The sequence below is a fragment of the Oncorhynchus clarkii genome, chromosome 3 (assembly GCF_045791955.1).
Source record: "Oncorhynchus clarkii lewisi isolate Uvic-CL-2024 chromosome 3, UVic_Ocla_1.0, whole genome shotgun sequence".
Classification (NCBI taxonomy): Eukaryota; Metazoa; Chordata; class Actinopteri; order Salmoniformes; family Salmonidae; genus Oncorhynchus; species Oncorhynchus clarkii.
The window spans coordinates 82,931,754-83,003,842 of record NC_092149.1 but is presented as its reverse complement, the minus strand read 5'-3'; the positions used below and the strand labels follow the sequence as shown (position 1 = coordinate 83,003,842).

The 72,089-nt window shown below is 45.2% G+C and overlaps 1 protein-coding gene across 1 annotated transcript; it reads right to left on the bottom strand.

Moving 5' to 3' along the window:
- Positions 1-44,751: 44,751 nt before the first annotated feature.
- LOC139406184 (CD276 antigen homolog) lies at positions 44,752-55,736 on the bottom strand. The gene is made up of 7 exons (XM_071148685.1): positions 55,495-55,736; positions 54,843-54,901; positions 52,850-53,218; positions 51,963-52,232; positions 51,384-51,473; positions 51,181-51,261; positions 44,752-46,180 (listed from the first exon to the last, which is right to left on the bottom strand). The coding sequence occupies exons 2-7, from the start codon at positions 54,898-54,900 to the stop codon at positions 46,152-46,154; spliced, it is 897 nt and encodes a 298-aa protein (XP_071004786.1). The 5' UTR covers position 54,901; positions 55,495-55,736; the 3' UTR covers positions 44,752-46,151.
- Positions 55,737-72,089: the final 16,353 nt, after the last annotated feature.

Genomic DNA, 72,089 nt, shown 5'->3' with positions numbered 1-72,089 from the left:
TTTATGACAGCAATAGGTTCGGTACACATCACCGCATTCTGTATCAGAAAGTACACTCTGAGAAAAAAAAAGTTCCAAAATGGTTCTTATGCTTTCCCCCAGAGGAGAACCCTTTTTGGGTTCCAGGTAAAACCATTTTGGGTTCCATGTAGAAAGGGTTCTGCAATCAAAAAGGTTTATTGAAAGGGTTCTCATATGGGGAAGAACCCGCTAAGGTTCTAGATAACTCTGTGTAGGCTGTCCATCTGAAGATCAATGCATTGCACTGTGTTTATAAAGCCCCTCGCACAAACGTTCACCGTATCTTATTTATTACAGTTAACCTGCAGATGTACGAGCTATCATACCCTGTCTCAGGGATTGCTAACTCTGGAGATCCCTTTCAACCTGAGTTAGGTTAACCGGCAGATGTACGAGCTATCATACCCTGTCTCAGGGATGGCTAACTCTGGAGATCCCTTTCAACCTGAGTTAGGTTAACCGGCAGATGTACGAGCTATCATACCCTGTCTCAGGGATGGCTAACTCTGGAGATCCCTTTCAACCTGAGTTAGGTTAACCTGCAGATGTACGAGCTATCATACCCTGTCTCAGGGATGGCTAACTCTGGAGATCCCTTTCAACCTGAGTTATGTTAACCTGCAGATGTACGAGCTATAATACCCTGTCTCAGGGATGGTTAACTCTGGAGATCCCTTTCAACCTGAGTTAGGTTAACCTGCAGATGTACGAGCTATCATACCCTGTCTCAGGGATGGCTAACTCTGGAGATCCCTTTCAACCTGAGTTAGGTTAACCTGCAGATGTACGAGCTATCATACCCTGTCTCAGGGATGGTTAACTCTGGAGATCCCTTTCAACCTGAGTTATGTTCACCTGCAGATGTACGAGCTATAATACCCTGTCTCAGGGATGGCTAACTCTGGAGATCCCTTTCAACTATAGTTAGGTTAACCTGCTATTAGTTATTTTTTGCACTTTCACTTGTGGAATAATCTCAAACTCTCACATTTTATAATTTGGTGCCTCACGGGCAATTTAGACAGCTGATTTGAGAACCTTTTTTTTTACTGAAAAATGTGTTTGTTTACTTTGATTGTTTATTTTTTTTGAATCTCTGTTTTGCTTTTTGCAGTGTATTGATGTGTATATATTTTTTGTCATTTGAGGGCTCATCTGTAAAAGAGTCCTTGATCTCAGCATGTCTCCCTGTTGAATAAAGGTTATATAAAACCTGTTTTTCAAGTGGATCATGACAGATACTACCCCCAACCTTCTACTAACACCCCGGGCCACCAGCCTACATGATGAGTGTATGTACATTCCCCATACTGTCTCTTTGTGCTGGTCCAGGCTTGGTTTGTGGATTAAAGCGCAGCGCAGCTGTTGGCCCCGTGATCAAAGAGGATTGGGGCCCCGTCGCTGTCAGTCCCTATGTCAGCGGGGCCGTTCTGTTTGGGATTACCACACCTGTGGTTCAGGGATTAATCCCACCAGAGACATGGGAACCAGGGACAGGGGGCCCAGCGGTCTGGGGGTAAGGGATGGTGGGGCGGACCACACCTTTAGGCCTTGCCCTCGTGCCCTGGGTGCATTTTAACATGTTGGGGGCGAAGGTTGTACAAGTAGGGGAAACCTCAAAATACACACACTAAGATAATTGATACATCACAATGTGAGTATTTGGAAAAAAATACGAGTCAAAAAGGAAGATATTTTAAATACAATTTAGATACAACACATGACCAAAAGTATATGGACACCTGCTCATTGATTATCTTATTCCAAAATCATTGGCATTATTTCGGGGATGTAGCGTCCTGGCATCTGCCAAACCTATTGTCACACCCTGACCATAGTTTACTTTGTATATTTCTATGTTTTGGTTGGTCAGGGTGTGATCTGAGTGGGCATTCTATGTTACATGTCTAGTTTGTCCAGTTCTATGTTCGGCCTGATATGGTTCTCAATCAGAGGCAGGTGTTCGTCATTGTCTCTGATTGGGAACCATATTTAGGTAGCCTGGGTTTCACTGTGTGTTTGTGGGTGATTGTTCCTGTCTATGTGTTTTCACCAGATAGGGCTGTTTAGGTTTTCGTTACGTTCTTTATTTTGTAGTGTTTGTATTGATTCGTGTTTTACGTTTGTTTATTAAAACATGGATCGCAATCTACACGCTGCATTTTGGTCCGACTCTCCTTCTCATACAGAAAACCGTTACACCTATATTTGCCCAGATGGAGAAGCGTGATTCATCACTCCAGGGAAGCTTTACACCACTCCAGCAGACACTTGGAATTGTGCATGGTGATCTTAGGCTTGTGTGCGACTGCTAGGCCATGGAAACCCATTTCATGAAGATCCCGACGAACGTTGCTTCCGGAGGCAGTTTGGAACTCGGTAGTGAGTGTTGCAACCCGTGGTCACTCGTGGTCCCGTTCTGTGAGCTTGTGTGACCTACCACTTCGCGTCTAAGCCAGTGTTGCTCCTAGACGTTTCCACTTCACAATAACAGCACTTACAGTTGACTGGGACAGCTCTAGCAGGGCAGGAATTTTTACAAATGGACTTGTTGGAAAGGTGGCATCCTATGACGGTCACACGTTGAAAGTCACTGAGCTCTTCAGTAAGGCCATTCTACTGCCAACGTTTGTTTATGGAGATTGCATGGCTGTGTGATTGATTTTATACCAGTCAGCAACAGGTGTGGCTGAAATAGCCGAATACACCAATATATGTGGTGTCCACACACTTTTGTGATAAAAGTCAACATGGGCAAGTAAATTCAACATGTTGGATGTATTATATATTTGTATTAATTTAAGCATTTTTAACTATGTTTTTTGTTTTGGTATACATTTTAAAGTGAAGAATATGAGTCAAAGCGTAATTCCGTTACCCTGAAGCACATGTGCAACCTTTATTTAACCAGGCAAGTCAGTTAAGAAGAAATTCTTATTTACAATGGCAGCCTATCCCGGCGACGCACTGGGCCAATTGTGCACCGCCCTACGGGACTCCCAATCACAGCCGGTTGTGATACAGCCTGGATTCGAACCAGGGTGTCTGTAATGACGCATCTAACACTGAGATGCAGTGCCTTAGACCTCTCCGCCACTCAGGAGCTCAAGAAGAATGAGATGAAACCGCGATCTTCAGTTTCTTTCAGTAATATTGTAACTACATAATCTACTGTAACATTGAGCTGTTGCATGGTACTTTAGCTCTATTGTGTTAGTATCAGTAACAGCTTGTATGTCATATTTCTGGGTGGATCCTAGTCTCCTCTGATCCCGAGGATCATGATGCAGATCCCCGGTTGTGGTTGTTAGTGTTAGATTGACCTCTCGTGTGTCCATCCCATTTGCTCTGGACAGTTTGTCTTACAGCTTAATGTCACTTCCCGCTTTTCTCCCTAAACAAAGAAAGTAGAAGAAGAGAAAATCCCTTCCAACCTGCTGCATCGAGCACTTTTCTGTTGGATGAGAGGCCAAATCCTCGCTGAGGGTTTAAGTTCCCATCCGTCAGTCTTAGCCGGCCATGACGCCCCCCAAACACATGAAATACCGCAGGAGCACCAGCGCTGCATGGGCGCCCATTCTCTGACTGTGTTTCATAAACACGGACTTAACCCCACGCTCCCCTGAAAGATACACTCCCCGTCACGCACACGGCACATCCCCAACGGAGCCTTTACATTCCTGTCTCTCTCTCTCTCTCTCACACACACACACACACACACACACACACACACACACACACACACACACACACACACACACACACACACACACACACACACACACACACTCCGGCACTCTCTCTCTCTCTCTCTCTCTCTCTCTTCTTCCTCTCCTCTCTCCCTTCTTCCTCTCCTCTCTCCTTTCTTCCTCTCTCTCTCTCTTCTCTCTCTCTCTTCTTCCTCTCCTCTCTCTCTCTCTCTCTCTCTTCTTCCTCTCTCTCTCTTCTTCCTCTCTCTCTCTTCTTCCTCTCCTCTCTCTCTCTTCTTCCTCTCCTCTCTCTCTCTTCTACCTCTCCTCTCTCTCGTCTTCCTCTCTCTCTCTATCTCTCTCTCTCTCTCTCTCTCTCTCGCTTCTTCCTCTCCTCTCTCTCTCTTCTTCCTCTCCTCTCTCTCTCTTCTTCCTCTCCTCTCTCTCTCTTCTTCCTCTCCTCTCTCTCTCTTCTTCCTCTCCTCTCTCTCTCTTCTTCCTCTCTCGCTCTCTCTCTTCTTCCTCTCTCTCTCTCTCTTCTTCCTCTCCTCCCTCTCTCTTCTTCCTCTCCTCTCTCTCTCTCTTCTTCCTCTCTCTCTCTCTTCTTCCTCTCCTCTCTCTCTCTCTTCTTCCTCTCTCCTCTCTCTCTCTTCTTCCTCTCCTCTCTCTCTCTTCTTCCTCTCCTCCCTCTCTCTTCTTCCTCTCATCTCTCTCTCTCTCTTCTTCCTCTACTCTCTCTCTCTCTCTTCTTCCTCTCCACACTCTCTCTTCATCCTCTCTTCTCTCTTTCTACTTCCTCTCCTCTTTCTCAGTTTCTCTGGAATCTGAAAAATAACCACTTCCACTATCTTGGCTCTACATGCCCTGTCACAAGTGCAAAGTGTATTATGTTGTATGTAATACACAAGGACATGTGCAAAGCCTCTTCTCATCATTTGTTTATTACTCCAAGTAGTATACATGTCGTTGAGATACATAAGAGATAGAATTAGGCTAGATGGTTACATATCGTGATGTAGAGTCTATCATGTTACATCAACACATCCGGATCAAATTCAACAATCTAGTCAGGTGCAAACGTTTTATTTTCAAATACAATTAAAATGTTTATACAATCTTTACTGACATGTTAGATATTACTATTAAGAGTGAAGCAAGCAGATAATTATGACAACGTTTAAGGGATTTAATTTTATATCTTAATTTAATATGATTTAATACGTATAGCAGAAGTCTGAGCGTTGAGGGGAAGACAGAAAACTAGCTGTCATTGGCAGAGTGGTTTGGAACGGTCTTTCTGATTGGTTTATTAACTAATTTACCTTCTGGTGATGTCACCAAGCATGCCAAAACTCCGTCGCACCAAAACAGCTGGTCTCTTCAAACAGCTCTTACACTAAAAGGGCATTATCATCATTTTCACAATTTAACACTATTATTCCAACCTCAGTGTGGAAATATATATATATATATATATAAAACTGCATTGGGCCTTTAAACAGTTCTATTTTCTAATATCCATGATCTACCTTGAATTAGTCCATGGAGGTTTTTTTTGCCCTGAACAGCTCAATCATAATGTTATTTGTGTGGCTCTTTGCTGACAGCTGTTGGTGTAATTTGACAGGCGGTCAATGATGAGCGAAGTCAATAATTAAATAGCGTAGTAAAACAAATTGCCCCGAAGTCTGTTCTCCGCCCGTCTGTGACTCAGAGACCATTTAAGCAGAGATAGCGTCAAGTCCATTTCAATTTGTGTCTGTTAAATAGGAAATTGAATTTATCCATGAGGATGTATTGAGAGGAATGGACTTTTGATTAAATGGACACCAACAGCCTCATAGCAGTGTCATAATACGACATCTCATATGTCAAAGTACGTTACTGCGTATTAGAAATTATTATGAGGTTTAATGACATAACAGTTAAAGTCACTTGCACACCTAAACCTCAAATAAAAGTGTTTAAATTATGTATTTTGTTTTACCGTTAATTAACTAGGCAAGTCAGATTCTTATTTACAATGACAGCCTACACCGTCCAAACCTGGTCAACGCGGTGCCAATAGTGCACCGCACCTATGGGACTCCTCATCACAGCCAGTTGTGATACAGCCGGGAATCGAACCAGGGTGTCTGTAGTGATGCCTCTTGCACTGAGATGCAGTGCCTTAGACTGCTGCGGTACTCGGGAGAATAATGTACATTCAGAAGTAGTGACTGGAACTTAAGTAGTATTGTGTTTAATTTCTAGTCACTTCATGTCTGATGGAGCCGTGAACAATATATCATGTAACTCTTAACAAACCCTTTCCATGATTTTAAAGATAGCTTCTTCCTCTGGGTCATGGTGTAAATCATCTATTTTAACATTCTCTACCAAATCCCCCATGGCTAATATGAATCCTTAATAAACACTCTCTGATACTGTCAGGTTGTGCGCTACCGGTGTAGGAGTCCGTTGCAGGAGAGCAGAGAGTTGTGATCTACTGGTGTAGAAGTCAGGTGCAGGAGAGCAGAGAGTTGTGATCTACTGGTGTAGGAGTCCGGTGCAGGAGAGCAGAGAGTTGTGATCTACTGGTGTAGGAGTCAGGTGCAGGAGAGCAGAGAGTTGTGATCTACTGGTGTAGGAGTCCGGTGCAGGAGAGCAGAGAGTTGTGATCTACTGGTGTAGGAGTCAGGTGCAAGAGAGCAGAGAGTTGTGATCTACTGGTGTAGGAGTCCGGTGCAGGAGAGCAGAGAGTTGTGATCTACTGGTGTAGGAGTCAGGTGCAAGAGAGCAGAGAGTTGTGATCTACTGGTGTAGGAGTCCATTGCAGGAGAGCAGAGAGTTGTGATCTACTGGTGTAGGAGTCAGGTGCAGGAGAGCAGAGAGTTGTGATCTGCTGGTGTAGGAGTCCGGTGCAGGAGAGCAGAGAGTTGCGATCTACTGGTGTTGAAGTCAGGTGCAGGAGAGCAGAGAGTTGTGATCTACTGGTGTAGGAGTCAGGTGCAGGAGAGCAGAGAGTTGTGATCTACTGGTGTAGGAGTCCGTTGCAGGAGAGCAGAGAGTTGTGATCTACTGGTGTAGGAGTCCGTTGCAGGAGAGCAGAGAGTTGTGATCAGACGCACACTTTATTCGGCAGAAGCAAACAACAGACGGACGCAACAGTGTCCAACAAACCTCCAGCCAAAGACAAAAGTGAAAAGCGCGACAAAGTCACAAAGATGCAAAATGTTTAACAATTAAACATACTACGGTTTGAACAATGGTACCCTTGAGAAAAAACCAGCCGCACACAAAACATGTAACAAAAACAAATCCACACAAAGACATGGGGAGAACAGAGGGAATATGTATGTAGATTGATTAGGGAATGTAAACCAGGTGTGTGGGGAAACAAGACAAAACAAATGGAACAATGAAAAGTGGAGCGACGGCGGCTAGAAGGCCGGTGACGTCGACCGCCGAACGCCGCCCGAACAAGGAGAGGAGCCGACTTCGGCGGAGGTCGTGACAGATACACAGGGCAGATGCACTTCTCTTGCCTCCAATATGCCCCTTTTACAGCGTTGGCCAAAGATGTACCCACAGGGAATCTTTGGCCACTGTTCTAATCTACACTGAGTGTACAAAACATTAGGAACACCTTCCTCATATTGAGTTGCACCCACTTTTTTGCCCTCAGAACAGCCTTAATTCTTCGGGGAATGAACTCTACAAGGCGTCGATAACGTTTCACGTGGATGGTGGAGCATGTTGACTCCAATGCTTCCCACCAAGTTGTGTCAAGTCTGGTGAGGCCTGTGGGCGCCCTAGAGCAAAACAACTGACACGTACGAGTCTTGTGAGGCCTGTGGGCGTTCTAGAGCAAAACAACTGACACGTACGAGTCTTGTGAGGCCTGTGGGCGCCCTAGAGCAAAACAACTGACACGTACGAGTCTTGTGAGGCCTGTGGGCGCCCTAGAGCAAAACAACTGACACGTACGAGTCTTGTGAGGCCTGCGGGCGTTCCAGAGCAAAACAACTGACACGTACGAGTCTTGTGAGGCCTGTGGGCGTTCTGGAACAAAACAACTGACACGTACGAGTCTTGTGAGGCCTGTGGGCGTCCTAGAGCGAAACAACTGACACGTACGAGTCTTGTGAGGCCTGTGGGCGTCCTAGAGTAAAACAACTGACACGTGCGAGTCTTGTGAGGCCTGTGGGCGTCCTAGAGCGAAACAACTGACACGTACGAGTCTTGTGAGGCCTGTGGGCGTCCTAGAGTAAAGCAACTGACACGTACGAGTCTTGTGAGGCCTGTGGGCGTCATAGAGCAAAACAACTGACACATACGAGTCTTGTGAGGCCAGTGGGCACCCTAGAGTAAAACAACTGACACGTACGAGACTTGTGAGGCCTGTGGGCGCCCTAGAGAAAAACAACTGACACGTACGAGTCTTGTGAGGCCTGTGGGCGTCCTAGAGCAAAACATCTGACACATACGAGTCTTGTGAGGCCTGTGGGCATCCTAGAGCAAAACAACTGACACGTACGAGTCTTGTGAGGCCTGTGGGCGTCCTAGAGCGAAACAACTGACACGTACGAGTCTTGTGAGGCCATTGGGCGTCCTAGAGTAAAACAACTGACACGTGCGAGTCTTGTGAGTCCTGTGGGCGTCCTAGAGCGAAACAACTGACACGTACGAGTCTTGTGAGGCCTGTGGGCGTCCTAGAGAAAAACAACTGACACGTACGAGTCTTGTGAGGCCTGCGGGCGTCCTAGAGCAAAACAACTGACACGTACGAGTCTTGTGAGGCCTGTGGGCGTCATAGAGCAAAACAACTGACACATACGAGTCTTGTGAGGCCATTGGGCACCCTAGAGTAAAACAACTGACACGTACGAGACTTGTGAGGCCTGTGGGCGTCCTAGAGCAAAACATCTGACACGTACGAGTCTTGTGAGGCCTGTGGGCATCCTAGAGCAAAACAAATGACACGTACAAGTCTTGTGAGGCCTGTGGGCGTCCTAGAGCAAAACAACTGACACGTACGAGTCTTGTGAGGCCTGTGGGCGTCCTAGAGTAAAACAACTGACACGTGCGAGTCATGTGAGGCCTGTGGGTGTCCTAGAGCAAAACAACTTACACGTACGAGTCTTGTGATGCCTGTGGGCACCCTTTAGCAAAACAACTGACACGTACGAGTCTTGTGAAGCCTGTGGGCGTCCTAGAGCAAAACAACTGACACGTACGAGTCTTGTGAGGCCAGTGGGCACCTTAGAGCAAAACCACTGACACATACAAGTCTTGTGAGGCCTGTGGGCGTTCTAGAGCAAAACAACTGATACGTACGAGTCTTGTGAGGCCTGTGGGCGTCCTAGAGCAAAACAACTGACACGTACGAGTCTTGTGAGGCCTGTGGGCGTTCTAGAGCAAAACAACTGACATGTACGAGTCTTGTGAGGCCTGTGGGCGTCCTAGAGCAAAACAACTGACACGCACGAGTCTTGTGAGGCCTGTGGGCGCCCTAGAGCTAAACAACTGACACGTACGAGTCTTGTGAGGCCTGTGGGCGTCCTAGAGCAAAACAACTGACACGTACGAGACTTGTGAGGCCTGTGGGCGCCCTAGAGAAAAACAACTGACACGTACGAGTCTTGTGAGGCCTGTGGGCGTCCTACAGCATAACATCTGACACATACGAGTCTTGTGAGGCCTGTGGGCATCCTAGAGCAAAACAACTGACACGTACGAGTCTTGTGAGGCCTGTGGGCGTCCTAGAACAAAACAACTGACACGTGCGAGTCTTGTGAGGCCTGTGGGTGTCCTAGAGCAAAACAACTTACACGTACGAGTCTTGTGAGGCCTGCGGGCGTCCTAGAGCAAAACAACTTGACACATACGAGTCTTGTGAGGCCAGTGGGCACCCTAGAGTAAAACAACTGACACGTACGAGACTTGTGAGGCCTGTGGGCGTCCTAGAGCAAAACATCTGACACGTACGAGTCTTGTGAGGCCTGTGGGCATCCTAGAGCAAAACAAATGACACGTACAAGTCTTGTGAGGCCTGTGGGCGTCCTAGAGCAAAACAACTGACACGTACGAGTCTTGTGAGGCCTGTGGGCGTCCTAGAGTAAAACAACTGACACGTGCGAGTCATGTGAGGCCTGTGGGTGTCCTAGAGCAAAACAACTTACACGTACGAGTCTTGTGATGCCTGTGGGCACCCTTTAGCAAAACAACTGACACGTACGAGTCTTGTGAAGCCTGTGGTCGTCCTAGAGCAAAACAACTGACACGTACGAGTCTTGTGAGGCCAGTGGGCATCTTAGAGCAAAACCACTGACACATACAAGTCTTGTGAGGCCTGTGGGCGTTCTAGAGCAAAACAACTGACACGTACGAGTCTTGTGAGGCCTGTGGGCGTCCTAGAGCAAAACAACTGACACGTACGAGTCTTGTGAGGCCTGTGGGCGTTCTAGAGCAAAACAACTGACATGTACGAGTCTTGTGAGGCCTGTGGGCGTCCTAGAGAAAAACAACTGACACGCACGAGTCTTGTGAGGCCTGTGGGCGCCCTAGAGCTAAACAACTGACACGTACGAGTCTTGTGAGGCCTGTGGGCGTCCTAGAGCAAAACAACTGACACGTACGAGACTTGTGAGGCCTGTGGGCGTCCTAGAGAAAAACAACTGACACGTACGAGTCTTGTGAGGCCTGTGGGCGTCCTACAGCATAACATCTGACACATACGAGTCTTGTGAGGCCTGTGGGCATCCTAGAGCAAAACAACTGACACGTACGAGTCTTGTGAGGCCCGTGGGCGTCCTAGAACAAAACAACTGACACGTGCGAGTCTTGTGAGGCCTGTGGGTGTCCTAGAGCAAAACAACTTACACGTACGAGTCTTGTGATGCCTGTGGGAGCCCTTTAGCAAAACAACTGACACGTACGAGTCTTGTGAGGCCTGTGGGCGTCCTAGAGCAAAACAACTGACAAGTACGAGTCTTGTGAGGCCTGCGGGCGTCCTAGAGCAAAACAACTGACACGTACGAGTCTTGTGAGGCCTGTGGGCGTCCTAGAGCAAAACAACTGACACGTACGAGTCTTGTGAGGCCAGTGGTCACCCTAGAGCAAAACAACTGACACGTACGAGACTTGTGAGGCCTGTGGGCGCCCTAGAGAAAAACAACTGACACGTACGAGTCTTGTGAGGCCTGTGGGCGTCCTAGAGCAAAACATCTGACACGTACGAGTCTTGTGAGGCCTGTGGGCGTCCTAGAGCGAAACAACTGACACGTACGAGTCTTGTGAGGCCTGTGGGCATCCTAGAGTAAAACAACTGACACGTACGAGTCTTGTGAGGCCTGTGGGCGTCCTAGAACAAAACAACTGACACGTACGAGTCTTGTGAGGCCTGTGGGTGTCCTAGAGCAAAACAACTTACACGTACGAGTCTTGTGATGCCTGTGGGCGCCCTTTAGAAAAACAACTGACACGTACGAGTCTTGTGAGGCCTGTGGGCGTCCTAGAGCAAAACAACTGACACGTACGAGTCTTGTGAGGCCTGTGGGCGTCCTAGAGTAAAACAACTGACACGTGCGAGTCTTGTGAGGCCTGTGGGCGTCCTAGAGCGAAACAACTGACACGTACAAGTCTTGTGAGGCCTGTGGGCGTCCTAGAGTAAAGCAACTGACACGTACGAGTCTTGTGAGGCCTGTGGGCGTCATAGAGCAAAACAACTGACACATACGAGTCTTGTGAGGCCAGTGGGCACCCTAGAGTAAAACAACTGACACGTACGAGACTTGTGAGGCCTGTGGGCGCCCTAGAGAAAAACAACTGACACGTACGAGTCTTGTGAGGCCTGTGGGCGTCCTAGAGCAAAACATCTGACACATACGAGTCTTGTGAGGCCTGTGGGCATCCTAGAGCAAAACAACTGACACGTACGAGTCTTGTGAGGCCTGTGGGCGTCCTAGAGCGAAACAACTGACACGTACGAGTCTTGTGAGGCCTGTGGGCGTCCTAGAGTAAAACAACTGACACGTGCGAGTCTTGTGAGTCCTGTGGGCGTCCTAGAGCGAAACAACTGACACGTACGAGTCTTGTGAGGCCTGTGGGCGTCCTAGAGAAAAACAACTGACACGTACGAGTCTTGTGAGGCCTGCGGGCGTCCTAGAGCAAAACAACTGACACGTACGAGTCTTGTGAGGCCTGTGGGCGTCATAGAGCAAAACAACTGACACATACGAGTCTTGTGAGGCCATTGGGCACCCTAGAGTAAAACAACTGACACGTACGAGACTTGTGAGGCCTGTGGGCGTCCTAGAGCAAAACATCTGACACGTACGAGTCTTGTGAGGCCTGTGGGCATCCTAGAGCAAAACAAATGACACGTACAAGTCTTGTGAGGCCTGTGGGCGTCCTAGAGCAAAACAACTGACACGTACGAGTCTTGTGAGGCCTGTGGGCGTCCTAGAGTAAAACAACTGACACGTGCGAGTCATGTGAGGCCTGTGGGTGTCCTAGAGCAAAACAACTTACACGTACGAGTCTTGTGATGCCTGTGGGCACCCTTTAGCAAAACAACTGACACGTACGAGTCTTGTGAAGCCTGTGGGCGTCCTAGAGCAAAACAACTGACACGTACGAGTCTTGTGAGGCGAGGGGGCACCTTAGAGCAAAACCACTGACACATACAAGTCTTGTGAGGCCTGTGGGCGTTCTAGAGCAAAACAACTGATACGTACGAGTCTTGTGAGGCCTGTGGGCGTCCTAGAGCAAAACAACTGACACGTACGAGTCTTGTGAGGCCTGTGGGCGTTCTAGAGCAAAACAACTGACATGTACGAGTCTTGTGAGGCCTGTGGGCGTCCTAGAGCAAAACAACTGACACGCACGAGTCTTGTGAGGCCTGTGGGCGCCCTAGAGCTAAACAACTGACACGTACGAGTCTTGTGAGGCCTGTGGGCGTCCTAGAGCAAAACAACTGACACGTACGAGACTTGTGAGGCCTGTGGGCGCCCTAGAGAAAAACAACTGACACGTACGAGTCTTGTGAGGCCTGTGGGCGTCCTACAGCATAACATCTGACACATACGAGTCTTGTGAGGCCTGTGGGCATCCTAGAGCAAAACAACTGACACGTACGAGTCTTGTGAGGCCTGTGGGCGTCCTAGAACAAAACAACTGACACGTGCGAGTCTTGTGAGGCCTGTGGGTGTCCTAGAGCAAAACAACTTACACGTACGAGTCTTGTGAGGCCTGCGGGCGTCCTAGAGCAAAACAACTGACACATACGAGTCTTGTGAGGCCAGTGGGCACCCTAGAGTAAAACAACTGACACGTACGAGACTTGCGAGGCCTGTGGGCGTCCTAGAGCAAAACATCTGACACGTACGAGTCTTGTGAGGCCTGTGGGCATCCTAGAGCAAAACAAATGACACGTACAAGTCTTGTGAGGCCTGTGGGCGTCCTAGAGCAAAACAACTGACACGTACGAGTCTTGTGAGGCCTGTGGGCGTCCTAGAGTAAAACAACTGACACGTGCGAGTCATGTGAGGCCTGTGGGTGTCCTAGAGCAAAACAACTTACACGTACGAGTCTTGTGATGCCTGTGGGCACCCTTTAGCAAAACAACTGACACGTACGAGTCTTGTGAAGCCTGTGGTCGTCCTAGAGCAAAACAACTGACACGTACGAGTCTTGTGAGGCCAGTGGGCATCTTAGAGCAAAACCACTGACACATACAAGTCTTGTGAGGCCTGTGGGCGTTCTAGAGCAAAACAACTGACACGTACGAGTCTTGTGAGGCCTGTGGGCGTCCTAGAGCAAAACAACTGACACTTACGAGTCTTGTGAGGCCTGTGGGCGTTCTAGAGCAAAACAACTGACATGTACGAGTCTTGTGAGGCCTGTGGGCGTCCTAGAGAAAAACAACTGACACGCACGAGTCTTGTGAGGCCTGTGGGCGCCCTAGAGCTAAACAACTGACACGTACGAGTCTTGTGAGGCCTGTGGGCGTCCTAGAGCAAAACAACTGACACGTACGAGACTTGTGAGGCCTGTGGGCGTCCTAGAGAAAAACAACTGACACGTACGAGTCTTGTGAGGCCTGTGGGCGTCCTACAGCATAACATCTGACACATACGAGTCTTGTGAGGCCTGTGGGCATCCTAGAGCAAAACAACTGACACGTACGAGTCTTGTGAGGCCCGTGGGCGTCCTAGAACAAAACAACTGACACGTGCGAGTCTTGTGAGGCCTGTGGGTGTCCTAGAGCAAAACAACTTACACGTACGAGTCTTGTGATGCCTGTGGGAGCCCTTTAGCAAAACAACTGACACGTACGAGTCTTGTGAGGCCTGTGGGCGTCCTAGAGCAAAACAACTGACAAGTACGAGTCTTGTGAGGCCTGCGGGCGTCCTAGAGCAAAACAACTGACACGTACGAGTCTTGTGAGGCCTGTGGGCGTCCTAGAGCAAAACAACTGACACGTACGAGTCTTGTGAGGCCAGTGGTCACCCTAGAGCAAAACAACTGACACGTACGAGACTTGTGAGGCCTGTGGGCGCCCTAGAGAAAAACAACTGACACGTACGAGTCTTGTGAGGCCTGTGGGCGTCCTAGAGCAAAACATCTGACACGTACGAGTCTTGTGAGGCCTGTGGGCGTCCTAGAGCGAAACAACTGACACGTACGAGTCTTGTGAGGCCTGTGGGCATCCTAGAGTAAAACAACTGACACGTACGAGTCTTGTGAGGCCTGTGGGCGTCCTAGAACAAAACAACTGTCACGTACGAGTCTTGTGAGGCCTGTGGGTGTCCTAGAGCAAAACAACTTACACGTACGAGTCTTGTGATGCCTGTGGGCGCCCTTTAGAAAAACAACTGACACGTACGAGTCTTGTGAGGCCTGTGGGCGTCCTAGAGCAAAACAACTGACACGTACGAGACTTGTGAGGCCTGTGGGCGCCCTAGAGCAAAACAACTGACACGTACGAGTCTTGTGAGGCCTGTGGGCGTTCTAGAGCAAAACAACTGACACGTACGAGTCTTGTGAAGCCTGTGGGCGTCCTAGAGCAAAACAACTGACACGTACGAGTCTTGTGAGGCCAGTGGGCACCTTAGAGCAAAACCACTGACACATACAAGTCTTGTGAGGCCTGTGGGCGTTCTAGAGCAAAACAACTGATACGTACGAGTCTTGTGAGGCCTGTGGGCGTCCTAGAGCAAAACAACTGACACGTACGAGTCTTGTGAGGCCTGTGGGCGTTCTAGAGCAAAACAACTGACATGTACGAGTCTTGTGAGGCCTGTGGGCGTCCTAGAGCAAAACAACTGACACGCACGAGTCTTGTGAGGCCTGTGGGCGCCCTAGAGCTAAACAACTGACACGTACGAGTCTTGTGAGGCCTGTGGGCGTCCTAGAGCAAAACAACTGACACGTACAAGACTTGTGAGGCCTGTGGGCGCCCTAGAGAAAAACAACTGACACGTACGAGTCTTGTGAGGCCTGTGGGCGTCCTACAGCATAACATCTGACACATACGAGTCTTGTGAGGCCTGTGGGCATCCTAGAGCAAAACAACTGACACGTACGAGTCTTGTGAGGCCTGTGGGCGTCCTAGAACAAAACAACTGACACGTGCGAGTCTTGTGAGGCCTGTGGGTGTCCTAGAGCAAAACAACTTACACGTACGAGTCTTGTGAGGCCTGCGGGCGTCCTAGAGCAAAACAACTGACACATACGAGTCTTGTGAGGCCAGTGGGCACCCTAGAGTAAAACAACTGACACGTACGAGACTTGTGAGGCCTGTGGGCGTCCTAGAGCAAAACATCTGACACGTACGAGTCTTGTGAGGCCTGTGGGCATCCTAGAGCAAAACAAATGACACGTACAAGTCTTGTGAGGCCTGTGGGCGTCCTAGAGCAAAACAACTGACACGTACGAGTCTTGTGAGGCCTGTGGGCGTCCTAGAGTAAAACAACTGACACGTGCGAGTCATGTGAGGCCTGTGGGTGTCCTAGAGCAAAACAACTTACACGTACGAGTCTTGTGATGCCTGTGGGCACCCTTTAGCAAAACAACTGACACGTACGAGTCTTGTGAAGCCTGTGGTCGTCCTAGAGCAAAACAACTGACACGTACGAATCTTGTGAGGCCAGTGGGCATCTTAGAGCAAAACCACTGACACATACAAGTCTTGTGAGGCCTGTGGGCGTTCTAGAGCAAAACAACTGACACGTACGAGTCTTGTGAGGCCTGTGGGCGTCCTAGAGCAAAACAACTGACACGTACGAGTCTTGTGAGGCCCTCGGCGTTCTAGAGCAAAACAACTGACATGTACGAGTCTTGTGAGGCCTGTGGGCGTCCTAGAGAAAAACAACTGACACGCACGAGTCTTGTGAGGCCTGTGGGCGCCCTAGAGCTAAACAACTGACACGTACGAGTCTTGTGAGGCCTGTGGGCGTCCTAGAGCAAAACAACTGACACGTACGAGACTTGTGAGGCCTGTGGGCGTCCTAGAGAAAAACAACTGACACGTACGAGTCTTGTGAGGCCTGTGGGCGTCCTACAGCATAACATCTGACACATACGAGTCTTGTGAGGCCTGTGGGCATCCTAGAGCAAAGCAACTGACACGTACGAGTCTTGTGAGGCCCGTGGGCGTCCTAGAACAAAACAACTGACACGTGCGAGTCTTGTGAGGCCTGTGGGTGTCCTAGAGCAAAACAACTTACACGTACGAGTCTTGTGATGCCTGTGGGAGCCCTTTAGCAAAACAACTGACACGTACGAGTCTTGTGAGGCCTGTGGGCGTCCTAGAGCAAAACAACTGACAAGTACGAGTCTTGTGAGGCCTGCGGGCGTCCTAGAGCAAAACAACTGACACGTACGAGTCTTGTGAGGCCAGTGGTCACCCTAGAGCAAAACAACTGACACGTACGAGACTTGTGAGGCCTGTGGGCGCCCTAGAGAAAAACAACTGACACGTACGAGTCTTGTGAGGCCTGTGGGCGTCCTAGAGCAAAACATCTGACACGTACGAGTCTTGTGAGGCCTGTGGGCGTCCTAGAGCGAAACAACTGACACGTACGAGTCTTGTGAGGCCTGTGGGCATCCTAGAGTAAAACAACTGACACGTACGAGTCTTGTGAGGCCTGTGGGCGTCCTAGAACAAAACAACTGACACGTACGAGTCTTGTGAGGCCTGTGGGTGTCCTAGAGCAAAACAACTTACACGTACGAGTCTTGTGATGCCTGTGGGCGCCCTTTAGAAAAACAACTGACACGTACGAGTCTTGTGAGGCCTGTGGGCGTCCTAGAGCAAAACAACTGACACGTACGAGACTTGTGAGGCCTGTGGGCGCCCTAGAGCAAAACAACTGACACGTACGAGTCTTGTGAGGCCTGTGGGCGTTCTAGAGCAAAACAACTGACACGTACGAGTCTTATGAGGCCTGTGGGCATCCTAGAAAAAAACAACAGACATGTACGAGTCTTGTGAGGCCTGTGGGCGTCCTAGAACAAAACAACTGACACGTACGAGTCTTGTGAGGCCTGTGGGCGTCCTAGAGCAAAACAACTGACATGTACGAGTCTTGTGAGGCCTGTGGGCATCCTAGAGCAAAACAACTGACACGTACAAGTATTGTGAGGCCTGTGGACGTCCTAGAGCAAAACAACTGACACGTACGAGTCTTGTGAGGCCTGTGGGCGTCCTAGAGCAAAACAACTGACACGTACGAGTCTTGTGAGGCCTGTGGGCGTCCTAGAGTAAAACAACTGACACATACGAGTCTTGTGAGAACTGTGGGCGTCCTAGAACAAAACAACTGACACGTACGAGTCTTGTGAGGCCTGTGGGTGTCCTAGAGCAAACAACTTACACGTACGAGTCTTGTGAGGCCTGTGGGCGTTCTAGAGCAAAACAACTGACACGTACGAGTCTTATGAGGCCTGTGGGCATCCTAGAAAAAAACAACAGACATGTACGATTCTTGTGAGGCCTGTGGGCGTCCTAGAACAAAACAACTGACACGTACGAGTCTTGTGAGGCCTGTGGGCATCCTAGAGCAAAACAACTGACACGTACAAGTCTTGTGAGGCCTGTGGGCGTCCTAGAGCAAAACAACTGACACGTACGAGTCTTGTGAGGCCTTTGGGCGTGCTAGAGCAAAACAACTGACACGTACGAGTCTTGTGAGGCCTGCGGGCGTCCTAGAGCAAAACAACTGACACGTACGAGTCTTGTGAAGCCTGTGGGCATCCTAGAAAAAAACAACTGACATGTACGAGTCTTGTGAGACCTGTGGGCGTCCTAGAACAAAACAACTGACACGTACGAGTCTTGTGAACAGGTTAAACAGGTGACATCGTCAAGGGATCATAGCTTTCACCTGGATTCCAATGATCAGTCTGTCGTAGTGTTCCTAATGTTTGGTACCACTCAGTGTTTGATCTCAAGTCTAGTTCTGTGATCTCATCATGATCAAGTGACATGGACATATAATAACCAGAGGCAGTAATGACATGTTCAGCTCCATGCCCTGCCCAGGCTTTATACTGTTAGACAGATAGCATGAATGATGACCAGGGACAATGCGACTCTGTATTACAAGACTTGAATGTTTAATCACCGAGTACTACAACTTAGGGACTGACAAAACACTCCAATCTTTAGACTGACCGCCATTACCCAATAGCCTCTGCTCTTCTCCCAACCTCTAGAATAGCATATCTAAATAAAAGTCACATGGTGTTTACACAATAAAGGTCCCGCAAATAGTTTACTCGTTAATTGATAAATGATTCACAATGATTAAGTCAGTAAGATAATCATTCAACAGAAACATAGTCAAGGGGTCTGAGTACTTTCACAATACACAGTGTAACAGAAACATACAGGTAACTTGTTTACATTCTATCACATCTCATTCTATAATGACTACAGGTAACTAGTTGACATTCTATCACATCGCATTCTATAACGACTACAGGTAAACTAGTTTACATTCTATCACATCGTAGCCTCGAGGTCAGAGTGTTGGGCCGAAAGGTTGCTGGTTTGAATACTGGTATAAAAAAAAACTATAATCTGTCGATGTTTGCTCCAGGGCTGTACAAGCAGGATGGAAGAGATACACTAAACTACCAGCAGGGGGCACTGTACTGAACCTTTTTTTATAGATTATATAGCTGCACTGTATTTTTAATGCTTATACAATATGTATCATTTCCTACATTCAATCACAATCTTTCTATCCAGATGTTGTTTTTTAATTTCTCGAAATCATCCAATTTTTGTCGGCTTTACTGTAGGAAGATACTAAATACACCACAATTTTCTCAAATGTCCTACATGATATTTATCCAGTTTATTCTGCCGATCTGTGAATGTATAGATATATTTGATGTATATTGTAACAATCATTGGTTCACAAATGTTTTTTTTTACCACTTTGTACCGCCCTCACACAGGTGAGGCAATTGTAATTATCACCTAGGGAACTGCATACAAAAATGTATATAAAATAATTTTGGCACATCTTTTGATGCTCTGATGAAGGTGTAACTGCCGAAACAAAATAAAAAAATTTTAAAAAAGGTGAAATGAGACTTTCTGTAAACGTCGTTTTGAACATTTTCCTTTGAACTATTTTGAGTGCTGCCGTTTCCCAATTTCTGGAATTTGGGATTTAATTTGAGGTCCGTGTCATGTACTACAGAGCACCCAGCTATTCAATTATGAACCACTTCCTGCCCTGACACCGATCCTGCCTGCCGTCCTGTACCTGTGTCACGACTCCTATCAAAGATGGCTCCCTTCCTGTTCGGGTGGCGCTCAGCGGTCGTCGTCACCGGCCAACTAGCGGCCACTGATCCCTTTTCCCCCTTTTCTGTTTATTAGTTGCACCTGTGTTTAGTTTAGGATAATGAGTTGGGCTTTATGCTGGTTGTGCGGGATTGTTTTCAGTGTACATGTTGTACACGGCTGTTGGTCACGGTTGTCCGTGTATTTTGTAATTTGCTGGACTGTTTGGGGCATTTGTTTGGGTTGGCGTCGTTTCACCGTTGTGTTGCAAATAAAGGAGCGCTACCCTGAACTCTCTGCTTCCTGTGCCTGACTTCTTCCTCCACTACACCCCGGACGTTACAGAATCCCACACCATTATAGAATGGAGTCAGCAAGAGCAGCTGCCAATCCCCTCCCATCGATGGAGGAACGTGTCCTCCAACATATCACCGTCCTCCCCCGGATAGGATCCGCGATAGACCAGATGATGGAGAGAATGGACCGATGGGAGAGGAGTGGTCTCCTCTCTCCACCTTCGGTTCCTCCAGCTCTGGATCCCCCTTCTCCTCCCTCCCCCTCCGGCTCCAGCGCTCTCTCCGTCTTGCGCTCCCGAGGGACTATGATGGAGCGGCGGCGGGGTGTCAGGTGTTCCTGCTCCAACTGGAACTGTACCTGGCGACCGTGAGGCCCACTCCCTCGGGAGAGGAGATGGTGAGTCTCCTCGTCTTCTGCCTGACGGGTCGTGCTCTGTAGTGGGCGAACGCGGTCTGGAATGGCCCAGACTCGGCAAAGGAGCACTACTAATTCACCCGCCGCTTTCGTGCCGTGTTTGATCACCCTCCAGAGGGCCGAGCGGCAGGTGAGCGACTGTTCCACCTTAGGCAGGAGAAGAGGAGCGCACAAGATTACGCTTTGGAATTCCGGACCTTGGACGCTGGGTCTGGGTGGAATGACAGGGCCCTAATAGACCACTACCGGTGTAGTCTCCGGGATGACGTCCGCAGGGAGCTAGCGTGACATGTCTATCCGGCTGCACAATCTGCTGGCTGCCCGCGGGCGTTCGGAGAGGGTCCTGTTTGTTCCACCACCCAGCGCCCCCGCTCCCATTACTATGGAGTTAGGGTGGGCCGTGCCGAGGAGGAGGAGGCTCCCCCTGCACCAGCTGTGGTCGGAGAGGACACACGGCCAATCGGTGCTGGGGGGGCCCGTCTGGGAGTCGAGAGGGCAGGCGGAACGCTTCTCGGTCACCCCAGGTGAGTCAGCACCAAACTCACCCAGAACCCCCTGTTGGTCACATGTTTGTCTTGATTTTTTTCCTTGATTTTTTTTCCCCTCTTCTCAGCATAAGGAGCTAGTCGATTCAGGTGCAGCTGGGGACTTTATGGATCGTGGACTTGCCATCAAGCTGGGTGTTCCGCTGGTGCCGATAGATTCTCCTTTTACCGTGCACTCCCTAGACAGCCGGCCGTTAGGGTCAGGGTTGGTAAGGTAGGCCACGGTTCCACTGGACATCTGGCTCCTGTGGCACCACCTCTGGCTCCTGTAGCACCACCTATGGCTCCTGTAGCACCACCTCTGGCTCCTGTAGCACCACCTCTGGCTCCTGTGGCACCATCTCTGGCTCCTGTAGCACCACCGCTGGCTCCTGTAGCACCACCTCTGGCTCCTGTAGCCCCATCTCTGGCTCCTGTGGCACCATCTCTGGCTCCTGTAGCCCCATCTCTGGCTCCTGTGGCACCATCTCTGGCTCCTGTAGCCCCATCTCTGGCTCCTGTAGCCCCATCTCTGGCTCCTGTAGCCCCATCTCTGGCTCCTGTAGCCCCATCTCTGGCTCCTGTAGCCCCACCTCTGGCTCCTGTAGCACCACCTCTGGCTCCTGTAGCACCACCTCTGGCTCCTGTAGCACCACCTCTGGCTCCTGTAGCCCCATCTCTGGCTCCTGTAGCACCACCTCTGGCTCCTGTGGCACCATCTCTGGCTCCTGTAGCACCACCTCTGGCTCCTGTAGCACCACCTCTGGCTCCTGTAGCCCCATCTCTGGCTCCTGTGGCACCATCTCTGGCTCCTGTAGCACCATCTCTGGCTCCTGTAGCACCACCTCTGGCTCCTGTAGCCCCATCTCTGGCTCCTGTGGCACCATCTCTGGCTCCTGTAGCCCCATCTCTGGCTCCTGTGGCACCATCTCTGGCTCCTGTAGCCCCATCTCTGGCTCCTGTAGCACCACCTCTGGCTCCTGTAGAACCACCTCTGGCTCCTGTAGCACCACCTCTGGCTCCTGTAGCACCACCTCTGGCTCCTGTAGAACCACCTCTGGCTCCTGTAGCACCACCTCTGGCTCCTGTAGCACCACCTCTGGCTCCTGTAGCACCACCTCTGGCTCCTGTAGCACCATCTCTGGCTCCTGTAGCACCACCTCTGGCTCCTGTAGCACCACCTCTGGCTCCTGTAGCACCACCTCTGGCTCCTGTAGCACCACCTCTGGCTCCTGTAGCACCATCTCTGGCTCCTGTGGAAAATCCTTTGGCCCTGTAGCACCATCTCTGGCTCCTGTGGCCCCATCTCTGGCTCCTGTAGCACCATCTCTGGCTCCTGTAGCACCATCTCTGGCTCCTGTAACACCATCTCGGGCTCCTGTTGGCCCACCTCTGGCTCCTGTAGCACCATCTCTGGCTCCTGTGGAAAATCCGTTGGCCCTGGTGCACCATCTCTGGCTCCTGTGGCCCCATCTCTGGCTCCACAACCTCGATCAACATGGATCAGTGTTTTTAGTCATAATTAACCAGATCAACATGGATCATTGTTTTTAGTCATAATTAACAATACTTCTAACTACTGAATAAAATGTATATAGGGCCAGCTGATATCAACCATACCTGATATGGGGCCAGCACATACTGGTCACACCTGAAATGTGAAATAATATAGTATTTGAATGTAAATGGAGAACAAAGCCTTAGATGTGGCACTGACAGAGTAATTACAGACTGAGACAACTTTATACAGTACTGAATCTGATTTCATTACAAGAAGTAAAACATCGGAAATTGTAACTTACGTTTTTTGTTCACAAAATAACACCCGATGGAAATCAATACTGCAATGATCAGTACTATTGTGATAATGATGGCAGTAATATTGATGGCAGTAAAGCCTTCCTGAACATCACCTGTGAGGAAAAGACAAGATGAGTGATTCAGTTTTCAGTTCATGAATATTAGGTGTTACGTCCTGTCACATGCACCTGCAGGGTCTGTGTTAATGCTCTTACTGGGGCTGACGATGGTTGTGTTGCTCACAGTCTCTCTCAGAACGGGGTTGAAGATATGGCAGGTCACCGTCTGATTTTCTGTTATATTCACTTGGCTCCAGACGCTGTACAGTCCACTATCAGAATCCAGGGTAATATTGGTCTGTACTTCCCACGGGTCCAGAGTGTGGTTCCCACGGTCCTGGATGGTCCATGTGACCATTGGTTGTGGGTATCCCCTCTGGGTTGAACACGTGGCATTCATATTTGTCTTGTTCACAGTCACACTGGGTGTCGGGAACCGTGCTGAAAGTGAACAAAATAAATAGAACAAGATGTTAGAAAGGTGCCATAGTAATGTTTGATGATTTCCTACAATGACCGTATTAATGCTGTGAATGATTCACACAGGTGGACATGGAATGGTATCAAACACATCCAATACATGGTTCCCATGTGGTTGATGCTATTCCATTCCAGACATTATTACGAGCTAGCCTCCCCTCAGAAGCCCCCTCTGTGTTATTAACTCAACCATACCTGCCACAAGTAGGGTAGTGCGACACGTGCGGATATGCTTATCATTCTCGCCCAACAGTGTAGCGAAAGCCCTGTAGACGTTCTGTTTGTCTTCAAGTGTTACTTGGCTGAGTTTGACAGAGATATTCCCAGAAGTCATCTCAGACCGAAAGGCTTTAGTTCTGTTTGTGTAAAGGCTATCCTGATGTTGATTCTCTTCTCCTTTGTTGAACGAGTACACCACTCTTTCGGACTCGTCTTGCCAATGGAACCGGAGTCTTGCTGTGTCGATGGCCGTGGAGGATTTCAGGTCACAGGACAGGAGAACAGACTCTCCTATAATCCCAGTGACTTCATTCTCAGATGCAGCTGGTGCTGAAACGTACCAAATATGTCAAAGTTACAAACTAAGCTCAGAATTCAACACAGACAATAAACCAATGTCACTGTGTTAGTGAATGTGTGTGGTTTGCGTATAAGAAAGTCTATGCATGGATCAATTAGATTGTGGTGTAACATAGTGAGGGATTGTCGCTCTGCCTTCAGGTCCACATGGAGCCTGATAGTTTCCTGCCCCTCCATGCCCACATCCTTCATGTTATCAATGGTTTTCCAGTCAAATCAAAATCAAATCAAATCAAAAATGGTTAGCAGATGTTAATGCGAGTGTAGCGAAATACTTGTGCTTCTAGTTCCGACAATGCAGTAATAACCAACAAGTAATCTAACCTAACAATTTCGCAACAACTACCTTGTACACACAAGTGTAAAGGGATGAAGAATATGTACATAAAGATATATGAATGAGTGATGGTACAGAACGGCATAGGCAAGATGCAGTAGATGGTATCGAGTACAGTATATACATGTGAGATGAGTAATGTAGGGTATGTAAACATTATATTAACCTCTAGGGGCACTAATTTTATGTTTGGAAAAATAACGATCCCAAAGTAAACGGCCTATTTCTCAGGACCAGGACTAGAATATGCATATAATTGACAGATTAGAATAGAAAACACTCTAAAGTTTCCAAAACTGTCCAAATTTTGTCTGTGAGTTAAACAGAACTGATATTGCAGGCTAAAACCTGAGGAAAATCCAATCAGGTTGGTTGTCCTCACGGTCTGCAAAATAAGGCTAAAAAAACTACAGCCACATGCAAATCACAACCACATTTATTATCTGACATCTATGATTCATTAATTAATTTAACCAGAGCCTTGAGTTTCTGTTTGAAAGTGTGTGTGAAAGCCGAGAGAATGAATCATTGATTCGATGGCCACGAGGTGACCAAGAGGAGACAACATAATCTTTAGACAAACTAAAACCCTTTCTTTCCTTCACTAAAACAATGAATGAAATACAAACATTGAGGTAGAGGAGACGTACTAAACAACAAAAATGCCAACACCAGTGTAGACATTCCACGATGCACGAGAATAATTGAAATACCTTGAATAGAGATTGAGACTAAATGAAATACCCTTGAATATTGTCGCATCACAAGTTTAAAAAATAATAGTTACAAGCCAGACAAGGAAGTGAGTGGACACTCCTTCTTTTTCTTTTTTTCAAAGGACGTTCCGAGTCTTGGAGATATAATGCTGCTGATGTAACCGTGATTATAAAATGATAACAAACTATGGCAATCTGGAGGCAGAAGAAACACACACCTGGTTAGGTGGCTAGGTATACCCTAGGCTAGGTATACCCTAATGAAGACAGCTAGGCTCTGCTGGCTAGGTATACCCGAATGAAGACAGCTAGGCTCTGCTGGCTAGGTATACCCTAATGAAGACAGCTAGGCTCTGCTGGCTAGGTATACCCTAATGAAGACAGCTAGGCTCTCTGGCTAGGTATACCCTAATGAAGACAGCTAGGCTCTGCTGGCTAGGTATACCCTTGGCTAGGTATACCCTAATGAAGACAGATAGGCTCTGCTGGCTAGGTATACCCTAATGAAGACAGCTAGGCTCTCCTGGCTAGGTATACCCTAATGAAGACAGCTAGGCTCTGCTGGCTAGGTATACCCTAATGAAGACAGCTAGGCTCTCTGGCTAGGTATACCCTAATGAAGACAGCTAGGCTCTGCTGGCTAGGTATACCCTTGGCTAGGTATACCCTAATGAAGACAGATAGGCTCTGCTGGCTAGGTATACCCTAATGAAGACAGCTAGGCTCTCTGGCTAGGTATACCCTAATGAAGACAGCTAGGCTCTCTGGCTAGGTATGCCCTAATGAAGACAGCTAGGCTCTCTGGCTAGGTATACCCTAATGAAGACAGCTAGGCTCTGCTGGCTAGGTATACCCTAATGAAGACAGCTAGGCTCTGCTGGCTAGGTATACCCTAATGAAGACAGCTAGGCTCTGCTGGCTAGGTATACCCTAATGAAGACAGCTAGGTATACCCTAGGCTAGGTATAACCTAATGAAGACAGCTAGGCTCTGCTGGTTAGGTATACCCTAATGAAGACAGCTAGACTCTGGTGGCTAGGTATACCCTAATGAAGACAGCTAGGCTCTCTGGCTAGGTATACCCTAATGAAGACAGCTAGGCTCTGCTGGCTAGGTATACCCTAATGAACACAGCTAGGTATACCCTAGGCTAGGTATACCCTAATGAAGACAGCTAGGCTCTGCTGGCTAGGTATACCCTAATGAAGACAGACAGGCTCTGCTGGCTAGGTATACACTAATGAAGACAGCTTGGCTGTGCTGAATAGGTATAACCTAATGAAGACAACTCTGCTGGCTAGGTATACCCTAATGACGACAGCTAGGCTCTCTGGCTAGGTATACCCTAATGAAGACAGCTAGGCTCTCTGGCTAGGGATACCCTAATGATGACAGCTAGTCTCTCTGGCTAGGTATACCCTAATGAAGACAGCTAGGATCTCTGGCTAGGTATACCCTAATGAAGACAGCTAGGCTCTGCTGGCTAGGTATACCCTAATGAAGACAGCTAGGCTCTCTGGCTAGGTATACCCTAATGAAGACAGCTAGGATCTCTGGCTAGGGATACCCTAATGAAGACAGCTAGGCTCTCTGGCTAGGTATACCCTAATGAAGACAGCTAGGCTCTCTGGCTAGGGATACCCTAAAGAAGACAGCTAGGCTCTCTGGCTAGGTATACCCTAATGAAGACAGCTAGGCTCTCTGGCTAGGTATACCCTAATGAAGACAGCTAGGCTCTCTGGCTAGGAATACCCTAAAGTTGTAATCATCTATGCATAGTCACTTTAATAACTCTACCTACATGTACAACCGCGCCCCTCAACTAACCGGTGCCCCCGCACATTGACTCTGTACCGGTACCCCCCTGTATATAGTCTCGCAATTGTTATTTTACTGCTGCTCTTTAATTGCTTGTTATTTTTATTTCTTATTCTTAATTGTATTTTAACTGCATTGTTGGTTAGGGGCTCGTAAGTAAGTAAGCATTTCACTGTAAGGCCTGTTGTATTCGGCGCATGTGACTAATAACATTTGGTTTGATTTGATTTGAAATTGTTAACCCAAAGATTATTACCTTCACCTCAATTTGTCAGTCTCGTCCAGATCCTCATGGTATTTGTAGTTTTTTGTGATTAGCCATTTGTAGGTTTTTTTTTTTTTGATAGCCACATTAGCAGCTAATTAGCATTTCATTTTGGAGGGATAAATAAAGGTGAATGTATATATAAAATAAACGACGCCTTGTCCTAGAGAAATTTACGCAGTTCTCAAAATGTCACGCCAAGGTAAACGTATCAAAAGAGCATAGCTTTATCATATCATAACCAGTCTGGCTCTAAGCAGTATTGCTGTAGCATAGCCTACCGATATAAATACTTGGCACGCTAATGCGGCAGCAGCTTGCATTCAAACAACCGCGCCCTATCCACACAGCCATTATTTTTCGCACACCATGATCTAAATAATTAAATCATAAAATGTGCCTTTGGTTGTATGTTGTATTTGTAAGTAAAGGCCCAGGTACAGATGAGGAAGCCACGAGGGACACGACCACAGTGACCCGATAGAGAATATAAAACTTACCAGACAACAACAAAATACTGATTAATATCAGGATGGCCATTGCACTCTGCAGGATACTGGTGGAAAACAAGATGGAAAACAGGACGGGAAACAAGATGGAAAATGAAACAACAAAGTAGTTTGGAGATGACCGAATACTGGGCAATATGCTCCTGAGCGAAGGGAAAAAAATGAATGAGGCTTCAGACACGATGGAGTACTTCTCCTTATTGCACCATTATATCCGGTTCAGGGGTCATTCCGTCACATCCGTATTTACAAAATCCTAACAAACACGTTCAACACAACGCTAGTATCAGTATTTCACCATAACGTGTTGGTCATCTTCTTCGTCAGCCACTGTCTGAGATGTATGACTCACTGTGTCGTGTGTCTGCAGTGTCAAAGCTTTCTGTTTCTAATACAGTCTATTACCACCACGAAGGAGCTAGTCAGGTCACACTACATAACACATGCTACGAGGATGCAGTACAAAGCAGGTTTTTGCTTTGTCAACAGGTCATTACCATCTGCTTGCATTTATGGACCTCATTTAAAATTATCTAAATACTGGATATTCTTAATGTGCCGTGCTGCTACGTGTTTAAAAAATACATCCACTAGGGGGCGGTGTCTGAGCTCCATTGGGTTTGAGCTGTACTTGCTTTCACGAAATGTCTGAACTGTGATATTTACACATTTGTCATGTGACCTGATACACTTGAAAGACATCCTGCAATGCAGCTACTCTAGTTGAGGTGAAATGGTCTCGTCTACTGGTCTAAATCTGATTTAAATCTTTGTAATTACAGCAGTGTAACTGAACTGAGTAGGCCTCACTGTCTCTGTACATTCACTGGATGGTAGAACTCACAGGCTGGTATGACGATAAAGTTACTCTGGGTCTCATTGAGGATGGGGTTGTAGATACTGCAGGTTATATTCTGTCCCTCTGTCACATTCACTCGGCTGCTGATGTTGTAGGTTCCTGTTCCAGGATCCTGGGTAGTCTTGGTGACAGCCTCGTGATGCTCCAGAGTACGGTTATGGGTCCTCCATGTCACCTGGTGTTCAGGGAAGCCTCCGTGGGTGGTGCACACAAGCGTCATGTCTGTGAAGTTTAATGTCATTGGAGAACTTTCACTGTGATGTATCAAACTAGGCCTCACAGAGATGAGTGAACAAATTACACCACAATGACTTACTTATTTCATTTATTTCATAAACAAAGTTATGCAAAAACCCAATTCCCTAATCTATTTTGTAATAACAATATAATGGAATCAAATGTAATTAATTAGAAAATTATAGTTTCCCAAATTATATATTTGTTTACAAGTGCATAGAGGCCGACCTGATGATATGTGGCTGCTGTGTTAAACTGATTATTTTGCACACATTTTTGTTTAACCTTTGATAGACAACTTTTGCAATCAATCAAATGCATTTATAAAGCCCTTTTATACATCAGCTGATGTCACAAAGTGCTGTACAGAAACCCAGCCTAAAACCCCAAACAGAAAGCAATGCAGATGTAGAAAGCACTCTGCCCTCTTTCTAAACTTCTCTACTTCTGCATATTTTTTAATACTGAATGTTACCAGATTTTCAACCAAAACCTAATAAAGGGAACCTACGTGAACAAATTTTCACAACAATGACTTACTTATTTACTTTATTTCATCATGTTATGCAAATTCCAATTCTCTAATCTATTTTGGAAAAACAATATCATGGAATCAAATGTAATTCATTAGAAAGTTATAGTTTCCACTCTTCCAGACTTAAACTATCCTCTTTCTTAACATATATGTTAAATATCATATAGCATAATAGATATGTGTCACGGCCGTCAACAGAAGAGGACCAAGGTTGCAGCTTATTATTTTATTATAAAAATGACTCCAACAAAACAGCAACGGAGAACACACCCGTGAAGCTAAGGGCTACAGTGCCAAAAAACAAAGACAACTTCCCACAAAGACAGGTGGGGGAAAACGGTTACCTAAGTATGGTTCTCAATCAGAGACAACAATAGACAGCTGTCCCTGATTGAGAACCACACCCGGTCAAAACATAGAAATACAAATAACATAACATAGAATACCCACCCCAAATCACACCCTGACCAAACCAAAAAATAGAGACATAAAAAGAATCTCTATGGTCAGGGCGTGACAATATGACTGAATATAGAAATCAACACATCTCTTGTGCTACAGCATGCGTTCCTTCGCTGTTCTGTTGTGGTATTTAAAAAAATATTCTACTTGTCTACAGTCATGTCAATTTATGTAGAATTGTATTACATGCATATATCAAAAGCCCATTTTTTTCTCGAACCGCAAATAAACATATTATTCATGCAGTTTTCATTGTAATGGATATCTTTTCAGCCCTACTCTTGTCCACGGTGCTCTGTGAATCCACAACCTTCTGGCTACTTTGCCATGTAATGCTTACAAAATGAAGAACAGTTTCTATGAGTGAGGTTAAACTGCATATCTAAGGCTCTGTTCTGTCCAGGGAGTGAGGGTAAACTGCAAATCTAAGGCCCTGTTCTGTCCAGGGAGTGAGTGTAAACTGCATATCTAAGGCTCTGTTCTGTCCAGGGAGTGAGTGTAAACTGCATATCTAAGGCTCTGTTCTGTCCAGGGAGTGAGGGTAAACTGCATATCTAAGGCTCTGTTCTGTCCAGGGAGTGAGGGTAAACTGCATATCTAAGGCTCTGTTCTGTCCAGGGAGTGAGGGTAAACTGCATATCTAAGGCTCTGTTCTGTCCAGGGAGTGAGGGTAAACTGCATATCTAAGGCTCTGGTCTGTCCAGGGAGTGAGGGTAAACGTTAGGCATGTTCTCGGCTATCAACTTTATGTTTTTATTATTATTTTGGGTATAGGGGAAGGTCACTTGTTGTTGTTTTTCAAGCGTTCAGGGAGGGTAAATGTATATTTTACTGAAATGTGGGGTTCCATTTTTATTTCAGAGAGATCCTGATTTTCTCCAGGTATCCCTCATTATAGAGCCCAACAGCGGAGGTGTCATATTACCCAGAAAACCTAGCTTTCCAAAAAAAATCCCACCATTCATTTTTCCCATAGTGGATTTTAGAAGCACTTAAAATTAGGGCTGTTTTTCGTGTAGGCTTACCCTGGCATGGCGTTTTGATGACCATATAAATCTCTCTCGGACAAGGGGACTTTTATCAATATATTCGTCTCTATTTAATCTCAGATTTGAAAATGCTAATTAGCATTAAAGTAGACATCATGAAAAAACTACAATTCCATGCAAGCTCCTGCATGTCATCTCTAGCTGACACTTTTGCTAACAGGTATTGGGTCAATTTAAAACTTAGATAAGACAGTTCACAGTATTGAAAGAAATGTTGCCTATTTATTCATTACTACATTAAATAGTTAATCCAGAGATTAATACCTTTGCCTCAATTTGTCAGTCTCATCCAGATCATCATTTGTAGTTCTTTATGGTAGCCATTTGTAGTTCCTTTTGATAGTCATTTATAGTTCTTTATGATATCAATTTGTAGTTCTTTATGATAGCCATTTGTAGTTCTTTATGATAGCCATTTGTAGTTCTTTATGATAGCCATTTATAGTTATTTATGATAGCCATTTGTAGTTCTTTATGATAGCCATATTAGCAGCTAATTAGCATTTCATTTTGGAGGGATAAATAAAGGTGACTATATTGATAAAAGTCACCTTGTCCTAGAGAGATTTACGCAGTTATCAAAACGTCACTCCAGGGTAAACCTACATTAAACACAACCCTTATTTAACCTGTTTCTAAAATCTTCTATGGGACAAATTAATGGTGGAACCATTTCCCTGTTTGACAACTAGGTTTTATGGGTATTATGACTCATACTCTGGTACTCTATAAATAACGTACAGTCTCTGCTCTGGCCAAGACTCTTTCTGAAAGGAAGCAACAAGCCTAGAAATATATGTTTTCTATTTGCCCAACAATGCATCTAAAATCAAAAGTAGATAGCTTTATCATATCATATCCAGTCTGGATCTAAACAGTATTGCTGTAGCATGGCCTACCAATATAAATACTTGGCATGCTAATGCGGCAGCAACTTGCATTCAAACAGCCAAGCCTTTTTTCACACAGCCTACTTTTTAGACATTGTGATCTAAATAATTAAATCATAAAATGTGCCTTTGGTTGTATGTTGTATCGTGAATAAAGGCATGTGGATAAAATGCCCAGGTACAGATGAGGAAGACACGAGGGACACGACCACAGTGACACGATAGAGAATATAAAACTTACCAGACAACAACAAAATACTGATTATTAATATCAGGATGGCCATTGCACTCTGCAGGATACTGGTGGGAAACAAGATGGAAAACAGGATGGGAAACAAGATGGAAATCAGGATTGGAAACAAGATGGAAATCAGGATGGGAAACAAGATGGGAAACAAGATGGAAAACAAGATGGGAAACAAGATGGAAATCAGGATTGGAAACAAGATGGAAAACAAGATGGGAAACAAGATGGGAAACAAGATGGAAAACAAGATGGGAAACAAAATGGAAATCAGGATTGGAAACAAGATGGAAAACAGGATGGGAAACAAGATGGGAAACAAGATGGAAAACAAGATGGGAAACAAGATGGAAATCAGGATTGGAAACAAGATGGACAACAAGATGGGAAACAAGATGGGAAACAAGATGGAAAACAAGATGGGAAACAAGATGGAAATCAGGATTGGAAACAAGATGGAAATCAGGATGGGAAACAAGATGGGAAACAAGATGGAAAACAAGATGGGAAACAAGATGGAAATCAGGATTGGAAACAAGATGGAAAACAAGATGGGAAACAAGATGGGAAACAAGATGGAAAACAAGATGGGAAACAAGATGGAAACAAGATGGGAAACAAGATGGAAAACAAGATGGGAAATGAAACAAAAATGTAAGTTTGGAGTTTACTGTATCCTGTGTAAAATGCTGCTGAGCGAGAGAGAAAAATGAATGAGGCTTCCGACAAGAGAAACAGTTCTCCTTATTGCAGTATCATATCCTGTTCAGGGGTCAAGCATTCCGGCCACATCCATAGTTACACATTCCTAACAAACAATTTCAACACAAAGCTAGTACTAGTATTTCACCATAACGTGTTGGCCATCGTCTTCGTCAGCCACTGTCTGAGATGCATGACTCACTGTGTCGTGTGTCTGCAGTGTCAAAGCTTTCTGTTTCTAATACAGTCTATTACCACCACGAAGGAGCTAGTCGGGTCACACTGCATAAAACATGCTACGAGGATGCAGTACATGGCAGGTTTTGCCATCATTACCATCTGCTTGCATGGAGGATACTTGCTTCATAAAAACCCATTCCTGTCAGGAGGATCAGTATCATGCTCATCAACACACTGATCACAGGGAGTATAATGGTTGACCTTACCAGACATGTCTCTCACTCCTCTTGATAATAGGCATGTCCTGTCTGTGATGTCCTATGAGAAATGCCAGTCAGCCATATGTTCACTGCTCACAAGCAAATCACAGCTCCCTCCCCTCCTCCCCTCCTCATCTCAAACAGCTCCCTCCCCTCCTCATCTCAAACATCTCCCTCCCCTCCTCCCCTCAAACAGCTCCCTTCCTTCCTCCCCTCCTCATCTCAAACATCTCCCTCCCTTCCTCCCCTCCTCATTTCAAACATCTCCCTCCCCTCCTCCCCTCCTCATCTCAAACAGCTCCCTCCCTTCCTCCCCTCCTCATCTCAAACATCTCCCTCCCCTCCTTCCCTCCTCATCTCAAACATCTCCCTCCCCTCCTCCCCTCCTCATCTCAAACATCTCCCTCCCCTCCTCCCCTCCTCATCTCAAACATCTCCCTCCCCTCCTCCCCTCCTCACCTCAAACATCTCCCTCCCTCCTCCCCTCCTCATCTCAAACATCTCCCTCCCCTCCTCCCCTCCTCACCTCAAACATCTCCCTCCCTCCTTCACCTCCTCATCTCAAACATCTCCCTCCCCTCCTCCCCTCCTCATCTCAAACAGCTCCCTCCCTCCCTTCCTCCCCTCCTCATCTCAAACATCCCCCTCCCCTCCTCCCCTCCTCATCTCAAACATCTCCTTCCCCTCCTTCCCTCCTCATCTCAAACATCTCCCTCCCTTCCTCCCCTCCTCATCTCAAACATCTCCCTCCCCTCCTCATCTCAAACATCTTCCTCCCCTCCTCCCCTCCTCATCTCAAACATCTCCCTCCCCTCCTCCCCTCCTCATCTCAAACAGCCCCCCCCCCTCCTCCCCTCCTCATCTCAAACAGCTCCCTCCCCTCCTCCACTCCTCATCTCAAACAGCTCCCTCCCCTCCTCCCCTCCTCATCTCAAACAGCTCCCTCCCTCCCTTCCTCCCCTCCTCATCTCAAACAGCTCCCTCCCCTCCTCCCCTCCTCATCTCAAACATCTTCCTCCTGTCCTCCCCTCCTCATCTCAAACATCTCCCTCCCCTCCTCCCCTCCACATCTCAAACATCTCCCTCCCCTCCTCCCCTCCTCATCTCAAACATCTCCTTCCCCTCCTCCCCTCCTCATCTCAAACATCTCCCTCCCCTCCTCCCCTCCTCCCCTCCTCATCTCAAACAGCTCCCTCCCCTCCCCATCTCAAACATCTCCCTCCCCTCCTCCCCTCCACATCTCAAACATCTCCCTCCCCTCCTCCCCTCCTCATCTCAAACATCTCCTTCCCTTCCTCCCCTCCTCATCTCAAACATCTCCCTCCCCTCCTCCCCTCCTCATCTCAAACAGCTCCCTCCCCTCCCCATCTCAAACATCTCCCTCCCCTCCTCCCCTCCTCATCTCAAACATCTCCCTCCCTTCCTCCCCTCCTCATCTCAAACATCTCCCTCCCCTCCTCCCCTCCTCATCTCAAACAGCTCCCTCTCCTCCTCGCCTCCTCATCTCAAACAGCTCCCTCCCTCCCTTCCTCCCCTCCTCATCTCAAACAGCTCCCTCCCTCCCCTCCTTCCTTCCCTCCTCATCTCAAACATCTCCCTCCCTTCCTCCCCTCCTCATCTCAAACATCTCCCTCCCCTCCTCATCTCAAACATCTTCCTCCCCTCCTCCCCTCCTCATCTCAAACATCTCCCTCCCTTCCTCCCCTCCTCATCTCAAACATCTCCCTCCCCTCCTCATCTCAAACATCTTCCTCCCCTCCTCCCCTCCTCATCTCAAACAGCCCCCTCCCCTCCTCCCCTCCTCATCTCAAACAGCTCCTTCCCCTCCTCCCCTCCTCATCTCAAACATCTTCCTCCTGTCCTCCCCTCCTCATCTCAAACATCTCCCTCCCCTCCTCCCCTCCTCATCTCAAACATCTCCCTCCCCTCCTCCCCTCCTCATCTCAAACATCTCCCTCCCCTCCTCCCCTCCTCATCTCAAACATCCCCCTCCCCTCCTCCCCTCCTCATCTCAAACATCCCCCTCCCCTCCTCCCCTCCTCATCTCAAACATCTCCCTACCCTCCTCCCCTCCTCCCCTCCTCCCCTCCTCATCTCAAACATCTCCTTCCCCTCCTCCCCTCCTCATCTCAAACATCTCCCTCCCCTCCTCCCCTCCTCATCTCAAACAGCTCCCTCTCCTCCTCCCCTCCTCGTCTCAAACAGCTCCCTCCCTCCCTTCCTCCCCTCCTCATCTCAAACAGCTCCCTCCCTTCCTCCCCTCCTCATCTCAAACATCTCCCTCCCCTCCTCCCTCCCTCCTCATCTCACACAGCTCCCTCTCTGTGTCACCTGATGCTGGAAACCCCCTTATGGAAACTCCTCATCCCCTCAAATAACAAGTGATTACCTAAGGTCAATTTCAACTGACTAATGACAAGTATAAGATCCCTCTCTCTCCCCTCCACAAGTGAAACAGTGAGGATAAGTATCAACAACCCTGAACCTAAATCAGATATGTGGTTGAGATGACTTACTTCCTGTGTTTGTGTACGTTGACGTTGTAGAACCGGTTTAGTTACTGCAGTACCATCATAGAGGAGTACTTGAAGATGCGTCACATAAAGATATTTTACGTAGGAGGAATATCAATAACAAACTGTATTTCCTGCCCCCAGGTTGAGCATAGAGATAAATATGGTGTCTCCTATTGGAAGAGGTGTTGAATACAGAGAGAAATATGGTGTCTCCTATTGGAAGAGGTGTTGAGTACAGAGAGAAATATGGTGTCTCCTATTGGAAGAGGTGTTGAGTACAGGGATAAATATGGTGTCTCCTATTGGAAGAGGTGTTGAGTACAGAGATAAATATGGTGTCTCCTATTGGAAGAGGTGTTGAGTACAGAGATAAATATGGTGTCTCCTATTGGAAGAGGTGTTGAGTACAGAGAGAAATATGGTGTCTCCTATTGCCCTGGAAGAGGTGTTGAGTACAGAGAGAAATATGGTGTGTCCTATTGCCCTGGAAGAGGTGTTGAGTACAGAGAGAAATATGGTGTCTCCTATTGCCCTGGAAGAGGTGTTGAGTACAGAGAGAAATATGGTGTCTCTTGTTGCCCAAGTAGAGGAGGTCTTCACTGAGTTTAGGTTAGAAGAGAAGTTTAATAGTCAAGAGCTCCTGTTTGTACCATACAACTGTGATAATATGTAGAACCAGACAACATAGTGTAAATAAAGCCTTTAAAATCGATAGGTCAATATATCCCCAAGCCACCGGGGAGAGAGTGCGAGGTCGGTTATACAAAACAGCTAACCAATCTGTGAGTAAAGCGACGCTGACACTTAAAACCAACAAGCCATGACTTGGAGGAAAAGACAAAGATCAACTTGGAGATGAGAGCAACAAACATCTGAAGGATATCCAGGAAAACATAAGAGGAGCGCCAGAATTCGGTGCCGACCTTGGCTAGGGGCCACTGAGAGATTTGGGAAAGGACAGGGAGTGATTCTCACGGTCACTAATCTTTGTCGGCTGGGTAGCAGGACATTGTGTGCGTATGTTAGAGTGAATGTGTGTGCATGAGAAGCCAATACAAAATGAATTGTCTTGTACAACAGAGGAGCTGTCAATGCTCACCACAACAAAGTAACTGTTACCATCATACTGGGTGGGCATGGGGATAAACAAGACAACAAGGTTTGGAAGATGAACCTGAATGAGGTAGAATGTGGTCAAAAGGCTAGGGCCCTGTGGGAGACCCACCAGCGTATTTCTGTCAGTTCATGATGGGGCCCAAACAGATGGGGCCCTATGTGCTCTTGTTTTCACCCAAAATATTTTATTTCATGTTGACAAAGTTTATGATGTTTGGGGCTTTGTGCTTTGAGAGTCATTTATTGTTTTGTCGGGGAGGGGACTCTCATCAGTGTGACGTATGTCTCCCTTATCGATAGGGCATCCGCGTTTCTATGTAGTGATGTGAGAGTTGAGAGAACAGTCTCTGAATAAAGAACCAACCTTTTGCAGAAATCTGGGACTTTGCCTAATTATTTTTAACCCTAGCTTTACAACCTAGGGGGAATTGGTCAAAGCTATAGTGATTGTTAACATCATTGGGATTGAAAATTCTCGTGACAAGTATCTTGCCAGTCCCAGGAAGGACTTGACCTATGTCTTGGTGCGTGGAACGGGCCGTAACGGGAACGTAATGCGTGAACCTTCCTCTCCTGGGGCTTGACAGTCCCCCGTCTGAAAAAATACCCCAGGTACTCCACCTCCTCGAACGCTAGTTTGCATTTCTTGGGGTTCGCGGTCAACCCGGCTTGTCTGAGCATGTCCAGCACCGCCTGGAGGCGTGTCAGGGGCTCTTCCCAACCTTGGCTGTGGATGATGATATCATCCAAATCGGCCGCTGCGTACTGCTGGTGAGGTCGAAGTACTTTGTTGATCAGTCGCTGGAATGTGGGCGGGTCTCCATGGAGACCCAACGGGAGCACCCGGTACTGATACAAACCGGATGGTGTTGAAAATGCCGTCTACTCCCAGGAGGAGGCTGCCAACGGTACCTGCCAATATCCTTTGGTCAGGTCAAGGGTGCTGATGTACCGGGCCTTTCCCAATCGGTCGATGAGCTCGTCCACCCTCAGCATGGGATATGCGTCGAACATGCTTATGTCGTTCACACCCCGGAAATCATTACAGAAGTGCAGGCTACCGTCCGGTTTGGGCACTAACTCGATGAGGCTGAAATATGCACGGTGAGACTCTTCAATAACCCCCATCCTCAGCATAGCCTCCACTTCCTGTTTCACAGCCTTCCTTCGGGCCTCCGGAATCCGATATGGCCTCTTTCGTACCGTTTCCCCAGGCCGGCTTCTCGGGGGGTTCGAGGTCCTCATTGCTCGGGACCACCACTGGTGCCGTTGGCGTCCTGGCGTCCTGGCGTCCTGGCGTCCTGGCGTCCCACCCATAACACGGCCAAAGCTGTCCTCTCGTGCTACTTCTTCAACAGGTTCACTTGGTAAATATGTTGGGGTTGGATTAGAATCGGCATTGTAATCATTGGCCAGAATGAAAAATTAAGTCCAACTCCCTATCTCCATCTGTGGCTAATTTAGGAAAGGGGAGGACAACAGTACAACTAGATGCAACTATTCAAGTTTTTTCTGTCAATGATATTTGGCTTTTGCTGGCATTCCTTTTTTTTTGTTGGTACGCCAGGCCCAATCACATTCGAGCTCACTCAGTTTAGATCAATTCTGATTTGTTATTATTTTTCTCTTTTTTTTATCAAGGGAGTCCAAATGCTCGCTGGCTTCCCTTGCAGTCAATGCTAAAAGCGGCAAAAATATCATACTATTTTTGACCAGGAAGCCTTGGATAGATGGGCTACACATACAGAGGGGCACTGTTTCGTTCGTTCGGATGCTTTCTCCGGTGAGATATATATTCATACACTGGCGAATTGAAGGAAAAATATGAAACACAGAGAGACGAAAGATAAATTATTTTATGTTATTTTTTTCTTCGATTTTTTTTCGGGGGATGCCCAGCTTCCCTTGGCATCCATGAATACACGCCACTGGATGCCCAAGATCAGCTTATCGTATACTGAGACAATATTCCTTCCTCCTCCCCCAATACAATATAGACTCCACAATGAACTCTTCTTCTCTAGGAAGTAACGATAGAATTAGCCAATGAGATACATGGACGCTGACAAGACAATATAAAAGAGGAAATACAATCAAGAATTGAAAAAATGTGTTTTTCCAAAAATACACTTAATAATTTCCTGGATTAAATAATGAATGATATAGTGATATCGGATCATTCCCCAGTATCATGCTTAATTACACCAATCGAAAATACACTTAGCAACAGAATTTGGAGAATGAACCGAGCGCATCTTATGGACCCAAAATGTATTAAATACGTAAACAAAACAATTCAAACCTTTACCATTACAAATGTAGACATAGAGGACAGAGAAAAGCCGACCCCCGACATAATTTGGGATAACTCAGGGACGCACATTCTGAAATTGCATTTTTGTCCCCTCCAGTTCTATCATTTAAATATGATACAAAACGATGCTAAAGGACCATGCCGTTGCCTCCGAGTGGTCCGGTAGGCTGTTTGGAGTGTTTATTCAACTGGATATAATTATTTTAAATCTTATTTTTTGTCCGCTCCACATCTACAATCAAAGTTGAGCCCGTGTATATAAACTCATGCTCTGCAAAAGTTAAGTTTGATTCAGAAATTGAACTTCAAAATAAAGAAATCTTCGAAAATGTCCATTAAAAAAAAATCTTTACAAGATAAAGAAAATCAATTTTCTGAATTTAAACAGGAATACGATCTTTTACTTTTTGAAGAGACCCAACAACTTACATGTTAAACTCAAATAAAGCCTACCACTTAATGGAAAATAAACCTGGTAAATATCTTGCAGCTCCCACAACATTAATACACGCTAAACCAGCTATCATTGTTTAAGATACGGAAACAAAAGTGGTAATTAGAAAGAACGCAATTCATGACAATTTCATAAGCACTGTAACTCAGAATTAAACAACAGTTGGACGGATCCTATAACCTTAGACTCAACAACTCTGAAGCAACTATCAGCAGACGAAAAAATAATCACTATAAACAGAGATTACCCGCTCAGAAATATTAGACACTGTTAAAACATTAGCACGGAAGAGTAACAACCACCCAAAAGTCTCGCAAATGAGGATCTGACAGAACAATGTGAGGCCCTTAGTGTGACACTGCACTATAAAGAACACTCAGACTTGGATGGCAGAGAGCTTGCACAGGAACTGAAGAACTTGCCTGACTTGCCATCGAAGACCATAACCCTGGTTGACCTGCTGATATTTATACACGAAAGAGAGCTCTCAGAAATGTACCCAAATTTGTGGACTGCTCTCCGAATATGCCTTACTCTTCTAGTGAACGTAGCTGAAGCAGAGAGGAGCTTTTCAACGCTTTTCATCAAATCCTACCTGAGGTCCACAATGTCACAGGAACGCCTTAGTGGCCTTTCTGTCATCAGTATTAACCATGCAATTGCTGGGCAGATTTCATATGATGATGCAATTGATGACTTTGCATCAAGGAAGGTCAGGGTTTAGATGGCAGTTGTGAAATTTAGTTTGTGTGTTTAATGTTTGAAGTGCAATAGTGTAATAATCAGGTTCTCGTCTTAATAAGTGTGTTATTCTATTTGTGTATTTGTGTGATACAGGAATTGTGCAATGTAGTTTTATTAGTTTTTTTTGTTAGCAATATGGTAATAGTGTAATAATTCCATTCGCTTTTTTATTTGTATATATATACTACAATTTGTTTCTTTTTGTCTTTCTTACTTCTTTTTGATATTTCTGAGTCTTGCAGTTGTATATATTTATATAGTTTTAAATGTTATGATTATTTATTTGTGTTGTTCCAAATGTCTGAATAAAAATTACAGTGTTTGGGGGGGTTGGGGCTGAAGTGGAGGGGGTTGAAGTGGGGGTGGGGGCTGAATTGGGGGGGGGGGGGGTTTCTTAATAACGGACAACAAACAAATATATAAAGATAACTTTATTCCATTACTCATCAACATCATAGCAGCTCTAATTAAATGGAATCATCTTCCCATAGATCTTACAGGTGGAATAAACCTCTTTAGAATGACACGGCTGGCAAAATGTTTGTATTTATTTTCAGTAATACCAATTACCACACCAAAGACATTCTTTATTTTTTTTAAGTATACGCAGTCATAACAGACTTTATATGGGCAAATAAAAGTCATAGAATTCAACGTCTGAGGGTGGTTTTAATCTTCCAGACTTGGAATTGTATCAACTCACTAGCCAAGGCTATACAAGAACACGATAACAATATGGAAGAAAATAAAATGTATTCTACAAGAATAAATATCACTCCCTATAAACATAACCTTATGGAACAATCCTTGGATAGCTTTTCAGAATTCACAGATAAATTGGTCCACATGGAAAACTAGGGTCATAAAAACACAAATGACTTGGTAACAGGAAATACATTTATTTCCATGATAGAATTAAAAACTACTTTTGGGCTGATCAATGTAGATTTAAAAGTTATACTGTATCACAACTTTTATATTTGAAATAGTTTGGGCATCAGAGCAACCTTGAGGGAATCTTATTTGAGACAGAAAAGGATGTTCATACGATTGGTTGTTACGGTTTTCTAGGTGAGAAGGAGAGTCGGACCAAAATGCAGCGTGTAGATTGCGATCCATGTTTAATAAACAAATGTAAAACACGAATCAATTATAAACACTACAAAACAAATAACGTAACAAACGTAACGAAAACCGAAACAGCCTATACTTGCGTGAACTAACACAGAGACAGGACCAAAGACACTAAGGAAATCAAGACACTCAGGGCGTGACAGAACCCCCCCCCCCCTAAGGTGCGGACTCCCGAACGCACCTCAAAACAATAGGGAGGGTCCGCGTGGGCGTCTGTCCATGGTGGCGGCTCCGGCGCGGGACGTGGAACCCACTCAGTCAATGTCTTAGTCCCCTCTCCTCGCGTCCCTGGATAGTCCACCCTCGCCGCCGACCATGGCCTAGTAGTCCTCACCCAGAAACCCACTGGACTGAGGAGCAGATCGGGACTGAAGGACAGCTCGGGACTGAGGCAGCTCGGGATTGAGGGGAAGCTCGGGAGTGAGAGAAAGCTCGGGAGTGAGAGAAAGCTCGGGAGTGAGAGAAAGCTCGGGAGTGAGAGAAAGCTCGGGAGTGAGAGAAAGCTCGGGAGTGAGAGAAAGCTCGGGAGTGAGAGAAAGCTCGGGAGTGAGAGAAAGATCAGGCAGGTAGGTAGATCTACCAGATCCTGGCTGGCTGGTGGTTTTAGCAGATCCTGGATGACTGGCAGATCCTGGCTGACTGGCAGATCCTGGCGGATCCTGGCCGACTGGCGGATCCTGGCCGACTGGCGGATCCTGGCCGACTGGCGGATCCTGGCCGACTGGCGGATCTGGAAAAGTCTGGTTGACTGGCGGATCTGGAAGAGTCTGGTTGACTGGCAGATCTGGAAGAGTCTGGCTGACTGGCAGATCTGGAAGAGTCTGGCTGACTGGCAGATCTGGAAGAGTCTGGCTGACTGGCAGATCTGGAAGAGTCTGGCTGACTGGCAGATCTGGAAGAGTCTGGCTGACTGGCAGATCTGGAAGAGTCTGGCTGACTGGCAGATCTGGAAGAGTCTGGCTGACTGGCAGATCTGGAAGAGTCTGGCTGACTGGCGGATTTGGAAGAGTCTGGCTGACTGGCGGATCTGGAAGAGTCTGGCTGACTGGCGGATCTGGAAGAGTCTGGCTGACTGGCGGATCTGGAAGAGTCTGGCTGACTGGCGGATCTGGAAGAGTCTGGCTGACTGGCGGATCTGGAAGAGTCTGGCTGACTGGCGGATCTGGAAGAGTCTGGCTGACTGGCGGATTTGGAAGAGTCTGGCTGACTGGCGGATTTGGAAGAGTCTGGCTGACTGGCGGATTTGGAAGAGTCTGGCTGACTGGCGGATTTGGAAGAGTCTGGCTGACTGGCGGATCTGGAAGAGTCTGGCTGACTGGCGGATCTGGAAGAGTCTGGCTGACTGGCGGATCTGGAAGAGTCTGGCTGACTGGCGGATCTGGAAGAGTCTGGCTGACTGGCGGATCTGGAAGAGTCTGGCTGACTGGCAGATCTGGAAGAGTCTGGCTGACTGGCGGATCCTGGCAGACTGAAAGATCTGGCTGCTCCATACTGTCTGGCGGCTCTGGCTACTCCATGTAGGCTGACAGCTCTGGCGGCTTCTTACAGACTGGCAGCTCTGGCGGCTCCGTGCAGAATGGCAGCTCCTTGCAGACTGGCAGCTCCTTACAGACTGACAGCTCCTTGCAGACTGGCAGCTCCGTGCAGACTGGCAGCTCCGTGCAGACTGGCAGCTCCGTGCAGCCTGGCAGCTCCTTGCAGCCTGGCAGCTCCTTGCAGCCTGGCAGCTCCGTGCAGACTGGCAGCTCCTTGCAGACTGGCAGCTCCTTGCAGACTGGCAGCTCCGTGCAGACTGGCAGCTCATTGCAGACTGGCAGCTCGGGCTGCTTCATGCAGACTGACAGCTCTGGCTGCTCCATGCAGACTGACAGCTCTGGCTGCTCCATGCAGACTGACAGCTCTGGCTGCTCCATGCAGACTGACAGCTCTGGTTGCTCCATGCAGACTGACAGCTCTGGCTGCTTCCTGCAGACTGACAGCTCTGTCTGCTTCATGCAGACTGACATCTCTGGCTGCTCCATGCAGACTGACAGCTCTGGCTGCTTCATGCAGACTGACAGCTCTGGCTGCTCCATGCAGGCTGGCAGCTCTGGCTTCTCCATGCAGGCTGGCAGCTCTGGCTGCTCTATGCAGGCTGGCAGCTCTGGCTGCGCTGAACAGGCGGGAGACTCCGGCAGCGCAGGAGAGGAGGCTCCGGCAGCGCTAGAGAGGCGAGGCGCACTGTAGGCCTGATGCGTGGTGCTGGAACTGGTGGTACTGGATCGAGGACACGCACAGGAAGCCTGGTGCGGGGAGCTGCTTCCGGAGGACTGGAGTGTGGAGGTGGCACAGGATGGGCTAGACCATGAAGGCGTACTGGAGATCTTGAGAGCAGTGTTGGCACAGGACGTGCAAGGCTAGGGATGTGCACAGGAGGCCTGGTGCGTGAGGCACCGACTTCACCAGCCGACTAACACGCACCTCAGGACGAGTATGGAGCGCTAACCCAGGTGCCATCAAATCCCCGACACGTTCCGTCGGGCGAATTCCATGCAAAAAGCACCAACACAGCAACTCCCTCATTTCTCTCTCCTCCAATTTCCCCAGTAACTCCTTCATAGTCTCTGTTTCGCTCACCTCCAACACCGGCTCTGGTTCTGGTCTCCTCCTTGGCTCCTCACGATAAACAGGGAGAGTTGGCTCAGGTCTGACTCCTGACTCTGCCACACTCTCCCTGAGCCCCCCCCCCCCCCCAAGAAATTTTTGGGGCTGACTCTCGAGCCTCCGTCCGCGCCGCCTTGCCTGCTTCGCAAACTCCATTCTCCTATATCCTTCCGCGCACTGCTCCATCGAATCCCAGACGGGCTCCGGCACTCTCCCTGGGTCGACCGCCCACCTGTCTATCTCCTCCCAAGAAGTATAGTCCATACTGTACTCCTCTTTGGGCTGCTCCTGTTGCCTCTTCTCCTGCTGCACCTTTGGGCGGCTAAACTCCCCTGGTTTAGCTCAGGGTCCTCTCCCGTCGAGGATTTCCTCCCATGTCCAGAAATCCTTATTCCACATCTCCTCTTTGGGCTGCTCCTGCCTGTTGACACGCTGCTTGGTCCTTTTGTGGTGGGTGATTCTGTTACGGTTTTCATATAGTAAAGGAGAGTCGGACCAAACTGCAGCGTGTCGATTGCGATCCATGTTTATTTAAACAAACGTAAACACGACTAAACACGAACACTACAAAACAATAAACGAAACGAACGTAACGAAAACCGAAACAGCCTATACTTGCGTAAACTAACACAGAGACAGGACCAAAGACACTAAGGACATCAAGACACTCAGGACAATCACCCATGACAAACTCAAAGAATATGGCTGCCTAAATATGGTTCCCAATCAGAGACAACGATAAACACCTGCCTCTGATTGAGAACCACTCCAGACAGCCATAGACTTTGCTAGATAACCCCACTAGCTACAATCCCAATACATACACACCAAAACCCCAAGACAAAACACACCACAATACAAAAACCTGATGCCACACCCTGGCCTGACCCAATACATGAAGAAAAACACAAAATACTTAGACCAGGGCGTGACATTGGTAAGATATACAAAACCTTGCAGAGAGTATATCCAACCGACAATCTCTTAGAAAAACATAAACTACTGGAACCAAGACTTAAAAATAACAGACTTTGGCACAAGTAGTGGCTAGTAGAGGGGGGGGGGGGGGGTTAGGAGATAAGTGGTGGGTGGAATGGGCAGAAATAGGTATGCAGGGTTGCAGTTTTTTTTAATTTACATATGAATTATACTTCTACAAAATATTTTCTTGATCAATATGATCATTTCTCTGTATGTATTTCTTCAGTTTTTCTTTTGGGTGACAGCCCACAGGTACATGTTATACACACAGAATATATTCATTGAAATATATATTATTCCTGTAAACCCCTCAAAAAAAACACAAAAAAAAGACAAAACAAATAAAAACTCTATAAAACACGTTGAGTAGCCTGATCTAACTGGGGCTACCGTAGGGTAACCCCCAAGCGACCCACGCTCTGTAGTTCACAGTTATATTGTATATTTATATTCTATATTCGTTTATCTGTCATTGTGAGGTAACGTTTTAAGCTAGCAGGTTTTGTAATTCGACAGTGCAGTTAGATTAAACAAGAATTTAAGCTTTCTGCCCATATCAGATATGTCTATGTCCTGGGAAATGTTCTTGTTACTTAAAACATCATGCTAATCACACTAGCCTACGTTAACTCAACCGTCTCCGAGGGGGACCCACCAATCCTGTAGAGGCGAGCAGGCTTTGTAAAGCAACGGAATGTGAAAAAAAATTCATAGGGGAGTGTCAACTTTCTATAGGCACTGTAACATCTTCCATCAATGAGACATGACATTCACTCAGCCATAAAAATACTGTGAGACATGACATTCACTCAGCCATAAAAATACAGTGAGACATGACATTCACTACCGCGATGAACGGCAGACCTGCAAGTTAGATACAGAAAGAACCTGAATCTCTATCATTGGAGGCTGTTGAGTGGAGGACGGCTCGTAATGATGTCTGGAACGGAGCGAATGGAATGTTTGATGTATTTGATACCATTCCACTGATTTCGCTCCGACCATTACCACGAGGCCGTCCTCCCCGATTAAGGTGCCGCCAACCACCTGTGATCTCTATCCATACCTGTCTAAGTTTGAATGAGGTTTGATTGTTTCTTTCTTTCTTCATTGTCTGTGTGTCTGTGATATGTCGGGACACATAGACAATACTAAAACACATGATGACAAAACCACTTTCATTATAACGCAACACATTGCAGGTTCAGTGACAGGTTCACTGTTCAACAACACCTTTTGTGTCTACAGTTGTGTCTGTGTCCGGGTTCTTTTCCTCAAGTGTTTCCCTTATCTCAGCGTCTCAATTTGATCTCCCCCTTACGTTATGTCAATTATTTTGTATAAACACCTGGACCTAAACACTGGATATTGGACATAGATCACTAGCATCACATATCAGCTTCCATGCAAGATGACTGGTAGCAGTATGGCTCTGAGTATCTTGGCAGTACCAATGTCCTCGTGTTGTCCAGCCGTATGGACCAACAACGCAGTAACTCGTCTTCCTCATCACTGGAGAAGCTTGGGACTTGATTTCTACTGTTGTGGATTCAATTCTGCAATTTCTGCAAAAGACAAATCAGAGACTAGATATGAAAGTTATACAGATAGTCTAACTGTATAGCTTACTATAGTCTATAGCAAGTTATACACACAGACTATAGCAAGTTACACACAGTTACACAGCATATAGAGTGCTTACACCCCTTGCCATTTTTTCCTATTTTGTTGCATTACAACCTGTAACTTAAATAGATTTATTTGGATTTCATGTTATTGGACAAAGACAAAATATGAAGAAAAAAAAATGAAAATGAAAAAAAAAAAACTTGTTTAAAAAAAAAAGTGAAACGGAAAATTTGTGCGTGTTTTACGTTCGTCATAAGGAGGAGACCAAGGTGCAGCGTGATAGGAATACATTCTTCTTTAATTAACAAATAATACTTTAACAAACTAACAAAACGACTGTGACGCTGTGATAAACCGAGTGCTGATACCGGCAACTACACATAGACAATAACCCACAAAACCAAAATGGAAAATGGAAACCTAAATAGGATCCCCAATCAGAGACCACGATAAACAGCGGTCTCTGATTGGGAACCAATTCAGGCCACCAAAGACCTACATATATCTAGACAATACCCATAGATATACAAAAAACCCTAGACAAGAAAAACACAAATACCACCTTCGTCACAAAATAATAAAGAAAACAAAGAAAACTAAGGTCAGGGCGTGACAAAGGTGCGGACTCCCGGCCGCAAACCTAAACCTATATGGGAGGGTCTGGGTGGGCATCTAACCTTGGTGGCGGCTCTGGTTCTGGACGCCGCCCCCCTTCTTTACACCGAGTCCTCTCTTGTAACACAGACCCGTGGATCATCGTCGGAGGCTCTGGACTGCGGATCCTCGCCGTAGGTCCCGGGGGACCCTCGCTGCGTGGATCATCGCCGGATGTTCTGGACTGGGGACCATCGCTGGAGGTTCCGGTTTGTGGCCCGTCGTTGGAGGTTCTGGTCTGTGAACTGTCGCCAGACGCTGCTCTGGACTGGGTACTGTCGCCAGACGCTGCTCTGGACTGGGTACTGTCGCTAGACGCTGCTCTGGACTGGGTACTGTCGCCAGACGCTGCTCTGGACTGGGTACTGTCGCCAGACGCTGCTCTGGACTGGGTACTGTCGCCAGACGCTGCTCTGGACTGGGTACTGTCGCCAGACGCTCTGGACTGCCGAGGCGCACTGTAGGCCTGGTGCCGGCACTGTTGGGACCGGGCTGGTGACACACACCTCAATGCGAGGTTGGGGAGCAGGGCGTACTGGACACTGGAGGCCTGATGCGTGGTGCCGGTACTGGTGGTACCGGGCTGGTGACACGCACCTCAGGGCGAGTGCGGGGAGGAGGAACAGGATACACTGGACCGTGGAGACGCATTGGAGATCCAGAACATAGAGCTGGCTCAATATGTCCTGGCTGGATGCCCATTCTAGCCCGGCAAATGCGAGGAGCTGGAATAGAGCACACCGGGCTAGAATAGCGCACTGGAGACACCTTGAGCATCTCTGCATAACAAGGTGCCTGACCAGTTACACGCTCCCCACGGTAAGCACGAGAAGGTGGCTCAGGTCTCCTACCTGACTCAGCCAATCTCCTGGTGTGCCTCCCCCCAAAAACATCTTGGAGCTGCCTCTCGGGCTTCCGTGCTAGCCGTGTACCTTCATATCGTCGCCGTTCCTCTATTCTCCTGTATTTCTCAACGTAGTATCGCCATTCCGCTTTCGCTGCCTCTAACTCCTCCTTAGGACGGCGATACTCCCCCGGCTGTGTCCAGGGTCCTGCTCCATCTAATATCTCCTCCCAGGTCCATCTCTCCATTAAGCGCTGTTCCTCCTTTTCACGCTGCTTGGTCCTGGTTTGGTGGGTTATTCTGTCACATTCGTCATAAGGAGGAGACCAAGGCGCAGCGTGCATTCTTCTTTAATTAACGAAGACCACTTAAACAAACTAACAAAACGAATGTGACGCTGTGATAAATCGAGTGCTGACACAGGCAACTACACATAGACAATAACCCACAAAACCAAAATGGCAACCTAAGTAGGATCCCCAATCAGAGACAACGATAAACAGCTGTCTCTGATTGGGAACCAATTTAGGGCCACCATAGACCTACATATATCTAGACAATACCAAAACCCCATAGATATACAAAAAACCCTAGACAAGACAAAAACACACATACCACCCTCGTCACACCCGGACCTAACCAAAATAATAAAGAAAACAAAGATAACTAAGGTCAGGGCGTGACAGCGTGTACATGTATTATGTAATCACCCCCTGTGCAATGAAGCCCCTAGATAAGATCTGGTGCAACCAATTACCTTCAGAAGTCACATAATTAGTTAAATAAAGTCCACCTGTGAGCAATCTAAGTGTCACATGACCTGTCACATGATCTCAATAGATATACACACCTGTTCTGAAAGGCCCCAGAGTCTGCAACACCACTAAGCAAGGGGCACCCCTAAGCAAGCGGACCCATGAAGACAAAGGAGCTCTCCAAACAGGTCAGAGACAAGGTTGTGGAGAAGTTCAGATCAGGGTTGGGTTATAAAAAAATATCAGAAACTTTTAACATCCCACAGAGCACCATTAAATCCATTATTAAAAATAGTTATGCACAAGTTCTGTTTGGTTTTTTTCTCCTTTCTTGTTTGTTTCACCCCCTCAAAATATTTTTCATCTTCAAAGTGGAATGTTGTGTAAATCAAATGATAAAAACCTGCTCAAAAATCTATGTTAATTCCAGGTTGTAAGGCAACAAAATAGGAAAATGCCAAGGGGGGGTGAACACTTTCGCAAGCCACTGTACACTACAGTAAGTCACACAGATACACTATAGTAGGTATACAGTGTTAGGTTCAAATTTTCAGAGTAAAAACGTGACGGACACGAAAGTTTATTCTTCTCAGAGGATCAATACAACGTCATTTCACACAAGCACTGATGTTTAACCCTTCCTCCTGGGTCTCCTCCCACACATCTGAACAGCCAATGCATCTCTGCTGCTAGACAGAACCTTAGTGATATCTGTTCCTCTTGAGTCTCCTCCCACACATCTGAACAGCCAATGCATCTCTGCTGCTAGACAGAACCTTAGTGATATCTCTTCTTCCTCTTTTCAATTGACCTCTACCCCAAAGTGCTCACTCTTCTTATCAATGTCTGACACACGAGATCGCTTTCCTTGCACTCAACACATTCCAAGCTTAATTGCACCCACTATATACACCTTCCTCCAATAGATGAACCATGAACTTCTGGTGTAGACCCTCTAACCCTAAGCACTCAATATTTCAATAGCACACCTGATTATTAACCCTGTCCCAATTTTAGGAGTTAGTACCCATAATCCATCACCAGATACACTACAGTAAGATATACAGATATACTATAAGTTATACAGATATAATATACACTGCTCAAAAAAATAACGGGAACACTTAAACAACACAATGTAACTCCAAGTCAATCACACTTCTGTGAACTGTCCACTTAGGAAGCAACACTAATTGACAATACATTTCACATGCTGTTGTGCAAATGGAATAGACAACAGGTGGAAATTATAGGCAATTAGCAAGACACCCCCAATAAAGGAGTGGTTCTGCAGGTGGGGACCACAGACCACTTCTCAGTTCCTATGCTTCCTGGCTGATGTTTTGGTCACTTTTGAATGCTGGCAGTGCTTTCACTCTAGTGGTAGCATGAGACGGAGTCTACAACCCACACAAGTGGCTCAGGTAGTGCAGCTCATCCAGGATGGCACATCAATGCGAGCTGTGGCAAGAAGGTTTGCTGTGTCTGTCAGCATAGTGTCCAGAGCATGGAGGCGCTACCAGGAGACAGGCCAGTACATCAGGAGACGTGGAGGAGGCCGTAGGAGGGCAACAACCCAGCAGCAGGACCGCTACCTCCGCCTTTGTGCAAGGAGGAGCAGGAGGAGCACTGCAAAATGACCTCCAGCAGGCCACAAATGTGCATGTGTCTGCTCAAATGGTCAGAAACAGACTCCATGAGGGTGGTATGAGGGCCCGACGTCCACAGGTGGGGGTTGTGCTTACAGCCCAACACCGTGCAGGACGTTTGGCATTTGCCAGAGAACACCAAGATTGGCAAATTCGCCACTGGCGCCCTGTGCTCTTCACAGATGAAAGCAGGTTCACACTGAGCACATGTGACAGACGTGACAGTCTGGAGACGCCGTGGAGAACGTTCTGCTGCCTACAACACCCTCCAGCATAACCGGTTTGGCGGTGGGTCAGTCATAGTGTGGGGTGGCATTTCTTTGGGGGGCCGCACAGCCCTCCATGTGCTCGCCAGAGGTAGCCTGACTGCCATTAGGTACCGAGATGAGATCCTCAGACCCCTTGTGAGACCATATGCTGGTGCGGTTAGCCCCTGGGTTCCTCCTAACGCAAGACAATGCTAGACCTCATGTGGCTGGAGTGTGTCAGCAGTTCCCGCAAGAGGAAGTCATTGATGCTATGGACTGGCCTGCCCGTTCCCCAGACCTGAATCCAATTGAGCACATCTGGGACATCATGTCTCGCTCCATCCACCAACAACCCACCACAGACTGTCCAGGGGTTGGCGGATGCTTTAGTCCAGGTCTGGGAGGAGATCCCTCAGGAGATCATCCGCCACCTCATCAGCAGCATGCCCAGGCGTTGTAGGGAGGTCATACAGGCACGTGGACGCCACACACACTACTGAGCCTCATTTTGACTTGTTTTAAGGACATTAAATCAAAGTTGGATCAGCCTGTAGTGTGGTTTTCCACTTTAATTTTGAGTGTGACTCCAAATCCAGACCTCCATGGGTTAATACATTTGATTTCCATTGATAATTTTTGTGTGATTTTGTTGTCAGCACATTCAACTATGTAAAGAAAAAAGTATTTAATAAGAATATTTCATTCGTTCAGATCTAGGATGTGTTATTTTAGTGTTCCCTTCCCTATTTTTTTGAGCAGTGTAGTACTGTGCAGTATACGACTCACCTGGTTCTTGTGCAGTGTTTTCAGGTTCAGGTTCAGGACAGCAATGGATCATCTTCCTCCATGACTTCCTGAGGTTGGGGTCTGCAGTAACAGAGCAGTATGCCCACTTTTACAATACACAACACTACCTTGACCCTTACCGAGTTACACAACACCAGCTTACTACTGTAAGTAAATTCACAATGAGAAAGAATGAGACTCACATTTTACACAGAGAACGACGGCAGTCAACAATACGACCAATGGACAAACTGCAGCCAGGATCCATTTCAGTAAATGGTTTTCCTCTTTGGCTGTAAAGACACAATGTGAAGACCATGTTGTACATGAACTAGAAAACATGCTGTGATTTAGTTCTCTCTTGGAAACTTCTAATCTAACATGTTCCCTTAGTTGTATACCGTTTGCTTATCCTGGTTTTGACAAAGACAAAACATAGACATTTATGGACCTCATTTAAATTGGATATTCTTAATGTGCCATGCTGCGTAATGTTTCAAAAATAATTTTGGTTTACTGAGCCTCTCCACTAGGGGGCGGTGTCTGAGCTCCATTGGGTTTGAGCTGTACTTGCTTTCACGACTGTCTGAACTGTGATATTTACACATTTGTCATGTGACCTGATACACTTGAAAGACATCCTGCAATGCAGCTACTCTAGTTGAGGTGAAATGGTCTCGTCTACTGGTCTAAATCTGATTTAAATCTTTGTAATTACAGCAGTGTAACTGAAGTGAGTAGGCCTCACTGTCTCTGTACATTCACTGGATGGTAGAACTCACAGGCTGGTATGACGATAAAGTTACTCTGGGTCTCATTGAGGATGGGGTTGTAGATACTGCAGGTTATATTCTGTCCCTCTGTCACATTCACTCGGCTGCTGATGTTGTAGGTTCCTGTTCCAGGATCCTGGGTAGTCTTGGTGACAGCCTCGTGACGCTCCAGAGTACGGTTATGGGTCCTCCATGTCACCTGGTGTTCAGGGAAGCCTCCGTGGGTGGTGCACACAAGCGTCATGTCTGTGAAGTTTAATGTGGGCTTTTGGTAACTTGCTGCAGGGAGCACAATGGGACAAAGCCAGAACCAGCGTAACTATGAGACAGATGCATTGATAGTTAATGGAAATGTTTCCAGAACAGGGTATGATATTTATATTATGAGCTAAAGCTAAAATATATCACTAGCCACTTTAAACAATGCTACCTAATATAATGTTTACATACCCTACATCATTAATCTCATATGTATACTGTACTCTATATCATCTACTGCATCCTTATGTAAAACATGTATCACTAGCCACTTTAACTATGCCACTTTGTTTACATACTCATCTCATATGTATATACTGCACTCAATACCTTCTACTGTATCTTGCCTATGCCGTTCTGTACCATCACTCATTCATATATCTTTATGTACATATTCTTTATCCCCTTACACTTGTGTCTATAAGGTAGTAGTTTTGGAATTGTTAGTTAGATTACTTGTTGGTTATTACTGCATTGTCGGAACTAGAAGCACAAGCATTTCGCTACACTCGCATTAACATCTGCTAACCATGTGTATGTGACAAATAACATTTGATTTAAAGCACCATTATGTTCCAGTCCCACCCAACAACATGAGCCTGATTTAACAATATCTCTCTAATTAAGCCATAGCCTACCTGCTACATTGACAGTGATTTGGCACTCTTGAGAATTTACACCATTGATTATTAGAAAAACTTTGCAGGTCAGGAGATTGTCTCGGACATTAACTGGGTTGAGCAGGAGTGACAGATTTCCAGAAGCCAACTGATCTGTGTTAATTGTTGTCCTGTTTTTGTACCAAAGGTTTTGGTGTACATACTCCTCGTTTCCATCTTTGAAAACATGCAGCACTCTGGGGGTTAAATCTTGCCAATATATTCTTGTTTTTGTTGGGTAGTTGGGAGTTGCCAATGTGGAGCGGTCACAGGGCAGAAGGACGGGCTGTCCGATGATTCCAACAACGGTTTGCTCCTTTGGGTGTGTTGATGAAACTACTGAAATAACTTTTAAAACATAAAAGAGGCAATCGTTAGTTAAAACGCATCTCCACATTTACCATTTATGCTAATATGACATTTTCTGGTTGACTCATCGGAGAACTTTCACTGTGATGTATCGAAATAGGCCTCAAAAGAGATGACGTGTTTTGTGCAGGCTTAAAAAGAAAATGGACTTGGCATATTGTTTAAGTACTACAACTACAAGCCTGGGACTTTCCTGCCTCTCTCTATTCCCAGTTGTGACTCAGAGTTGGTTGGGTCAGGCTGGTGGTTCCCTGCTCACCCTGCTGTTGGGAAACTTCTCAGGCCTTTCTACTGGAAGTTCCTTTCACCCATTTTTTTTCAACATTGGATTCCGCTCTGACAGCACTATTGTGTTAGAGAGGAGTAGCTAGCGAATATACAGATAGAAGTTCACATAGAATGTGGCACACCATTTGGGCCCCCGAGTGGCGCAGCGGTCTAAGGCACTGCATCTCAGTGCTAGAGGCGACACTACAGTCGGTTTGAATCCAGGCTGAATCACATCCGGCTGTGATTGGGCGGCACACAATTGGCCTAGCGTCGTCCGGGTTTAGCCGGGGTAGGCCGTCATTTTAAATAGGAATTTGTTCTTAACCGACTTGCCTAGTTTAAAAAACATGCTTTCAATGTTTGCTACAGCTGAGGGATGATTTCTGTTCAAATATTGGACTAATTTTGACTTCAATAGAAATGTATAGTCTTCATTTGTCTGGATAAGATACGGGCCTACTGTTCTGTCACAATTCAATAGCCAGGTAACCAAGGTGTTGGTAGGGCTATCTAATCTAGTGTAAACCTGGCTACAGCAGAGGACCTGCCTCTGCTTACGACTCCACCGTAGATGTGGTTGATAACAGCGAGCGATAGGTCATGACTCCGTAAAACTTCCAGCTCTGATTAGAATCAGACACAGCCAATAGTTATAATATAATAAAATAAGAACAAGTTGAAATGATTATAAATATTTTTTTTAATTTTACCTTTATTTAACCAGGCAAGTCAGTTAAGAACAAATTCTTATTTTCAATGACGGCCTAGGAACAGTGGGTTAACTGCCTGTTCAGGGGCAGAATGACAGATTTGTACCTTGTCAGCTCGGGGGTTTGACCTTGCAACCTTCCGGTTACTAGTCCAATGCTCTAACCACTGGGCTACCCTGCCACCTCCGGGCAATCAATATATAATATGATGCTCCATTGAGATGAAAAGGCACATATTTGCTTCTGTGCATTTGTCACACAGTTATTTGTTTGGTGTGGGGGGACACACCACATCGATTTAGCGGTTCTGAAGAAATCCACCCGGTCGACATTTTCGAAAGTCTACGTCTTCATTGACGTCAAACAACTTTCACAATCCAAGACCAGTTTTATAATGAGACTTCCTTTTTGTGTGTGTGTGTGTGTTCCCTTTCTGATAACAAGGTTGTCCTTACTAACACCGTTTTGGACCATGTCATCTACAGGGTCCAGTATGTGCAGCCGCTTGGTGCTCTGCTCACAGTGTACACTAGATAGAAATCAGAGCGGGTGGTGGCCTATAACCTCGTGGCTGTCTATGTTGATGAATGAAAACAGTAGTGAACTTAGCTGTGGAAACTTACCATACAGCAGAACAGCTAAGACAATCCCAACAGCCATTTTGAGATGAACGCAGACCATTCTAAGGGAAGAAATATGTAGCAAAATAGTTAAATGAACCACATTGTCTATAAATGGGAAGTTTATGCAAATCCAAAAGGAAAGGGAGGAGGAGATTTCATAAAGAAGGGGATACCATTTCATCCTGACGTGACAATCACATTCAGTCGAATATACCATGTCAAATAGCCTGTCAGCTATCGCCCTCAGAGGCAAGAACTTTGACACATTGGCATGTTGACACTGCAACTGTTTATTTTTGATCAAACCTTTTTTTAAACTAGGCAAGTCAGTTGAGAACAAATTCTTATTTACAATGACGGCCTACAAAAGTTAAGCATTAACATAACTGACACATTGTTGTTGAGCTACTGCTGAGGTTTGTTATTCCTTTTCTAGTTTGATTTACAAGCTGCTATGGAGAAGATATGGAGTTTCACAGAGAAACGTTCCACTTTAAACACAAACAAAAGTTACAAGGAAGTTGATTTGATGCCAGCTTTCAGTTCATCGAAGAAGGAAACACTTTTTTTAATAAGATCATACAAGAGTTTTTTTTTTTTTTAAAGCATTCCCATATCCTCATGTAACACAATTCCATGAGGAAGAACTCACCAGCAGACTGAAGCCTTTGTAGATTATAATCCTGATCAGACTGGCAGACAGCGAATGATCTTTGGTGATGATATAGCACTGCAATGAATGAGCCACACCCCCCTCCTCCAGGGATGTCACCAAGACCTGGCTTTTTGATTTTGGATCAGCCTCAAATCTTTTGAGCTGCTGAAATGGTGTAAAAAAAAAATGTAGTCAACTGACTGCGCAACTTGCGAGACCTAGACACCATTCTGAGAAGTGGCAGAGCATCGCTCCGCTGTGCAAAGGCAGCACGACACCACTGACTTTTAAAACAGGAAGTTGAAACTTCCCAATTCTACCAATGAAATTAAAATGCACTCGTTCCAGCTTGGTGTTGCAGTGATGCCGTGACAAAACTAAATTCCCCTTTAAGGCGTCCTCATGCTTCCCAAAACAGTTAATTTATACACTACCAGTCAAAAGTTATTTTTACTATTTTCTACATTTTTGTTCCTTATTGACTGACCTTCATGTCTTAAAGTAATGATGGTCTGTCATTTCTCTTTGCTTATTTGAGCCGTTCTTGCCATAATATGGACTTGGTCTTTTACCAAATAGGGCTATCTTCTGTATACCACCCCTACCTTGTCACAACACAACTGTTTGGAAAAAACGCATTACGAAGGAAAGAAATTCCAAAAATTAACTCTTAACAAGGCACACCTGTTAATTGAAATGCATTCCAGGTGACTACCTCATGAAGCTGGTTGAGAGAATGCCAAGAATGTGCAAAGCTGTCATCAAGGCAAAGGGTGGCTACTTTGAAGAATCTAAAATATAGTTAAATAACACATATGGAGTCATGTAGTAACCAAAAAAGTGTTAAACAAACACTTTTTGGGTTACTACATGATTCCATATGTGTTATTTAATAGTTTTTAAGTATTCACTATTATTCTACAATGTAGAAAATAGTAAAAAATAAAGAAAAACCCTTGAATGAGTCCAAACTTTTGACTTGCACTATATATTATGGCAGCCTTTTGTGACAGTTTAGTTCATTTTTGTCTTAGGCCAGGTTTTTTTGTGACTAAAATCTCCTCTGCAAAAATGTATGACATATCTTAAGTAATCTATTGAGAGAGAGAGAGAGAGAGAGAGAGAGAGAGAGAGAGAGAGAGAGAGAGAGAGAAATAAATCAATCATGTAAACGTTTTTTTTCTATTGTGTTATTGACTGTTTATTCCATGTGTAACTCTGTGTTGTTGTTTCTGTCGCACTGCTTTGCTTTATCTTGGCCAGGTCACAATTGTAAATGAGAACTTGTTCTCAACTGGCCTACCTGGTTAAATAAAGGTGAAATAAAAAAACCTGAAATAGAAGAAGTGTAGGACTCAGAGAGAGAGAGAGAGATAAGTGGGGGACTCCTACAAAGGGGGATATGAAAGACAAAAAGAGAACAAGAGAAAGAATGTTTCAAAAGAAAGTGGAAGAAGAAGAAGAGAAATCAGGGGAAGAGAAAGGAAAGGGGAAGAAGAAGAATCAGGGAAAGAGAAAGGAAAGGGGAAGAAAAGAGGAATCAGGGAATGAGAAAGGAAAGGAGAAGAAGAAGAATCAGGGAAAGGGAAAGGAAAGGGGAAGAAAAGAGGAATCAGGGAATGAGAAAGGAAAGGGGAAGAAAAGAGGAATCAGGGAAAGAGAAGGGAAAGGGGAAGAAAAGAGGAATCAGGGAATGAGAAAGGAAAGGAGAAGAAAAGAGGAATCAGGGAAAGAGAAAGGAAAGGGGAAGAAGAAGAAGAATCAGGGAAAGAGAAAGGAAAGGGGAAGAAGAAGAAGAATCAGGGAAAGGGAAAGGAAAGGAGAAGAAGAAGAATCAGGGAATGAGAAAGGAAAGGAGAAGAAAAGAGGAATCAGGGAATGAGAAAGGAAAGGAGAAGAAAAGAGGAATCAGGGAAAGAGAAGGGAAAGGGGAAGAAAAGAGGAATCAGGGAATGAGAAAGGAAAGGAGAAGAAAAGAGGAATCAGGGAAAGAGAAAGGAAAGGGGAAGAAAAGAGGAATCAGGGAAAGAGAAAGGAAATGGGAAGAAGAAGAAGAATCAGGGAAAGAGAAAGGAAAGGGGAAGAAAAGAGGAATCAGGGAAAGAGAAAGGAAAGGGGAAGAAGAAGAATCAGGGAAAGGGAAAGGAAAGGGGAAGAAAAGAGGAATCAGGGAATGAGAAAGGAAAGGGGAAGAAGAAGAAGAATCAGGGAAAGGGAAAGGAAAGGAGAAGAAAAGAGGAATCAGGGAAAGAGAAAGGAAAGGAGAAGAAGAAGAAGAATCAGGGAAAGAGAAAGGAAAGGGGCAGAAAAGAGGAATCAGGGAAAGAGAAAGGAAAGGGGAAGAAGAAGAAGAATCAGGGAAAGAGAAAGGAAAGGGGAAGAAGAAGAATCAGGGAAAGAGAAAGGAAAGGAGAAGAAGAAGAAGAATCAGGGAAAGAGAAAGGAAAGAAGAAGAAGAATCATGGAAAGAGAAAGGAAAGGAGAAGAAGAAGAAGAATCAGGGAAAGGGAAAGGAAAGGTGAAGAAGAAGAAGAATCAGGGAAAGAGAAAGGAAAGGAGAAGAAGAAGAAGAATCAGGGAAAGGGAAAGGAAATGAGAAGAAGAAGAAGAATCAGGGAAAGAGAAAGGAAAGGAGAAGAAGAAGAATCAGGGGAAGAGAAAGGAAAGGAGAAGAAGAAGAAGAATCAGGGAAAGGGAAAGGAAATGAGAAGAAGAAGAAGAATCAGGGAAAGAGAAAGGAAAGGAGAAGAAGAAGAATCAGGGGAAGAGAAAGGAAAGGAGAAGAAGAAGAAGAATCAGGGAAAGGGAAAGGAAAGGAGAAGAAGAAGAATCAGGGGAAGAGAAAGGAAAGGTAGACTTCTCTTTGCTAATAGGTGAAACCTGAAGAGACAGTTTGAATTGACTACAAACATTCTGTATTACACTACGTGACATGTTGTAATACCTCCATTACATTTAACAGACTTGTCCAGATCCAGTTACTGGGGCAGTCAGCGTTAAGTCACATGTTGTAATACCTCCATTACATTTAACAGACTTGTCCAGATCCAGTTACAGGAGCAGTCAGCGTTAAGTCACAGGTTCTAATAACTTCCTGTTTCCCTTTGGAGTAGTTTGATTGGGCACAGTTCATGTCAATAGGGAATGTGTGTGTGTGTGTGTGTGTGTGTGTGTGTGTGTGTGTGTGTGTGTGTGTGTGTGTGTGTGTGTGTGTGTGTGTGTGTGTGTGTGTGTCAGCTGGGGATGATTCATTTCTAGAACAATTATTTTTTAGTTCCAGGAACCGTCTCCCTTCTGTTAGCAGTGGTGGGTCTCTCTCTCTGTGTGTGTGTGTGTGTGTGTGTGTGTGTGTGTGCACTTCTTAGAATATCAAATACCACCACAGTAAGTAAGACACATTTTGTTCCTGGAAACTACCCCTTCATTTCCTACTACTGATGGGGTTCACTGCCTACCTGAGAGAGAGACGGAGAAGGAGAGACAGATACGGAGAGACAGAGGCGGAGAGACAGAGGCGGAGAGACAGAGACAGAGAATGAGACGAAGACAGAGACAGAGAATGAGACAGAGAATGAGACAGAGACAGAGACAGAGAATGAGACAGAGAATGAGACAGAGACAGAGAATGAGACAGAGAGAGACACAGAGAGAGAGACAGAAGCAGAGCTAGAGACAGACAGAGAGAAATAGTCAGACAGAGAGACAGAGAGACATGGAGACACAGAGAGAGACAGGGAGACACAGAGAGAGACAGAAAGACAGAAAGACAGAGAGACAGATAGAGAGACAGGGAGACACAGAGAGAGACAGAAAAACAGAGAGACAGACAGAGAGACAGAGACAATCACATTTGAATGCAACCAAACATTTCAGATAAAGAATTATTAAAGCCTTAGAAATGTAGAATCAGCAGCTCCTCCTTTTAGGTAGTTGATCAGTGTTAAATAGAGCTGCAGGCCTGTAATGATCCGGTCATGGTAAGTGGATCACAGAGAGCTGTAGGCCTGTAATGATCCGGTCATGGTAAGTGGATCACAGAGAGCTGTAGGCCTGTAATGATCCGGTCATGGTAAGTGGATCACAGAGAGCTGCAGGCCTGTAATGATCCGGTCATGGTAAGTGGATCACAGAGAGCTGTAGGCCTGTAATGATCCGGTCATGGTAAGTGGATCACAGAGGGCTGCAGGCCTGTAATGATCCGGTCATGGTAAGTGGATCACAGAGAGCTGCAGGCCTGTAATGATCCGGTCATGGTAAGTGGATCACAGAGGGTGGAGGGGAGGGCGGCGGTCCTTGAAAACAATTTACTAAACAATTTAGAAAGTAACTGTAAATGCAGAAGCTGCTTAGAAAATATAAACTAAATTAAGGAAACCTGTTCTACAGTTGAAAAATAACAAATGTTTGTTTCCTAGAAATGATGATAGACAACACAGACACTAACCTTGTCTCTCACAGCAGTATTCGTCTAAGTGGATTACCCATTTTTTTTTACCTTTATTTAACTAAGTCAGTTAAGAACAAATTCTTATTTTCACTGATGGCCTAGGGACAGTGGGTTAACTGCCTGTTCAGGGGCAGAACGACAGATTTGTACCTTGTCAGCCTCAGGGGTTTGAACTTGCAACCTTCCGGATACTAGTCCAACGCTCTAACCACTAGGTTACCCTGCCGCCCCATAACAAGTCCGTAGATCCAGCGCACTGCACACATGCCTTTCACCAACAACAAGAAATGTCATGACCTTTTGGACCATACGTAACTTACACGGACAAATGTTTGAATTGTGCCCATAATGAAATTGACCATCAAGTCAGAATATGACCTTTGCAGTTTTACAGACGTTTACAGCTTAAACTGTAACCTACATGACATCACATGAACTAAATTAAGTATATAGCTGGTGTCTATTCCACTGTCTCATCAGCCCAACCAGGCAATTTATAAACTTGATTTCCACTATAAAAAGCATCTAGACATTATCTCACATTACTTTTAGTCTAATATTTAGTTTTCAACAGCAGATATTTGTATTAACCTTGCTGTCTGTAACATTGTTTCCATAGTCAAATTTGATTTCCAGCTGTCCCATAGTGATGAACATGTTGGGAGTCGGGACGATACGGACAGACAGACAGCGTTTCTCATACAGTCAAAAGCATGAATCAGCTGGCATCCTTTTTATGGATATGTACAAAGAAATGTCAATTGGAAACAAAGTGCAGTTAGTTTGAAGTATTTCCAGCTTCAGTTTGAAGTGATTGTGTTAACTGTGTTGTTGGCTAGCTCCTCTGAACAACAGCGTCCTGACGAGAGAGCACATTTTCTATGCCAGGTGAAATCACACCTCATTAGCTCATTGTTATGGATGTATCTAAATAAATGTCACTAGAAAACAGCTTAAACAAATGCAAATGAAGCTACTTTGTTGTTATTCTGGCTGCACTTTTTGACGTGACTGTAAGTTAGCCGTAGTTGGCTAGCTAGCAAGCAAGGGATAAGAAGTTGACAGCCAGTATGGCAATAGAACATTTAGAACAAACAAGAGAGACAGAGAGAGACAGAGCAATGACTGGGTCGCGTCTCTGGCAACCCGAAGCGATAGAATGAACGACCAGCAGGGTTAGGTAGCAACCCTAGATTTGTGTCGGGACTATATCTTGTGGAAGGACGAAATAGGAATCAATTAATCAAAATATATTTTTTTTATGAAAATATGTCAATCATTATTTAAATATGCGGGTAACCCGTTGTATAAAAGTGATAATGCCCTCGAAGACGGTGTTTAGAGGATATATTGACACGGTTTGCCTGCCCTTGAATTCATCAAAACCATTACCATTATATCCTCCAAAACATCGGCTTCTCAAATCAAATCACATTTTATTGGTCACCCACACATATTTAGCCGATGTTACTGCTTGTGTTCCTAGCCCCAAACAGTGCATGTTTATTTATATATATTTATATGTAACAATTCACAATGCATAGAAATCTAAAAGTTTAAAAAAATGAAAATAAGAATATATAAATATTAGGATGAGCAATGTCAGAGTGGCATTGACTGAAGTATTTTTAATCCACCATTGTTGGCCTGCCTGTGCCAGGTGTTTGTGATTGTTAACTTGTCTGGGAACGCAACAGCCAATGAAATTGCAGAGAGCGCCAAATACAGATCAACAGAAACTTCATAAATCAAATTTCTCAAACATACAAGTATTAGGCCCCATTTTAAAGATAAAATTCTCGTTAAACCAGCCACAGTGTCTGATTTCCAAAATGCTTTACAGCGAAAGCTCCACAAACGATAATGTTAGGTCACCACCAAGCCACAGAAAAACCCAGCAATTTTTCCTACCATAGAGAGGAGTCACAAAAAGCACAAATAGAGATAAAATTAATCACTAACCTTTGATGATCTTCATCAGATGACACTCATAGGACTTCATGTTACACAATACATGTATGTTTTGTTCGATAATATATTTATTTATATTTATATAAAATAATCTCATTTTACATTGGAGCGTTACGTTCAGTAGTTCTAAAACTTGATTGTGCAGAGAGCCACATGAATTCACAGAAATACTCATTCTAAATGTTGATGAAAATTCAAGTGTTATGAATGGAATTTTAGATACAGTTCTCCTTAATGCAACCGCTGTGTCAGATTTTTTTAAAACTTTACGGAAAAAGCGTAATCTGAGTACGGCTCTCAAACCCAAGCCCAAACCAGCCAAAATAAATATACGCCGTGTTGCGCAGTCAACATTAGTCATAAATAGCATTATAAATATTCACTTACCTTTGATGATCTTCAACAGAATGCACTCCCAGGAATCGCAGTTCCACAATAAATGTTTGTTTTGTTTGATAATGTCCATCATTTATGTCAATTTATGTCCAAATAGCTTCTTTTGTTAGGGCGTTTGGTAAACAAATTCAGGTCCAGTCGGACGAAAAGTTCAAAAAGTTATATACAGGTCGAAGAAACTTGTCAAACTAAGTATAGAATCAATCTTTAGGATGTTTTTATCATAAATGTTCAATAATGTTCCAACCGGAGAATTCCATTGTCTGTAGAAAAGCAATGGAACGGAGGTCGCTCTCATGTGAAATGCGCATGACCAGCCCGTGGCTCTCTGCCAGACCACTGCCTCAAAGAGCTCTCATCCGGTCCCACTTCACAGTAGAAGCCTGAAACAACGTTCTAAAGACAGTTGACATCTAGTGGAAGCCTTAGGAAGTGCAACTTGACCCATATCCCACGGTGTATTCAATAGGGCTGAGTTCAAAAACTACAAACCTCAGATTTTCCACTTTCTGTTAGGATTTTTTTCTCAGGTGTTTGCCTGCCATATGAGTTATGTTATACTCACAGACATCATTCAAACAGTTTTAGAAACTTCAGAGTGTTTTCTATCCAAAACTAATAATAATATGTATATATTAGCATCTGGGACTGAGGAGGAGGCAGTTTACTCTGGGCATGCTTTTCATCCAAAAGTGAAAATGCTGCCCCCTATCCTAAATAAGTTTTAATTAAGAGCTTGGCCTTTTGTATAAAAGCATTCCAGTTTGTGTCAGTCCGGTCAGTGTGCAGCAGTGATTAGTTTATGTGTATATATATATATATATACTGTTGAAGTCTGAAGTTTACATACACCTTAGCCAAATACATTTAAACTCCATGTTTAATCATTCCTGACATTTAATCCTATTAAAAATTCCCTGTCTTAGGTCAGTTAGGATCATCACTTTATTTTAAGAATGTGAAATGTTAGAATAATAGTAGAGAGAATTATTTATTTCAGCTTTTATTTCTTTCATCACATTCCCAGTGGGTCAGAAGTTTACATACACTCAATTAGTATTTGGTAGCATTGCCTTTGTTATTTAACTTAGTCAAACGTTTCGGGTTGCCTTCCAGAAGCTTCCCACAATAAGTTGAGTGGATTTTGGCCCATTCCTCCTGACAGAACTGGTGTAACTGAGTCAGGTATGTAAGGCCTCCTTGCTCACACACGCTTTTTCAGTTCTGCACACAAATTTTCTATAGGATTGAGGTCAGGGCTTTGTGATGGACACTCCAATACCTTGACTTTGTTGTTCTTAAGCCATTTTGCCACAACTTTGGAAGTATGCTTGGGGTCATTGTCCATTTGGAAGACCCATTTGCGACCAAGCTTTAACTTCCTGACTGATGTCTTGAGATGTTGCTTCAATATATACAGATCATTTTCATACCTCATGAAGCCATCTATTTTGTGAAGTGCACCAGTCCCTCCTGCAGCAAAGCACCCCCACAACATGATGCTGCCACCCCCACAACAATGATTCTGCCACCCCTGTGTTTCACGGTTGGGATGATGTTCTTCGGCTTGCAAGCCACCCCTTTTTCCTCCAAACATAATGATGGTCATTATGGTCAAACGGTTCTATTTTTATTTCATCAGACCAGAGGACATTTCTCCAAAAAGTATGATCTTTGTCCCCATGTACAGTTGCAAAACATAGTCTGGCTTTTTTATGGTGGTTTTGGAGCAGTGGCTTCTTCCTTGCTGAGCGGCCTTTCAGGTTATGTCGAGATAGGATTCGTTTCACTGTGGATATAGATACTTTTGTACCTGTTTCCTCCAGCGTCTTCACAAGGTCCTTTGCTGTTGTTCTGGGATTGATTTGCACTTTTTGCACCAAAGTACGTTCATCTCTAGGATCTCTATTTTCCAAGCTGTTTAAAGGCACAGTCAACTTAGTGTATGTACATTTATGACCGACTGAAATTGTGATATAGTGAATTATACGTGAAATAATCTGTCTGTAAACAATCTTTGGAAAAATATCTTGTGTCATGTACAAAGTAGATGTCCTAAAGGGCACCCCCTATTTGTGTTGAAAAACATTATTAGACTGTTGTCTGTTTGAATATGTGATATCTGTCTTGTAAGACAGTTGAACGGAGCTCCTGGAGCTGAAGAGCATGAAAATTATGTAGCCTATGGAGATTGTTCCTTTTTTTGTGACGCTGAAAATTGTTGTCGCATCCTAATAGTCTGATTCCTGTGCTCCACTCCTTGATGCAAATAAACTGTTATGTTTAGCTTAGTCCCGACCTCACCTCGTGTATCGTTCTTCTTCTTGTCTTCGCACAGTACGGCTACAGGAATAGGTTGTTTGTTATTCCCGCTAGGTTGCATGCATGGAAATATTTTAAGTGTTCAATTATTGGTAAGCGATCTATGATTTTTAAGTCATTAATTTGCATTTTATTGCATGACATACAGTGGGGCAAAAAGGTATTTTATTCAGCCACCAATTGTGCAAGTTCTCCCACTTAAAAAGATGAGAGAGGCCATTTTCATCATAGGTACACTTCAACAGACAAAATCAGAAAAATAAATCCAGAAAATCACATTGTAGGATTTTTTATTAATATATTTGCAAATTATGGTGGAAAATAAGTATTTGGTCACCTACAAACAAACAAGATTTCTGGCTCTCACAGACCTGTAACTTCTTCTTTAAGAGGCTCCTCTGTCCTCCACTCGTTACCTGTATTAATGGCACCTGTTTGAACTTGTTATCAGCACAAAAGACAACCTCCACAACCTCAAACAGTCACACTCCAAACTCCACTATGGCCAAGACCAAAGAGCTGTCAAAGGACACCAGAAACAAAATTGCAGACCTGCACCAGGCTGGGAAGACTGAATCTGCAATAGGTAAGCAGCTTGGTTTGAAGAAATCAACTGCGGGAGCAATTATTAGGAAATGGAAGACATACAAGACCACTGATAATCTCTCTCGATCTGGGGCTCCACGCAAGATCTCACCCGTGGGGTGAAAATGATCACAAAAACGGTGAGCAAAAATCCCAGAACCACACGGGGGGACCTAGTGAATGACCTGCAGAGAGCTGGGACCAAAGTAACAAAGCCTACCATCAGCAAGGGCATTGAAGATGAAACGTGGCTGGGTCTCTCAGCATGACAATGATCCCAAACGCACCGCCCGGGCAACAAAGGAGTGGCTTCGTAAGAAGCATTTCAAGGTCCTGGAGTGGCCTAGCCAGTCTCCAGATCTCAACCCCATAGAAAATCTTTGGAGGGAGTTGCAAGTCCGTGTTGCCCAGCAACAGCCCCAAAACATCACTGCTCTAGAGGAGATCTGCATGGAGGAATGGGCCAAAATACCAGCAACCGTGTATGAAAACCTTGTGAAGACTTACAGAAAACGTTTGACCTCTGTCATTGCCAACAAAGGGTATATAACAAAGTATTGAGATAAACTTTTGTTATTGACCAAATACTTATTTTCCACCATAATTTGCAAATAAATTCATTAAAAATCCCACAATATGATTTTCTGGATTTTTTTTTTCTCATTTTGTCTGTCATAGTTAAAGTGTACCTATGATGAAAATTACAGGCCTCTCATCTTTTTAAGTGGGAGAACTTGCACAATTGGTGTCAGACTAAATACTTTTTTGCCCCACTGTAAGTATTTGATACATCAGAAAAGCAGAACTTAATATTTGGTACAGAAACCTTTGTTTGCAATTACAGAGATCATACATTTCCTGTAGTTCTTGACCAGGGTTGCACACACTGCAGCAGGGAATTTGGCCCACTCCTCCATACAGACCTTCTCCAGATCCTTCAGGTTTCGGGGCTGTCGCTGGGCAATACGAACTTTCAGCTCCCTCCAAAGATGTTCTATTGGGTTCAGGTCTGGAGACTGGCTAGGCCACTCCAGGACCTTGAGATGCTTCTTACGGAGCCACTCCTTACTTGCCCTGGCTGTGTGTTTCGGGTCGTTGTCATGCTGGAAGACCCAGACACAACCCATCTTCAATGCTCTTACTGAGGGAAGGAGGTTGTTGGCCAAGATCTCGCGATACATGGCCCCATCCATCTTCCCCTCAATACGGTGCAGTCGTCCTGTCCCCTTTGCAGAAAAGCATCCCCAAAGAATGATGTTTCCACCTCCATGCTTCACGGTTGGGATGGTGTTCTTTGGGTTGTACTCATCATTCTCCTTCCTCCTAACACGGCGAGTGGAGTTTAGACCAAAAAGCTCTATTTGTGTCTCATCAGACCACATGACCTTCTCCCATTGCTCCTCTGATCATCCAGATGGTCATTGGCAAACTTCAGACGGGCTTGGACATACGCTGGCTTGAGCAGGGGGACCTTGCGTGCGCTGCAGGATTTTAATCCATGACGGCGTGGTGTGTTACTAATGGATATCGTTGAGACTTTGGTCCCAGCTCTCTTCAGGTCATTGACCAGGTCCTGCCGTGTAGTTCTGGGCTGATCCCTCACCATCCTCATGATCATTGATGCCCCACAAGGTGAGATCTTGCATGGAGCCCCAGACCGAGGGTGATTGACCGTCATCTTGAACTTCTTCCATTTTCTAATAATTGCGCCAACAGTTGTTGCCTTCTCACCAAGCTGCTTGCCTATTGTCCTGTAGCCCATCCCAGCCTTGTGCAGGTCTACAATTTTATCCCTGATGTCCTTACACAGCTCTCTGGTCTTGGCCATTGTGGAGAGGTTGGAGTCTGTTTGATTGAGTGTGTGGACAGGTGTCTTTTATACAGGTAACGAGTTCAAACAGGTGAAGTTAATACAGGAAATTAGTGGAGAACAGGAGGGCTTCTTAATGAAAAACTAACAGGTCTGTGAGAGACGGAATTCTTACTGGTTGGTAGGTGATCAAATACTTATGTCATGCAATAAAATGCAAATGAATTACTTAAAAATCATACAATGTAATTTTCTGGATTTTTGTTTTAGATTGCGTCTCTCACAGTTGAAGTGTACCTATGATAAAAAATTACAGACCTCTACATGCTTTGTAAGTAGGAAAACCTGCAAAATCGGCAGTGTATCAAATACTTGTTCTCCTCACTGTATATATACATATATATAGTGTACCAAGTATATTATTGTAGTATTCTGGAAATTAATGTTGTTGTTTTTTTAGAAATGTAATTGTGATGACGTAGGCTATTCATCGTTGCAGAGCTGTGTGTGTAGGTTGTATGCCCGTACAGTTTTGGGAAAGTTTGTAGTATGGAATGTGGTTGGGGCTCTCCCTCTTCAGAGTGCTGTAAATGTGTGACTCAGAACATCTCTCAGTTCTGATGACGATGATGTAATGTGAATATGAAGTCATGGGAACTGTTGGTATTTGACATGATTCTTCAGAACAGGAACAAAGAATAATTATTTACTGGTTTCCTTTCTCTAATGTACAACCGTGTAAGCAGTGGTGGTTCTAGCTTGTATGTCTCCCTGGGCGAACCCCCCTTCAGCGCCCCCGAACCAAAGAAAAGCACCATTTTGCACTAACAGTCATTGTTATTCAGACATTAGGAACAACACACATAAATAATCATAACATTTAAAACTATATAAATATAAAAATATATACAAAAAATAAAACTCATAAATATTTTAAAAAGTAACAAAGACAAATAGAAACTGATTTGTTGATTTGTCCCTCAAGCATCAATACATTACCCATCCCGTCAACCAATAGTCAAGACTAAACCAATTCTCCTTGGTGCTGTGCAGACTGGTTTTATATTATTATTAATGATTTCACACAAACCAGAAAAAAAAGCAACAATATGTCCGTGAAACTATATACAGTGCATTGCGAAAGTATTCGGCCCCCTTGAACTTTGCAACCTTTTGCCACATTTCAGGCTTCAAACATAAAGATATAAAACTGTATTTTTTTGTGAAGAATCAACAACAAGTGGGACACAATCATGAAGTGGAACGACATTTATTGGATATTTCAAACTTTTTTAACAAATCAAAAACTGAACAATTGGGCGTGCAAAATTATTCAGCCCCTTTACTTTCAGTGCAGCAAACTCTCTCCAGAAGTTCAGTGAGGATCTCTGAATGATCCAATGTTGACCTAAATGACTAATGATGATAAATACAATCCACCTGTGTGTAATCAAGTCTCCGTATAAATGCACCTGCACTGTGATTGTCTCAGAGTTCCGTTAAAAGCACAGAGAGCATCATGAAGAACAAGGAACACACCAGGCAGGTCCGAGATACTGTTGTGAAGAAGTTTAAAGCCGGATTTGGATACAAAAAGATTTCCCAAGCTTTAAACATCCCAAGGAGCACTGTGCAAGCGATAATATTGAAATGGAAGGAGTATCAGACCACTACAAATCTACCAAGACCTGGCCGTCCCTCTAAACTTTCAGCTCATACAAGGAGAAGACTGATCAGAGATGCAGCCAAGAGGCCCATGATCACTCTGGATGAACTGCAGAGATCTACAGCTGAGGTGGGAGACTCTGTCCATAGGACAACAATCAGTCGTATATTGCACAAATCTGGCCTTTATGGAAGAGTGGCAAGAAGAAAGCCATTTCTTAAAGATATCCATAAAAAGTGTCGTTTAAAGTTTGCCACAAGCCACCTAGGAGACACACCAAACATGTGGTAGAAGGTGCTCTGGTCAGATGAAACCAAAATTGAACTTTTTGGCAACAATGCAAGACGTTATGTTTGGTGTAAAAGCAACACAGCTGAACACACCATCCCCACTGTCAAACATGGTGGTGGCAGCATCATGGTTTGGGCCTGCTTTTCTTCAGCAGGGACAGGGAAGATGGTTAAAATTGATGGGAAGATGGATGGAGCCAAATACAGGACCATTCTGGAAGAAAACCTGATGGAGTCTGCAAAAGACCTGAGACTGGGACGGAGATTTGTCTTCCAACAAGACAATGATCCAAAACATAAAGCAAAATCTACAATGGAATGGTTCAAAAATAAACATATCCAGGTGTTAGAATGGCCAAGTCAAAGTCCAGACCTGAATCCAATCGAGAATCTGTGGAAAGAACTGAAAACTGCTGTTCACAAATGATCTCCATCCAACCTCACTGAGCTCGAGCTGTTTTGCAAGGAGGAATGGGAAAAAATGTCAGTCTCTCGATGTGAAAAACTGATAGAGACATACCCCAAGCGACTTACAGCTGTAATCGCAGCAAAAGGTGGCGCTACAAAGTATTAACTTAAGGGGGCTGAATAATTTTGCACGCCCAATTTTTCAGTTTTTGATTTGTTAAAAAAAATTGAAATATCCAATAAATGTCGTTCCACTTCATGATTGTGTCCCACTTGTTGTTGATTCTTCACAAAAAATACAGTTTTATATCTTTATGTTTGAAGCCTGAAATGGGGCAAAAGGTCGCAAAGTTCAAAGGGGCCGAATACTTTCGCAAGGCACTGTATTCACAGTATTATGAATGACTTGTGGTTTATTTGGTAGTGTTTTGTAGTGTGACTGATTCTACTAATTGCATTAGTACTGTACAAAGTTAGAGGTGCACTATTTGATAGATTCCCCCGCTCCCCCTACCTCAGACTTACAGTGGGGAGACCTGAGGTCAAACTACCCCCGCCCCATCTCTTACTTCTGAGTGGGGAGACCTGAGGTCAAACTACCCCCGCCCCATCTCTTACTTCTGAGTGGGGAGACCTGAGATCAAACTACCCCCGCCCCATCTCTTACTTCCCGTGGGGAGACCTGAGGTCAAACTACCCCCGCCCCATCTCTTACTTCCATTGGGGAGACCTGAGGTCAAACTACCCCCGCCCTATCTCTTACTTCTGAGTGGGGAGACCTTCCCAGGCAGTAGCTATTGAGAATTTTCCAGACCATGTGTTTTAATTATTAATTGCAGAAGAGCTTTGAGCTAGAAACCCGAAGTGGGTGGCCAGCAGAGATAGATGGGATGGGCTGAGGGTTGGTATGTGGAAGTGGAGACAGGTGGGAGTGGAGTTGCTGTATGAGAGAGAGAATGATGGTCAAAGATAAAAGTCAAAATATAAAACAAAAACATGTATAAATGAAAGATAATAAAAATAACCTTTTCATGTGTTACAGGAATTAAATTCCTCTGTTTTTAATGCCCAATTAAAATAAATCATTCTGTCAATTCATAAGAGTTTGTAAGACCCTTATTTGTATAAAATGGACAGAGACCAGCCTTTGAAATCAACCAGCTGTGTTTATTCTCGTGAGTACTGCCCCTTACACATTTTACCACAGGTTATAAACTGAAAATGACGTCATCAGTTTTAGTACCAGCCCGTGCCATCTCCGCTCTAGTACAATGGCTGTATGGTTCTCACATCGTCTCTCCCTATTAAGATGATATATGACCGAGCCTAGGCCAGCTTGTGTAGATAAGCCTTCTAGCCAGTCTGGCTATAAGTTCATTAATTTCTACCATGGTACAGACAGTCATTGTTCTAATTCTTGATTATATTTACACACATTATATTCAGTACTAGGATTAAAAAGAAAATTCATACAAATACAGTAACATAATAGTATTCTGATTAGTCAGTCCTGATTGAAATGTATACATAATTAGTCATCATTGATAAAAAAGTCCCTTAACACATGACATTTGAATGAGTGTTTGCCCTGCAGGTGTTTGTACACGTGCATATACACACACTCTCATTCAAATAAACACATACAAGAACACACACATACATGTAATAGTGCCAGACATGTACACAAACATATACAGTTGGCATTGCTGTTATGATTTTAGTTGTCTTAGGTGTCCTTTGTTTTAAATTATAATTTTGTATTTATTTTGCTGTTTGTTTATTTACATGTTTTATTTATTTTTGTTGTTTGCTGTTTTCTTCTGTCTTTTCCATTTTTTTTAGGTTCTCTTGGTTGTTGGTGCATTGGGGGGTTCTTGGGGGTGGGGAATGGAATTAATTAAAAATTTTATTTATCGTCCTGGGGGAGGGGGGGCTTTGGGAGGGGTCTCGATTGGTTGAGGGACAGCTATTGAGGAACGGTAGGGGGGGGATCTTGGAGGGTTCAGGTTCACATTTTCTGGCCTGGTGGTAGATCTGTCAACATGCCCCTGAGCAGGGCATTGACCCTGGATGCTTCTGTGTGTCGCTCTGAATGGGAATCTGTTGGATGACTGGTATGATGTAGTTGTTGAGAGCCTTCACTACAAGTATATTGGATGTTTCGAATATTCAATAAATAAAAAAATATATAAAAAAATAAATGTAAAAAAAGAGCTAGTAAGATGGGTCATTAAACACCATTAGACATGCACCTGTCTGGGGTTGGACACGACTGGTTATTCCTGTAACTGTGTTATGGCCTGATATGTACTGTTGCTACTATTTTGTTATATAAAAGTGAATACATTATTTGTTTATTTATTTATTTTTTCAACCGGGCGCAGCGGCCTCTAACTCAGCAATCTCTCTTTCTCGCTCTCTCTCGAAGCAACACCCACCTCTACTAATGCCCTGTCTAATCCAATCGCGTGGTTATATGCAAATGCAAGAGGCCGCATCTTACCCAATCACAATCTAAATATCCTCTGCAGAACCTTGGGCCAAGAAGGCAGAAAAAAACAGCAACTTAAGAATCCAGTTCCTACATTTGAATATAAAAACTTATTTTATCAAACAAAACTATTCTACATTTTATCTCTGGGACTCTCAGGATGACAAATCAGAGCCAGATTACTGAATGTAAGTACATAATTTACC

Bases quoted from the DNA above. Each gene is read 5' to 3' on its own strand.
- LOC139406184 (XM_071148685.1), bottom strand. From the start codon at position 54,900: ATGGTCTGCGTTCATCTCAAAATGGCTGTTGGGATTGTCTTAGCTGTT. The intron at 51,474-51,962 runs GTGAGTTCTACC...GTGTCTTTACAG, and splicing joins CTTTATCGTCATACCAGCCT to CCAAAGAGGAAAACCATTTA. The intron at 46,181-51,180 runs GTGAGTCGTATA...TGTCTTTTGCAG, and splicing joins AAACACTGCACAAGAACCAG to AAATTGCAGAATTGAATCCA.